This window comes from Schistocerca gregaria, chromosome 2, assembly GCF_023897955.1.
Source record: "Schistocerca gregaria isolate iqSchGreg1 chromosome 2, iqSchGreg1.2, whole genome shotgun sequence".
NCBI lineage: Eukaryota > Metazoa > Arthropoda > Insecta > Orthoptera > Acrididae > Schistocerca > Schistocerca gregaria.
This window is the reverse complement of record NC_064921.1, coordinates 268,264,641-268,336,729: the sequence shown is the minus strand read 5'-3', so window position 1 is coordinate 268,336,729 and position 72,089 is coordinate 268,264,641. Positions and strand designations below refer to the sequence as shown.

The window sequence follows — 72,089 nt, the reverse complement described above, 5'->3', positions numbered from 1 at the left end:
AGAAGGTCGTAATATGTAAAAGATTCTTCCCAGACCATCGCACAGTAATTCCAAACTCATCAGGATCCACTGCAAGTACTATGACAGTTATACGGCAGGTGAGAAAATTTGGATTTCGTGGTCGAGCGGTTGCTCATAAGCCACATATCACGCCGGTAAATGCCAGACGACGCCTGGCTTGGCGCAAGGAGCGTAAACATTGGACGATTGAACAGCGGAAAAACGTTGCGTGGAGTGACGAATCGCATTAGACAATGTGGCGATCCTATGGCTGGGTGTGGGTATAGCGAATGCTCGGTGAACGTCACCTGCCAGTGTGTGTAGTGCCAACAGTAAAATTCGGTGGCAGTGGTGTTATGGTGTCGTCGTTTTTTACTTGGAGGGGGCTTGTACCCCTGTTGATTTGCACGGAACTATCACAGCACAGGCCTACATTGATGTTTTAAGCACCTTCTTGCTTCCCACCGTTGAAGAGCAATCCGGGAATGGCGATTGCATCTTTCAACACAATCGAGCACCTGCTCATAAGGCACGGCCTGTGGCGGAGTGGTTACACGACAATAACATCGCTGTAATGGACTCGCCTTCGCAGAGTCCTGACCTGAATCCTATAGAACACCTTTGGGATGTTTTGAAACTCCGACTTCGTACCAGGCCTCACCGGCCGACATCAATACCTCTCCTCAGTGCAGCACTCCGTGAAAAATAGGCTGCCATTCCCCAAGAAACCTTCGAGCACCTGGGGCTGCGAGAGTGGATACTGTCATCAAAGCTACGGGTGGACCAACACCATATTGAATTCCAACATTACCGATGGAGGGCGCGACGAACTTGTAAGTCATTTTCAGCCAGGTATCCGGATTCTTTTGAGCACATAGTGTATGTCGGAAATCTTTCGTTTTCTTCACTTGGTACTCCATATTGTAGTGTCCACAGCTCCATTCACTACTTCAAAATGACAAAATGATAACATGTAAACTCAGGTAGCAATTGCCGGAAGCAAAGAAACGCATCAACTTCTAAGATGTTCCTCCAAAGTGTGCCCAAATTAGCCATATTACTGGATCACAACAATATATTCGTTGTTCTGAAAGAGATAATCTCCTCAATCCCTGAAAACGTAGTTGCTTGGTTTATTCATGTTCGTCTGCACTTTACTGTCTGTGTCAGACAACGTCATCAAGAGCAAATACAGAAACGATGTCTTTCACAGTGTTCCTGTCTGCATTCCACGCATACCTGCAAGACACTGATCATCTTGAGCCTGTCGCGGTGGCCGAGCAGTTCTAGGCGCTACAGCCTGGAACCGCGCGACCGCTACGGTCGTAGGTTCTAATCCTGCCACGGGCATGGATGTGTGTGATATCTTTAGGTTATTTAGGTTTAAGTAGTTCTAAGTTCTAGGGGGCTGATGACCTCAGAAGTGAACTCCCATAGTGCCTCAACCTGATTTATTGACCAAAGCATTCATCGCAGTAATTCCTTCCGTCCTGTTTCTACACTGAATAATTTTTATCACTATTCTGAATGGTTTGATGCCACATGAAACGATTTCCTCTCCCGCGCCAAGCTGTCTTCTTGATTATCTATTCGACATATTTCACTCTGTGCTTCACCTTTCAATGTTAACCTCCACGGCATCCACTAGAAGCTTGGAAGCTATTCTTAGCACCAAAATCTTTCTTTTAGTACTTTTCCTTATTGATTCTGCAGAGAATCACGTCATTTCCTGTGTAATCAGTCATCTCAAAGGCATAGATTCTTTTCTGGCTTCCCTACAGCCTATGATTAACTTCCACAGAATGCTATGCTCCGGACGTAATAGATTCTCAGAAATTTCTTCCTCAAATTTTGCCCATGTTTGATGCTATTAGCTTCTTTAGGCGAAGAACCACCTCTTTGCCTGCACTAGTCTACTTCTTACGCCGCCCTTTCGTCTTCCTTCATAGATAAACGCTATGCTTCCAAGGTAGCAGATTTCTTCATTTCGTTTACTACGTGGCCCCCAATTTCGATGCTACGTTTATCGCTAATCTCATTTCTGCTTCTCCCCGTTAGGTTCGTCTTTCTTCTGTTTACTCTCAGTCAAAAATCTGTGATCAATAGACTGTTCATTCCATTCAACAGATGGTGTAATTCTTCATCAATCTCACTAAGGATTGTAAAGCAATCAGCGAACCTTACCACTGATGTGCTTTCATCATGAATTTTAACTCAATTTCTGAATTATTATTTTATTCATTGTTTTCAATTGTTAGTAACTTGTATGCATGAACTGTCAAGTTGATAGAAAAACATTTCTTGCCTTTATTTACTGTTGATGTCTACCGGATTATATGGAAGATATTTTTCCTAAGGTATTCCGATGGCATGTTATGGTACCTGCTGCCTTATTCGATTGAAAATCTTCCGAAGCCCTACGAAACATTGACTCCAATGCTGGATACTTTTTGTCTTCTGTAGAAGTAAATGTCGTGTGGCTAGGGCCTTCCGTCGGGTAGACCGTTCACCGGGTGCAAGTCTTTCGATCTGACGCCACTTCGGCGACTTTCGCGTCGATGGGGATGAAATGATGATGATTATGACAACACAACACCCAGTCCCTGAGCGGAGAAAATCTCCGACCCAGCCGTGAATCGAACCCGGGCTCTTAGGATTGACATTATGTCCGGGGGCGGACTTCGTATTCCATGGCGTCAGCAGACAGTTACTACCGCTTGCAGAGGCTCTAAATGTACTCTGCTCATCTGTCTGTTCTGCCCTCTACGTTTAGCAGTGGGATTCCTTATGAATTCCTTATCTATTTCTATATCTACATCTAAAGACTGCAAAACGCTGTGAAAGGCACTTCCCAATGTGTTTCGGGACACATTGATCAGTGTACATTGTTCAACATGGGGTTTCACAGTAGAAGACGCCTACGTATTCCCATGTTGACACAAAGAGGTCGTCAGCTATATTTGCACTGTGCATGGGCCTATACATATTGGACAATGGATCAACAGAAATGTATGTCCTGGTAGGAAGAATCATGTTTCCTTTAAGTCAACTGTCGTGATCGTATACGTCATCATTCAGGCGAACGGCAGGGCCAATGACGTGTACGTGCCCTTCAACGAACCAGTGACGTCACACTGGTGGTGTATACCACACTTCGCGAACGCTGTCTCCAAGCAGGGCCACGGGAAATCAATATTTAACTCAAAAGATACGCAGAAATAGTCTTAATTTTGTTGTGTGCTATGGAGAACCTGCATGCATTTAAACGCGCATTCAAAAATTATTAAACTCGTCTGAAACAGTTTCATACACCCTGCTGGAGACTGTTGCTGTCAACATAAGACCTGAGGGGTCACGCGCTGTGACATACGCGCCACGGCCTGTTTTTTCTCGTGGGCCTCGGGCGAAGGGTCGTTCGGTCGAAACATGCACCGGACACAGGCCGGTGTGGCAGTGTTATGATATGGAGGACATTCACCTGAGCTTCCTTGGGGTCACAGATAGTTATGAAGGCACCTTGACAATTGGGGACTATGTGAACATTATTGCGGACGATGTGCTTCCGTTCAAGCATGATGTCTTCCCCGTCGGTGATGGCATCTTCCAACAGTATAATTAATTGCCTGTATTACAAGGCCATAATCGTGCTACAGTATTTTTAAGAGGACCACAGTGATAATTTCGGCATCAAATTCGCCTGCTCTGTACTCGATGAATCTCATATGGGTCGGTATCAGGCGCAGCTCTACATCTGAAAACACTGACCTATGATTCAATGGATCTGCGTGACCTGTGGTCAGAACTATGGTGTCACATTCCTCAGAAAATCTACCAGTGACTTTTCGAATCCTTGCCACGTAGACTCGCTGCTGTATTGCGTCCAAGGCGGACTTACACGGTATTAAGCAGACGGTCATAATATCAGTGTATATTTCCGTATTCCTACATTTGTAAGTAGGCTGTTTAGGTTTTCTTATTGGTAACGCCACGTAGCGTTCCGTATGAAAATCACTGGCTGTGCTGTGTGCAGTCAGTGGCTGGTTGGCATTGTTGTAATACTCGCCATTGTAGTGTTGGGCAGCTGGACGTTAACAAAAAATGGTTCAAATGGCTCTGAGCACTATGCGACTTAACATCTGTGGTCACCAGTCGCCTAGAACTTAGAACTAATTAAATCTAACTAACCTAAGGACATCACACACATCCATGCCCGAGGCAGGATTCGAACCTGCGACTGTAGCAGTCGCGCGGTTCCGGACTGAGCGGGACGTTAACAGCGCGTAGCGTTGCGCAGCTGGAGGTGAGCCGCCAGCAGTAGTGGATGTGGGGAGAGAGATGGCGGAGTTTTGAAATTTGTAAGAATGAATGTTATGAACTGCTATATATATTATGACTATTAAGGTAAATACATTGTTAAGGAGCTTGTTCGCAGGAGAGCTTCTGTAAAGTTTGGAAGGTAGGAGACGGATACTGGCAGAAGTAAAGCTGTGAGTACCGGGCGTGAGTCGTGCTTCGGTAGCTCACAGTCTGCCTTCGGCGGTGCTACGGCACGGACGTCTGTTTACGTCCCTGCCGGAGAGGTTCGCTCTCGCGCAGTTGTTTACCTCTTCGGCGTACTCGCGCGTTTAGACGACTCGATATAGAATGGCACATGCATACCGAAAGTCGACTCTCAAGATTAGTTTTTCGAATGAGTGTGAGACCGAAAGCCTACGAAATAAAAAGGTTCCTACGAGACGAAGTTAAACTTGACTACAACGAACTTATCGGAATCCACCTCTCCATAGTAAGCAGTGTCGTTTACGTCAAGCTGGTTAACGATGCAGTATGTGACAGAATCATCAGACATACTAAACATGGACTCAAATTTCGTCACTCTGATGGACATGTTGGAGAAGTAACTATTGATCATGCAGCACTGGGCTTACGAAACATACGCATTTTCGAACTTCCCTTCGAGGTTCCGTCTGACTTGGTCGTTGACGCCTTACGCCCATATGGAAGAGTGCTTAGCCACGTCGAGGAAAAATGGTCCAACTTCACGACTTACCCCGTTCTCAATGGGGTGCGTCAAATCAGAATAGAACTGACACAACATGTACCCTCGTACTTGTTCATCGGCGGATGCAGAGCTATAGTCATCTACGATGGACAACCCAAAACACGCTCAGGCTGCGGGAAAGAGGGCCACGTGCGTTCCGAATGTAAGCAGCGGAGGATAGTGCAAGTTCCAAATGGCGAACCCGTACCTACGTCCACGTTGACGCCGACTGCAGCAGAGACCGCCTCCAGTGACGAAACGACGCACACTTCTGCCGCTTCGGCGCCGACGACGCCCTTAACCGAGCGGAAAGGATCGGTAGGAGATATGGAAATTGATCCTGCGGTTGTGCCGACAGCTGCTTTCGTCCCTGAGCACCGGGAGTCACTTCCGCACTCGGATACGGAGGCGCACACGCGCAAACAACGGTCGCCGAAGCGCCACAAGAAACGACGGCTAGCGCCGTCGGATACCTGCTTACTGCAGTCCACGTCAGACGAACTTGGGTGTAACATCGATACAGTGCATCCGGATGCGCAACGGGAGGTTCTACCCCCCACACAGCAGTACGACGCGAATCACGCTAGACAAGGGTTGAATACAGACACACCGGACGGAAAGCCGAATGAAGGAGTCCCTCCACCCACCGCAGCAACGCCACCGCCTTCGGTAAGCCCGGCCGGAGAGACGCGACGGGAGCTGGACCTCCAGCACACGAACTGTGCCGACGAATCCGATACTGACCCACACACCGACGACGCACCCGCAATGGCGAGTGCTGCGTCCACCGGATGTTAACCGCGCAGAAGATGCAGACTGACGCACAGACAGCAGGTCACCGGGCAGCAGCACACAAATTAACATAAGCGTTCATGTGCGCTTTACGCATTGAGGAACAGCGGCAGGCATATCGAACAGCCTCTATTAATATTAATACGATCAGAGCGCCTGTAAAATTGCATTTATTACGAGACATGTAGCATGCGTCAGACGTCGACATCGTTCTGCTGCAGGAAGTATGTGTTGAGAGCTTCCCCGACCTCTATGAGTACGATACGTACATTACACCTACTACCGACGGCGGCAGCGGAACAGCGATACTTCTACGTAGCGGCATAGTAGCCGAGGACGTGGTGTACCTGCCGTCAGCGCGAGGACTGGCGCTCACAGTGCTGGGAGTACGGGTCATTAACATTTACGCACCGTCGGGGTCCGACAGACGGCGCGACCGATCCCGATTTTACGCAGAGGAGATTGCAACACTATTCTTAGGTCGGTATGAACATGTCTTATTTGGAGGCGACTTCAACTGCGTGCTCGCACCAAAAGATCAACACCCACGTTACACTTCATGCCCGGAGCTGCGACAACTCATACAGGACATGAATCTCATTGATACATGGGAGAAGATACATGGCGACAGACGTGGCTACACCTACGTCACGAGTCACTCTGCAAGTCGTCTCGATCGCATTTACGTAACACGTCGTCTCGAACCTGCGATCCTCGATGCGGAATTGTGGCCTGTCGCCTTTTCAGATCACATAGCATATATTTGCACGGTCTCCCTGAGTTGTCAACAAGGGTGGAGGAGTCGCAGTGTTTGGAAACTGAATACAGCACACCTCAGGGAACCTGAGTGCAGACGCATAGTCGAAGACGCTTGGCACGTGTGTAAACGACGCCTCCCGACATATCCGACGACGTTGCAGTGGTGGCTGGAATGCGTTAAGCCTGCATTGCGCCGAGCGTTAATTGCATACGGAAGAGAGCAGATGATGTGGAGGCGACACACGACGGAATTTTATTTCACGATGCTCCGCGAACTTTCTGTACAAGCACCTTCACAGGAGCGTCGAGCCGGTATAAAACGAGCACAGGCCCAAATAATTTCCATAACACGCCGCCGTCTGGAGGGAGTCGCAGTCCGTGTAAGGGCCTTTGAACGAGTCCGTGGAGGATTACCGTCGATGTATCACGTGATCAGAGAAAAACAACGTAGCCGCAGAACCTTAATACAGACGGTCGTACTGCCAGATGGTCGCCGCACGACAACGCAAAAAGATATTGCCAACGCTTTCGTGGAACACTACGGTCATCTCTATGAAGAAGCGGAACACGATCAGCCAGCCTTTCATGAGGTCCGACGAACGCTCTCCGCGTGTCTCGACGAGTCGGCCAACCTGGAGTTAACAGGTGAAATCACAGTTGACGACGTAATGGAAGCGATTGATAAGAGAGCGTCGCACAAATCGTCGGGACCCGACGGGTTTCCGTTAGAGTTCTATCGTACATTTAAAGATCTCATGATTCCATGATGGACTGCCATGTACTGCGAATTGATGTCTCCCAACGTGCCTCTTCCACCCGCCTTCGTGGAAGGAATGATCATCCCCATCCACAAACCATCTGGCGACACAGGGATACAGGCCTACCGGCCACCGACCCTTCTTAATTGCGACTACAAGATCTACGCCAGGATACTTGCAGCACGCTTTAAACGCGTAATACGCCAAGTGATTTCACTAGACCAAACCCAGCTAGGAGGAGACAGCAATATACAAACGGCACTCAGTGACTACCGTGATGTTATCGCACTGGCATCAACATGTCGTCTCCGGGGTGTATTGGTATCGATAGACTTCGATCGCGCATTTGACAGGCTGAGTCATGCTTATCTCACGGACGTGATGACAAAAATGAAGTTTCCGGAAAGTTTTGTCACCGTCGTTATGAGACTACTCCACTGAGCCGCATCCAAAGTGCTCATCAATGGACGTTTGGTGGGGCCCATCACCATCTCACGATCGGTCAGACAAGGGTGCCCGCTGTCAACGATATTGTATGCCATCGCTGTCGAGCCGCTGCTCTGCAGGCTCCGGAATCGACTCCAAGGAATGACGATAAGGCACAACAAGTTTATATGCCGAACATACGCAGATGACCTAGTGTTTTAGCACGGTCAGGCGACGAGGCAAGAGCGGCCTTGCATTGGATTAATTTGTATTTATGGCTACGGGAAGTCGTCTGAACATGGCAAAGTCGGGAGCGATGAACATCGGGAGAGGACTTCCGACAGGAAGTGTAGCACCATTACAGCCGATCAACAAGATGAAATGCCTAGGAATTATCTTCACTACAGACGTTCGACGCACGGCGGCACTGAGTTACAGACATCTTCTGCAAACAATTCGTGCGAGTGTCCGAAGTCACAGGTTAAGGGCACTGGATATGATCAACGGGTCACCTTTGCCAACACTTATCTAGCCTCTCGCATCCCCCACCTGGCACAAGTTCTTCTTATGCCGGTGGTGCTGGCCCGCCGAATCCTGGAAGCACTAGGATATTTTGTGAACACAGGTCTGCTTTTTAAGGCAGGATACGAAACCCTCACCCTTCCTCGTAGTCGTGGAGGTCTTGGACTAGTCCACGTACGCGACCGAGCAGTGGCTATTTATGTAACCACAATGATAAAGATGTGGACACGACACCAGACAAGTCTGACGGGCACCTTGATAGACGAACTCGCTCCACCTTCTCGTTCGGCTCCGGTAGCGGTGGCTCACATCTCAGCATCGCTTGCCCATATGCGAACCTTTTTTGTGGAACACAGTTAAGTACATATGGAACTACCGACTACCAGGACGGCAACGGCACGTGATATATATCACATCTTGACTCGACGACTGCCGAATAATGCCGTAGAGCGCCGCCAACCAACATTTACGTGGTCAGTGGTATGGCGTACAGTGCACCATCCACACCTTGATACGGGAACGCGCGCACTGTGGTATCAGGTGGTAAATGGGAAATACGTTACTCGTTCCAGGTTGCATACAATTCATATGGCGGACGAGCCACTGTGTCCGCAGTGCAATGTTATAGACACAGAGAAGCATCGCCTGATATGCGGTCCTTCGGCGGACGTATGGTGTTTGGTCAAAAAAATGATCGCCCTCCTCCTTCGGGTGGGGCCGCAAACAGTAGAACCACGCACATTACTTCTCCCAGATAGGACATATTATCCCCGAGCAAAGACAAAGGCAGTGACTTGGATTCGAGGTTTGACTGTGCGTTATCTTTTCCGAGACGGCAGTAAGAATGTGCTTGACTTCTGGGCCTTATTACAGCAACATCACTCACAGCTTATGAGACATCCTAGATATCGAACATATTACGCAAATTTTTTAGGGAGTGCCTTGCTTGATCCCCCACCCAGCTGGGGTGTCCCGAGTAGGAGAATGTAATTATTGTCTATAAGTAGCAGAACAAGAAAGGACCAGGACAATGGAGAGGATCCACAAACACACGTGAAGACGTACCTGACACCAACGCGAGGTATAACGGGATTAGTGAGGTACGCGCCTGAAAGAGGAACGTAGACCGTTGTTGTTTTGTCCTGACAGAAGCAGGATTTTTTTTGTCACTCTTAGGTAAAAAAAATGAAAAGTCCACTTATTTACGTTTCCCAGAAAAATTTTATTTTATAAAGTCATCGTCTTAAATATTAAAAAAATGCTAGAAGCAGTTTATGTTTGTTATTGTTACACCATTCCGCAAAAAAAACCTACATCTGAAAAAAGGCGTTAAAAATAAAAAATAAAAAAGTGGTCAGCGTGACAGACTGTCAATCCTAAGGGCCCGGGTTCGATTCCCGGCCGGGTCGGAGATTAAAAAAAAATGGTAGAGCACTCGCCCGCGAAAGGCAAAGATCCCGAGTTCGAGTCTCGGTCGGGCACAAAGTTTTAATCTGCCAGGAAGTTTCATATCAGCGCACACTCCGCTGCAGAGTGAAAATCTCATTCTAAATACATTGTTTGTTCTCTATTAAAATCTTTCATTTGCTAACAATCCCTATCAGTAGTTAGTGCCTTCCGTGGTTTGAATCTTTTATTTAGCTGGCAGTAGTGGCGCTCGCTGTATTGCGGTAGTTCGAGTAACCAAGATTTTTGTGAGGTAAGCGATTTGTGAAACGTATAGGTAAATGTTAGTCAGGGCCATTTTTTGTAGGGGTTTCTGAAAGTCAGATTGCGTTGCGCTAAAAAAAAAAAAAAATATTGTGTGTCAGTTTAAGCACAGTCATGTTTAATTTTTCTAAGGGGACGTTTCACATTTTCTTGGAAACTGCCATATATTTCCTTCTTTCAACGATCAGTCGAAATATTCGTCTCTTACACAAGACTTCTTCACAGTTACCTTCCTTATATCTATGTTTATCTGTCCAATTTCCCTGGTTGCCCATTCTTCAACTGAATTGTCCACTGCGGTATGCATTACGTCAAGAACTAGACCATAACTACTTAATTGGTTGTTCAATCTATATCTGCTTTTGCGGACGTTTTTCAATCTTATATTTAATTGCATTGTCTTATCCAACTGATATATGGGTTTGGGATTTTCTCTGCCCAGGGACTGGGTGTTTGTGTTGTCGTCATCATTCCATCATCATTCGTGAAAGTGGCTACATTGGACTGTGTACAGACTGGGAATTTGTACGGACGCTGATGACCCCACGGTTGAGCGCCACACAAACCAAAAATTCAACTGATATCTTCTCGTGTCTCCTGACCTGTTCGCAAATCTTTCTTTAGAGATTTTTTAACAGTATAGGACTTAACTTCTGAGGTCATCAGTCCCTTAGAACTTAGAATTACTTTAACCTAACTAACCTAAGGATATCACACACATCAATTCCAAAGGCAGGATTCGAACCTGCGACCATAGCGGTCACGCGGTTCCAGACTGTAGTGCGTAGAACCGCTCGGCCTCTCGACCGGCAGAAAATGAGTGGTTAATAACGGTTGATCACATGTATGATGTGCAGAAATGACTTGGATACGTATAACTGCGGCGTTTGGTTTCAGTCACGTGTTTTTCACGCTTTTTTTCACTTCATCAAACCACCTTTTTCAGTCGTACGTGGCTTGGACGCAAATATGGAAACACGTCGCCGTGTCTAATACTGTGTAGGAAAACCGTTAGTTAAAGACAGCTTCCAGTCTCTTGCAATGGATATACTCATTATGGTTTCCAAAGGATTCTTATACCACTTTTCCTGCAAAATAGTGGCAAGTTCAGATAAAGATAATGCAGGTGAAAAACGATCACGCACCGTTCTCTCCAAAGTAGATCGCAAAGACTCCGTAACATAGAGGTCTGTTGGCTGTGGCGACCAGAGAAGACTTGACAATCCATCCTCGTACTCACAGACCAGTCGTGGACGATGTGAGGTGTGTGAACAAAGACCCCAGAGTCTTAGAACACAGCTTCGCCTTTGGGAAAAAAACACTGTGCCATGGGATTGACCTGATCAGACAAAATGGTCACATAATCCTTGGCAGTAACCCGACCTTGTAGACTAACAATGCGGCCCATGGAATACCACGAATGGCTGCCCCAACCATCACTAAACCTCCGCCAAGTTTCGCTCTGGGGACGTAAACTCGGCCATAAATTGGAAGCATCTGAAACAAAACTTATCCGACGAAATGACAGTTTCCGTTAACCATAGGCCATGTTTTATGGCTTCGACTCCACCTCATTCGGTTATGGGCATTTGCATCACTGATAGTGGTTTTTGAGCTCTAACACGCCCTGCCGTTCCCTGCTTCTAGAGCTCTGTTCATGATATTTCGGTGCTGACAGGCTTCGTGAGTGTGACATTCATTTGCGCAGTGACTTTTTCAGCTATCGTCCGCTTATTTTTCGTGCAGTCCTTATCAATGAGCGCCCTTCACTGTCACTCAGCACGCTTTCGATACGATATTCTGATTACAATACAAAGGCACTGCGGCGGCTACAGCCATTATGAAATACGTTAAATGTAGTCGCACTTGCGAATAAGGACAACCATCAGCTGTAGAATGGAATGACGACAATGAAGATTTGTTCTGGAGCGGGACTCGAACGCGGATTTCCTGTTTATAGCGAGCAGTTACCTTATCATTTGGCTCCCCTTGCATGACATGCGGTCAGACCCAAAATTGCATATAAGGAACTTTGCATCGTAATCAGAATAACACAGGCACTGCAATATCATATTTATCTGCCAATACAGGGCAAGCGACTTTCAAGTACGTCTGACCTGTACGGGAATATACATAATGGATGGTTGACGACATGTGGAAGTTTGGTTCTTGCCGTGAGTCGTGCACGGCTGGCCAAATGGTACGCCGGCACCGTAGCTCAGTGTGTTCGGTCAGTGGGCTGCGTGCTCTCTGTAATAATAAAAAAAAGTAAAAAAAACCCTCTGTCAAGGCATCAGTGATCAACTTGAACGGATGTCTTGTGACGTCCACCCAGACCAAACGCAACGAACTATATCGAAGAAAATGAAAAAAAGGTCCGGATTCGAGTCCCGGTCCAGCACAAATTTTCATTGTCGTCACTCCATTCTACAGCTGACGGCTATCCTTATTCACAATTGCAAATAAATTTAATATACAATACACTATCGTCCGCATTGTGACGTAGTGCTTTCCCTGTAGGTGGCGTAAATCTTCGGTATGGTGTCTTTTGAAATACGGAACACTTTTACTATCTTGTTATGGAAAGTACACACCAACCGAGCGCCAAGAATTTGCCAACGTTCGGATTCATTTATCTCTGGCCCAGTGCTCTCGCAACAACATAGAATACTGTTCTACTCATAACTAATACCTCCAACTACGGAAAACATTGCACATATGTCAGTCATGGTCAAATACAACAGTGCTACCTGCAGACATGTCTAGTGTATGCATTTATGTCCAAACATGCATTTCTCTCTCCGTTTCCATGTTTTTTCCCAAGCCCCTGTAGTTCATCTGCTACTTGGAGAGAGACGAAAATGAGAATACAGATTGGGCAAATGTATTTTTTTTTGTTTTTTTATTTTTTTACTTTTTCTGGTCCCCATACACTCGTTTTGAAGTGTATGTATGCACCTAGGATTGCCATTCATTTTTGCCTGTTTTGACATGCATGTCGTTCGTATTAGGTGGTATTTTCTTGGCTCTCTTGTTGTCAACTAAATCCAATTGAGCGACGAAAAAATTTTGGGTGTCAAAAAGGATGTGAAGAAAATGTGAGAGTACAAAATTTAAAAAATGGTTGCCTAGAGATGTAGTAGTAGTAGTAGTAGTAGTAGTAGCAGCAGCAGCAGTAGTTTTATTCATCCGGAGATGACTTTATAAGGATACTGGAACAACAAAAATAAGGTAATCATTTATACAGGCATTTAAGGGTCTAATTTGATTAGTACGAGACAGACAGTCGGCCGTCACCTTACAGTGGGGACCATCTAGGGATTTGCCTGAAATAACGTGGGTCAACGGAAAACCTATATCAGAAAAGCTAGATGAAGATTGGACTGTCCTCAGTTTCGAATACAAAGCCAGTCTGTTTAAAACGGCGCTAATTCATTCGATTAATTCCTAGAGTACGCTACTACTTTGCAAAGAAGTTATTTAATTCCGTAAAAGGCTAATTCTACATTGTCCATTCATTTTGCAGTTTCGGAAGTAATTTTTTTTCTAGAGAAGAAAAGAAGAAAGGAAAAATCATAGAGAAAATAATAATGAGTTATATGGAATGAACATTGGCGGCCGAAGACTTCCGGTATAACAAGTCATCCTCATTCTGCCAACGGTTCTGCCAAAAGGTGGCAGAGGAGCGGACAGAGGTTGAGGGCACTCTCATGTCCTGGGGCGTGGAATGTCAGAAGCTAGAATGTAGTAGTGAAACTAGTAATTCTGAAAAGGGCAATGCAAAAAGGATTCCTGGTCATATGAGTATAGGGTAATATCAACAGCAGCAGAAATTGGTGTAACGGGAGTAGGATTCGTTATGGACAGGAAGGTAGGGCAGAGTGTATGTTACTGTGAACAGTTTAGTGATAGGGTCATTCTTAGCAGAATCGATTGCAAATCGATACCGAAAACGATAATTCAGGTGTACACGTCGACGTCGCAAGCTGAAGATGGAGAGCTAGAGAAAGTATATGAGGATACTGAAAGGGTAATACAATGTGCAAAGAGAGACGAAAATCTGATACGACATGCGGGACTGGAAAGAAGTTGAAGGGGAAGGGGTAGAAGTAAAAGTTACAGGAGAATATGGATTTGGGACAAGGAATGAGAGAGGAGAAATACTCATTGAGTTCTGTAATAAATTTCCGCTAGTAATGCTCTGTTCAAGAAACACAAGAGGAGGAGGTATGCTTGAAAAATGCCGGGTGATATGGGAAGATTTCAGTTATGTTACATCATTGTCAGACAAAGATTCCGAAATCAGATTCTATGTTGGGTTGGGATGTTTTGGGGAAGGAGACCAGACAGCTAGGTCATTGGTCTCATCGGATTAGGCAAGGACGGGGAAGGAAGTCGGCCGTGCCCATTGAAAGGAACCATCCCGGCATTTGCCTGGAGCGATTTAGGGAAGTCACGGAAAACCTAAATCAGGATGGCCGGACGCGGGATTGAACCGTTGTCCCCCCGAATGCGATCAGATTCTATATTGTCAGGTGTATACAGGAGCAGATATAGACTCAGATCACAATGTAGTTGTGATGACGAGTAGGCTGAAGTTTGAGATTAGTCAGGAAGAATCAATACGCAAAGAAGTGGGATACACAAGTAATAAGGAATGACGAGATAGTTTGAAGTTCTCTAAGGCTGCAGATACAGCAATAAAGAATAGTTCCGTAGATAGCAGTGTTGATGAGGAATGAACAGCTCAGAAAAGGGCAACCACAGAAGTTGGACAGAAAAACATAAGTTACAAAGTAGGTAACCGTAAAGAATCCAAGGATAACAGAAGAAATACTTCAGCTGATCGATGAAAGAAGGAAGTACAAAAGTGTTCAGGAAAATTCAGGACTACAGACATACAAGTCGCTGAGGAGTTGCAGGGAAGCTAAGACCAAATGGCTGCATGAGAAATGTGAAGAAATAGAAAAATAAATGATAGTCGGAAGGACTGACTCAGCATATAGCAAATTCAAAACAGCTTTCGGTGAAATTAAAATCAGGGGTGGTAACGGTAGAGTGTAACAGAAATTCCACTGTTAAATGCAGATGAGAGAGGGGGTAGGTGGAAAGAGTGCATTGAAAGCCTCTATGGGTGGGTGGGAGGGGGGGGGGAAGAGTTGTCTGATGCGATAGAAGAAGAAAACACGAGTCGAATTAGAACAGATAACGGATTAGAACCAGAATTTAAAAGAGCTTTGGAAGACTTAAGCTCAAGAAAGCGGAAGGGATAGATAACATTCCATCAGAATTTCTAAAATCATTGGGGGAAGTGGCAATAAAAAGACTTTCACTATGGTGTGTAGAACGTATGACTCTGCGACATACCATCTGACTTTCGGAAAAGCATCATCCACACAATTCCGAAGACTGTAAGAGCTCTCAAGCGCGGGTATTATCACACAATCAGGTAACAGCCCAGGCAGCTACATTCAGCTTCAGGAGTGGAATTAAAATTCAAGGTGAAAGGGTATCACTGAGATGTTCGCTGATGACATTGCTGTCAGTGAAAGTGAAGAAGAATTACATAATCTGCCGAATGGAATGAATAGTCTAATGAGCACAGAACATGGATTGAAAGTAAATCTAAAAGAGACTAACGTAATGAGATATAGCGGGAATGAGAACAGCGAGAAACTTAACTTTAGGATTTGTGGTCACGAAGTATATGAAGTTAAGGAATTCTCCTACATAGACAGTAAAATAATCAATGACGAATGGAGCAAGGAGGACATCAGCAGAAGACTAGCACTGGCAAAAATGGTAATGCTGGCCAAGAAGTCTATTAACATCAACAATAGGCCTTAATTTGGGAAAGAAATTTCTGAGAATATACCTTTGGAGCACAGCATTGTGTGGTAGTGAAACATGGACTCTGGGAAAACCAGAGCAGGACAGAATCGAAGCATCTGAGATGTGGTGCTACAGACGAATGTTGAAAATTAGGTGGACTGATAAGGTAAGGAATGCGGAGATGTTGAGCAGAATCGGAGAGGAAAGGAATATTTGAAAAACACTGTCAAGTAGGAGGAACAAAATGATAGGACATCTGTTGAAACATCAGGAAATGTAGAATCTAGCACTTCGTTCTTGATCTTATACATATTGTTTATAACCCATCTTTCTCTGTAGCTTACACCAATTTTTCTGAAAATTTCGAACATCTTGCACCATTTTACACTGTCGAACGCTATTCTAGATCAACAAATCCTATGAAAATGTCCTGATGCTTCTTAACTCTTGCTTCCATTATCAAGTGCAGCGGTGAGAACTGCCTTTAACGTTCCGAAAGCCAAACTATCCGTCATGTAACACATACTCAATTTCCTTTTTCACTGTTCTTTAAATTGTTGTTGTCACCAACTTGGATGCATTACCTGTTAAGCTTGCACTTTTTCTGTCCGTGGTGTTTTAGGAATTACCTACATGATAGGTCTCGTGCCTCATTGATTCTACACAACAACTTGATTTGGTTGTCACTTCCCCCAATGACTTCAGAAATTCTGAAGGAGTTTTATGTATCCCTCTTGCCTTATTTGTTTGCAAATCTTCCAGTGCCCGTGGTTTCTTCGTTGTTCCTTCTTTGCACCCATGTTTATTTGTGTAACATGAGTGGTTATCTATTCTAAAGATATCCGTTCCTCTTCAGCTGAACTCCCTGCTGTGATATTACTACCACAGAGTTCACAGCCTTAGAGAAATTCAAACACATATCATCGCCGTCAGTACTTCAGTATTCGACTTCGTTCCACATGATGTAACCGAGCTGTAATCTTCCCGCACCCCTGGGTGTCCTTCAAGTATATGTTCTCCTCCCGTGATTTTTTAACTGCAGAGCTCAGTTGGTTGTTCTCTTCTCTCAATCCTACTACCAAGCCCATATCCATCAGTAAATATTTCTTCAGTTCCCTTCAGTGACTAGTGTGTGGCAATCTCCAATGATTACTAGTTTTCACCGCCATTTATATACGGAATTAGCAATCAGTAGCCTCCTATACTGTGTCAGTACCTTTATTTTCTGCTTGCGACGTCACAATGTAAAACTCAGCTACTGTTGTTGGAGGTTTGCTGTTGATTCTGACGAGAACAAACCCATCACCGAACAGTTCACAGTAATTCACTTTCTGCCATACCTCCCTCTTCATAACTGATGCTACTCCAATTATTCCACTTCCTGCTGCTGTTGATATCATTCTATATTCATCTGAACGAAAATCTTTATCTTCCTTCCATTTCACTACACTGACCCATTACATTAAGTTTTGCATTTCCTTTCCAGATTTTATAGTTTCCCTACTGCTTTCAAACTTCCGACGTTCCACTCTCCGAGTCGTAGAATATTACAATTTCTTCTGTTATTCAGTCTTTTTTTCGTGATTTACTCCCTCTTGGTCCCCCTCCCCCCCCCCCCCCCCCCCCCCCTCCCAGAAACACGAATAGGGGAGAAAATCCGAATCTTTTGCCAGAGGAGAGACCATGATGACACTTTTACAGTTAAAGGCCTCTTCTCCTGTGGATACACATTATGCATCTTTAATGACGTGGGTTCCATTGCCTTCTGAATCACTCTGGAGTTGATCATTGCTGTTTTCTTCCACAACGCGGGTGATCGGTTACCACTTCTGATGAGTTTTTGTTCAAAATTTAAGCTGCAGCTGATCTCAGAACCCAGCATGATTTGTTTACTAGTCAAAGACGCCAGTTCTTCTTCTTCTTCTTCTTCTTTGTTTAACTTTCTTCGCGTTTGAAACAGAAAAAAGGGGAAAGTCATAACTGCTGGATTACGATATTCATTCTGGTCGACTGCAGACCCTCAGCTCTCCAAGAGCGTCGTTGGTCCTCGTCAGATTCTAACATATACTCCTCATGATAACAGTGTTCAGCCAACCATAGTTCCAGGACCTCAATGACCAAATATGAATGTAACTAACGCCTGAAGTGACGCAAATATTCTTGAAAACTGATGCATTTTAGTACAAATAATTTTGTCGGTTTGTGACAGTTTCATCGCTATCCATATAGCATTTCACAATGGCGTAAGTCTATAGTTCATTAGCCAACGTAGAGTGACATACCGTAAATCTAAGCGTAGACTTCCTCGGCCATTGTCACAGTCAATAAAATTTTTCTGCGTTTGTGACCGCATTGTCAATAAGTAAAACTACCGACGTTTTGGTCACTGTTGTTTACTAAACAAAAACACCCTGAAGAAGGTCACTTGTTTACTAAACAAAAACACCCTGAACAAGGTCACTTGCAACAGTGACCGAAACGTCGCTAGTTTTACATATTAACAATGCGGTCACAAACGCAGAAAAGTTTTATTGACTGAAATCGTAATTCGTTCGAGAAGGGTGTTTTCCAGAGTTCGGTGTACGAAAGAAATTCTTGATCGCCTCTCCGCACGGTATAATACAAGACGTCTTTTTCTTTCAGTAAATTCGGAGAATTTGCGAAGAAGCACGCAGGCTCTGAAACTCAAATTTCTAGGTTCCGTTTACTACTTACTCATACCTAAAACAACGCATTTCTCTCGAGCTATCTTAGCAACGAAACTTTTCTCTCCTTCGGCCCATAATGAGCGTCTGTTTAACTGATACTCGATAACTTGCTCAGTTAATTCAGTCCGGAACCAAGTTACTCGTCCAGTAGGAAAATTCAAGGTTCCGAAGCAACAAATTATTGACGCTGATCGTTATATGAACAACATGAATTACAAATTTCTTTTCTTTTGTTCTTACGTTTATCTTTAGCCTTTTGCTACTTAATTGGAAATCCAAAATCCTATCAGTAGAACATGAAATATTACAATTGGTCTCTCTCGTAAATTACAGAAATTTTAAGGAAATGCATGTTTTTAGTTGCATTTATAATTTCAGAATGAATCTTTCACTCTGCATGGGATTGTATGCTCTTCTGAAATGTCTTAGCGGCTTAAAACCGTATACCAGAATGAAATCCGAACTCGGATACTTATTTTTCGTAGACAATGCTCTTACCATCTAAGCTAGCCAGGTACGACTCAGGACCCGACCTCAAAGATTCTATCCTACCACTGCCACTATCATTTTTCCCAACTTGACAGAACATCTCCTACACACTTCACTGAACGGGCACTCCTCAAACGAAAGGATATTTCAAAGAAACGGCTTAGCCACTGTGTAAATGCTGTTCCCAGAAGTAAATGCTCAACATGTAGACTGCAGTGGAGTACGCGCTGTTTTGAAACTTCCTGACAGATTGTAACAGTTTGCCCGGAACCTTACATTCGTGATATGCTAGTTTGTTTCCGGCACATTTATTGCAGATGGACATCCATTTAACTTCCAATAATGTTAGACACTTGCCATTTGTTTTGTCTGAGTCATCACTCGCAAGTCTATGCGATACTCTGGGTCATTCCGTGGACCAGATCCGGTCGATCTGTCGACACCTACTGTAGTATAAAGCAAATAAAATTATAGACTAACTGAAATGAAAAAGGAAGCGATTCGAGAAAGTACAAAAAAGCAGCCTGCAAAGTTGCAACAGTAAGAAGCAATTGTGATATTTACCAACGTCTCCAAAGCAGTAAACCAAAACACGAACGTTTTTACCGTAATCGTTGTGAGGGTAAGGTGAAGGGTTCTGACTGTATCAGAGATGTCAACGATTCTATTCACATTTTTATATGCAATAAAAAAAGAAAGGAAGGAAGATTGGTGTTCACCATCCCCTCGACAACAAGCTCGCATTAAGGGAAGATGGGGAAAAACATCAGCCGTGACTTTCAAATGAACCAGCCCGGAATTTGTTCCAAGCGATTTACGAAATCACGGAAAACTTAAAGCTAGATGGTCGGACGGGATTTAGCCCATCGTCCTCCCGAATGTGAGTCCAATGTGCTAACCGCTGCACCGTCTCGGTCAAGTTAAGCAATAAGGTAAGTCCTGTGGGTAAGGTGGGATGCCATTCCGTCGTGTCGCTGTGATCTTGTGTGCTAAGACTGGTTTGATACACCTCTCCAAGTTCGCATGGCCTGTGCAAGCCTTTCCATCTCTACATAACTACTGCAATTTACTTCCGTAAGAACTTGCTTACTGCAACCAAGACTTGGTCTCCCTCCATAACCAATTTTTACTCTCCACGCTTCCCTCCATCAGCAAATTAACTATTCCTTAATGGCTCGTAATGTGTCTTATGAACTTCTAGTGTTCCCATTACGATTCAGCACCTCCTCATTAGTTACGCGATCTAATCTTTAGCGTTCCTGTATAGCGCCAGATTCTAAAAACTTTTATTCTCTTTTTCTTTGAACTGCTTATCGCCCATCATTCACTAACCTCCGATGGTACACTCTAAACAAGTATCTTCAGAAAAGTCTTCCTAACACTTAAATTTATTGTAATATATTCCTCTTTCTCAGAAATTCTTCTCTTGCTATTGGCAGTTTGCATTTTATAACCCCTTTACTTTGGCCTTAGTCAATTATTTTGTCGCCCTGATACACAAAACAACAAAAGTTCTCCTCACACCTTTATTTCGAAATTAATGACGCAGAAAACGAATATTGGTTCTGAGGCATCGGTATATATTTATTTACAAAGTGTCCAGGTACAGAATTTAAAAAATCATATGTTTAAGGTCAAAATCGTTTGTTTCCCAGGGGGAATTTTTCACAGCGCTGCTGAGCAACATCAGTATATGGTGGAATGTGCATTTTCTCGAATGCAGGCTTGTATCCACCGTGACATACCAGTGAGGTCATCTAGACAGCCTTGGTCCAAAGTATCCCACACTTCGATGGCGGTTCTGTGTAAGTCGCGCAGGCTACGCAAAGTCCGAAAACAGCTCGTATCAGTCGTTTCCACATATATTCCATTGGATTTATATCCCTCGAACTGGCAAGCCACTCCATTCCGTGATCCTAGTATGTTCAAGGAACGTGAGAACACGAGTTATCCTCATTCAGTATGAAATAGTCACCAAAATATTGGTGATATGGTCCCGCTGCTTATAGTACAATCTCGTCCCTGAATCGTAGAGCAGTGTGATTCCCTCACAACCACGAGAGGTGTACGATGGTCCCCATGTACTGTCACTCTTCTGTTCCCCTGTTTGCGCTTTGCGTTCAACTGAAATACTGCAGTTCATTCCAACTATTCGTAAATAGCGCTCTTGGTAACTGTTGTGTGCCCGTATGTTTACAAACAACGTCAGGAGTTACCTTCCGGTCGGCACAGAAACAATCACAACAGAAACTCACCCGCACGACATACGGAAGTTATGCAACACTTTTGTTGATCCGTGCAGCAAAACTCATCTACTAATTTTAGCATCTGATTTCCTAATCTAATTCCCTCAGCGTCACTTGACTTCGTGCTAAGTTCCTATGGGACCAAACTGCTGAGGTCATCAGCCCTTAGGCTTACAAACTACTGAATCTAACTTATGCTAAGGACAACACACACACCCATGCCCGAGAGAGGACTCGAACCTCTGACAGCGGGAGCCGTGCGAACCGTGGCAAGGCGCTTGAAACCGCGCGGCCATTGCTCGAGCTGTTTCAACTACATTCCATTACTCTTGTTGTATTTTTGCTTTTAAAGACATTATCCATTTCGTTCAACTGAGCTTCCAGGACGGAGAGAGGTGGCACAATGGTTAGCGAACTAGACTTATATTCAGAAGCCCAGTGGTTCACATTCCCGTCCGGTATATTCAGGTTTTCCGTGGTGTTCCTAAGAAAAACAGGAGAATTACCCCTCTGCAAAGAAGCAGCCGATTTCGCTCCCATCCTTCCCATTCTGAATTGGTGATCTTCTTAATGGCCTAGCCGGCGACGGACATTAATCCCTCGCCTTCCTTCCTTTCCCTTGTGAACGTTCCAAGCTCTTCTCCGCCTCTAACTTAATTACAATGTCAGTTTAGCGTGTTCTTGTAAAACATTTACTGTTCATTCCCTGTTGTTGTTGTTGTTGTGGTCTTCAGTCCTGAGACTGGTTTGATGCAGCTCTCCATGCTACTCTATCCTGTGCAAGCTTCTTCATCTCCCAGTACCTACTGCAACCTACATCCTTCTGAATCTGCTTAGTGTACTCATCTCTCGGTCTCCCTCTATGATTTTTACCCTCCACACTGCCCTCCAATGCTAAATTTGTGATCCCTTGATGCCTCAAAACATGTCCTACCAACCGATCCCTTCTTCTAGTCAAGTTGTGCCACAAACTTCTCTTCTCCCCAATCCTATTCAATACCTCCTCATTAGTTACGTGATCTATCCACCTTATCTTCAGTATTCTTCTGTAGCACCACATTTCGAAAGCTTCTATTCTCTTCTTGTCCAAACTAGTTATCGTCCATGTTTCACTTCCATACATGGCTACACTCCAAACAAATATTTTCAGAAATGACTTCCTGACACTTAAATCTATATTCGATGTTAACAAATTTCTCTTCTTCAGAAACGCTTTCCTTGCCATTGCCAATCTACATTTTATATCCTCTCTACTTCGACCATCATCAGTTATTTTACTTCCTAGATAGCAAAACTCCTTTACTACTTTAAGTGTCACATTTCCTAATCTAATTCCCTCAGCATAACCCGATTTAACTGGACTACATTCCATTATCCTCGTTTTGCTTTTGTTGATGTTCATCTTATATCCTCCTTTCAAGACACTGTCCATTCCGTTCAACTGCTCTTCCAAGTCCTTTGCCGTCTCTGACAGAATTACAATGTCATCGGCGAACCTCAAAGTTTTTACTTCTTCTCCATGAATTTTAATCCCTCCTCCAAATTTTTCTTTTGTTTCCTTTACTGCTTGCTCAATATACAGATCGAATAACATCGGGGAGAGGCTACAACCCTGCCTCACTCCTTTCCCAACCACTGCTTCCCTTTCATGCCCCTCGACTCTTATGACTGCCATCTGGTTTCTGTACAAATTGTAAATAGCCTTTCGCTCCCTGTATTTTACCCCTGCCACCTTTAGAATTTGAAAAAGAGTATTCCAGTCAACATTGTCAAAAGCTTTCTCTAAGTCTACAAATGCTAGAAACCTAGGTTTGCCTTTTCTTAATCTAGCTTCTAAGATAACTCGTAAGGTCAGTATTGCCTCACGTGTTCCAACATTTCGACGGAATCCAAACTGATCCTCCCCGAGGTCTGCATCTACCAGTTTTTCCATTCGTCTGTAAAGAATTCGCGTTAGTATTTTGCAGCTGTGACTTATTAAACTGATAGTTCGGTAATTTTCACATCTGTCAGCACCTGCTTTCTTTGGGATTGGAATTATTATATTCTTCTTGAAGTCTGAGGGTATTTCGCCTGTCTCATACATCTTGCTCACCAGCTGGTAGAGTTTTGTCAGGACTGGCTCTCCCAAGGCCGTCAGTAGTTCTAATGGAATGTTGTCTACTCCGGGGGCCTTGTTTCGACTCAGGTCTTTCAGTGCTCTGTCAAACTCTTCACGCAGTATCGTATCTCCCATTTCGTCTTCATCTACATCCTCTTCCATTTCCATAATATTGTCCTCAAGTACATCGCCCTTGTATAGACCCTCTATATACTCCTTCCACCTTTCTGCTTTCCCTTCTTTGGTTAGAACTGGGTTTCCATCTGAGCTCTTAATATTCATACAAGTGGTCCCCTTTTCTCCAAAGGTCTCTTTAATTTTCCTGTAGGCAGTATCTATCTTACCCCTAGTGAGATAAGCCTCTACATCCTTACATTTGTCCTCTAGCCATCCCTGTTTAGTCATTTTGCACTTCCTGTCGATCACATTTTTGAGACGTTTGTATTCCTTTTTGCCTGCTTCATTTACTGCATTTTTATATTTTCTCCTTTCATCAATTAAATTCAATATTTCTTCTGTTACCCAAGGATTTCTAGCAGCCCTCGTCTTTGTACCTACTTTATCCTCTGCTGCCTTCACTACTTCATCCCTCAGAGCTACCCATTCTCCTTCTACTGTATTTCTTTCCCCTATTCCTGTCAATTGTTCCCTTACGCTCTCCCTGAAACTCTGTACAACCTCTGGTTCTTTCAGTTTATCCAGGTCCCATCTCCTTAATTTCCCACATTTTTGCATTTTCTTCAGCTTTAATCTACAGGTCATAACCAATAGATTGTGGTCAGAGTCCACATCTGCCCCTGGAAATGTCTTACAACTTAAAACCTGGTTCCTAAATCTCTGTCTTACCATTATATGATCTATCTGATACCTTTTAGTATCTCCAGGGTTCTTCCACGTATACAACCTTCTTTCATGATTCTTAAACCAAGTGTTAGCTATGACCAAGTTGTGCTCTGTACAAAATTCTACTAGGCGGCTTCCTCTTTCATTTCTTAGCCCCAATCCATATTCACCTACTATGTTTCCTTCTCTCCCTTTTCCTACACTCGAATTCCAGTCACCCATTACTATTAAATTTTCGTCTCCCTTCACTATCTGAATAATTTCTTTTATTTCATCGTACATTTCTTCAATTTCTTCATCATCTGCAGAGCTAGTTGGCATATAAACTTGTACTACTGTAGTAGGTGTGGGCTTCGTATCTATCTTGGCCACAATAATGCGTTCACTATGCTGTTTGTAGTAGCTTACCCGCATTCCTATTTTCCTATTCATTATTAAACCTACTCCTGCATTACCCCTATTTGATTTTGTGTTTATAACCCTGTAATCACCTGACCAGAAGTCTTGTTCCTCCTGCCACCGAACTTCACTAATTCCCACTATATCTAACTTTAACTTATCCATTTCCCTTTTTAAATTTTCTAACCTACCTGCCCGATTAAGGGATCTGACATTCCACGCTCCGATCCGTAGAACGCCTGTTTTCTTTCTCCTGATAACGACATCCTCCTGAGTAGTCCCCGCCCGGAGATCCGAATGGGGGACTATTTTACCTCCGGAATATTTTACCCAAGAGGATGCCATCATCATTTAATCATACAGTAAAGCTGCATGTCCTCGGGAAAAATTACGGCTGTAGTTTCCCCTTGCTTTCAGCCGTTCGCAGTACCAGCACAGCAACGCCGTTTTGGTTAATGTTGCAACGCCAGATCAGTCAATCATCCAGACTGTTGCCCCTGCAACTACTGAAAAGGCTGCTGCCCCTCTTCAGGAACCACATGTTTGTCTGGCCTCTCAACAGATACCTCTCCGTTGTGGTTGCACCTACGGTACGGCCATCTGTATCGCTGAGGCACGCAAGCCTCCCCACCAACGGCAAGGTCCATGGTTCATGGGATTCTACATTTAATCAGAGAACTTTCGCCGTCCAAAAAGCTTTAACGTTCTCATTTCAGTCTTATAGATACTCCCGCAGTCACCGTCTGCTTTCGCCATCTCCACTTCGTAAGACGATGAAGCCATTGCACTTCCAGTTTGTGTTACTGATGTTGCTAGCGCCCGGCTCCTTGAGAATGCAGCAACGTTCACGCTCATCAGTGTATCATAGCACACTCCTACTGTTTCGTCCCTGTTGAAATCTCTTAGTGACACACTTGTGGTTGCGTATCGAGTTAGGTGATATAGTATATGTCAAAGTAGTGGACCCATTTTCGGACGGATTGAAATTCACACCCCCGTCCGACCGTTTGATTCAGGTTTTCTGTTAATTCCCAAAAGCGATTATGGTTTCATTTGAAAAGGGTACGACCACTTTCCTTAACACCGCATTCGCAATCCAAACTTTTGCTTCGTCTTTAATGACCCTGTCGTCGACGAAATGCGAAACTCTAATCTTTTTAGTTACGAAACATCAGCAGTCAGAATGTCTCTTGTCCTGCGTGTCAACGTTTCCTTCAACTCTACGACAGGTGAGTATTGATCTAATACCGCGTTACTCTCGCGCCAAATTCCCTGTATCTAAAAATTCACAGATAACTGAGTTGAAGTAGAACCAAATGATAGTGAGTAACAGCGAAGTATACAAAACTACAAGTTACCTATACAAAAATAAAAGGCATTGTTGATAGTGGTTTTCTGTATATTGATGATGTATCAACTGTGAAACTATATCTTGTAGACGACAGCACGTCGGCTGTTGTGCTTGTGCTGTTGTGGAATGAAAGGAAAGGAAAGAGCACCTGATATGACTTTGAAGACAAATAATTTTTTTATTATTCGCCTAGTTTCGAGACGCGTTTCCTCCTCAAACGTTACGCAGTACTTTCAAATTCGCCCACTGACGCAAAACGATGTAACACCACCTGTGTTATCGGTTCAGGTTTCCGCTTTAAGAAGACCGATTGGCTTCGTTCCAGTATTCACTCGATTAGATGAAGCAGAGAGCACACTCAGACAATCCTGCAGTGTCCATTCTACGCTGTGAGAATCCTTGCGTTCGGCAGACGGCCGTGTACTCTCTTCGTTCGCGGCCTTCACTCGGGCGCATTGGCTCTTCCGCTAGCAACGGGATGTGACATCACAACATCCTCTTAAAGAAGCGCAGATTGCTGCGGCTGTGTTGTATCCGGATTCTCTACTTCACTGGTGGGTCTTTAAGCGCTACTTGGAACGGCATTTACTGACGGTTACTGTCACATGGCAGCCGCAAACTAAACTTATGTCATTCCTTACCTCTCACCAGCACAAACAAAAACTAATTCATTCGTGCAAGGAGTTGTGAACTAGCGATACCTCGTTTCATGTCTTTCTTTAACTTCTGTAGAGCTTTAAATATCAAACTATAAGAATTACTTGATCCATACCAGAAATAATACTTTGCATTCACAATTTTTACTATCCATATATGTTTTGACAATTCTTTTTCATATAACATTCACCTTGACAAAGATATTTGTAATTACTGTTCAAATATAAAGCCTATTTACATACTATTCCATTCAAAGCTGAAGTATATAATTGATATTACGCTGTATTTATCTTTCTCTTAGCCGGACATTTTGAAATGAGTTTGAAATCAGAGATTTTGACTCAAATCGGCTTCCTAATAGAGTGGAGAGAGAAGATGCCTACCTACAAAAATTAAGAACATAAATATCGCTTTACTAAACACAGGGTGCAGCATTGTTCATAGTACGATGTTAGAAACACACCATCAGGCAGTAACTGTAATTTATTTATTACCTCTTATGTCACTTAATAGTTAAAGGTATGCCATTTACTAATGTGTAAGTCATTGTCCATTTCGTGTATTGCTTTTTGAATATGACTCGTGTCCCATGATGCCCCTCTGCACAACACATTCATCTAGGCGGCGTTGGAAGCCTTCCATAAGTCGGCGTAACGTATTCCCTGGGACATGGCGGACGGCAGTTCTCGTGTCACAGTGTGGTGTGGAGTTGCTTTCTTTGGGATTATTGGCCCTTACTTCTTTGAGGATATCAGCGGTGTAGTTGTAACTGTCACCAGTGAACGCTACCTAAAGATGCTGCAAGCATTCATTCTTCCCAAATTAGGTATGGCCGACGTGTATGTGGAACAATTATGATTTCAACAAGACGGAGCGACCTCGCATACACTCAGAATTTGCATGGATTTCTTGCGACAGACATTTCCCGGTAGAGTAATTTCCCGTTTTGGTGACATTTCCTGGCCGCCTCGCTCACCTGACCTATCGTGTGCAGACTTTTTCCTTTGAGGCTGCCTGAAGCAAGAAGTGTTCCGAACACGTTGTGCCACCATTCCTGAGTTGAAGGATCGCATCAGAACTGCTGTGGGCAATGTCCCAGGGAATACGTTACACCGAGTTATGGAAGGCTTCCAACGCCGACTAGATGAATGTGTTGTGCAGAGGGGCATCATGTGACAGGAGTCATATTCAAAACGTAATCCACGAAATGGACGATGACTTACACATTAGTAAATGGCATACCTTTAACTATTAATTGACATGAGAGGTAATAAGTAAATTACAGTTACTGGCTGATGGTGTGTTTCTAATGTCCTACTATGAACGCTGCCGCACCCTGTAGAATGTTTTTAGGTCGAAGCCAGGGAAGGAAATTTGGTTCAAAGTGTGATAGGACAAAGGAATTTGAGGAGAGGAAATTTTGAGAACAATGCGTGTGTAGTCTATAGATGACCTGGGCTCTGGGTTTTATGGTGATGTTTTGGGATTCTTGGATGAGGTTTGCAAGGACATGAGTTGGTCTGTGCTTTCGGACTTCAAGTGACATGCCTTACTTTGTACACGGTTAGTCTGCGATGAAGCTAGTGTGATGGAGCCTGCCGATGGTCAAGTTGATGAGAAGAAAAAGTGTGGAATAGTGGCTGGTGCTGCTGGTCCTGATGTTAGGTCTCCGTGGTCTTGATGGCAGTTGTGTGATGTAAGATGGTGGTGTAGTGGCTGAAAAACTAAAAACTGGCACAGTTATTGGTTGCGGGTTGGGAGGAGGGAGGGAGGTAGGGGAAACCCAAGTGGTGGACAAAGCTGAGCAGGTCAGTTTGGCATTAATAATTTTTTTCATTTTTGGCGTTTTGTTCCCGTGTCATTCCGAAGAGTCAATGCTTCAATACATGTCGACACACGTGATGAAACACACATTTTGCGATAAGTCTGTTTTTAAAAAAATGTACCATTAAGTTACAGCAGGTGATCTTACAACTGTCTTCTTGTTGAAGACTAAGGCTTCTCGCTGGTAAATTTGTGCACACTTCATTTATTTACCTATTTGTTTAACCTGATATGATGAGGACCATCAGGCCTTCACTCATATCAGATCAAGGTTTCACACATACGCTATCTATTTCATCATAGTTACGTAAGAAATAACAGTTTTAATATGACAACTTGTAATAAAACGATTTTAGTGTCTGAGTAAATTATACTGGCTATGAACTAATAAAGTTAATAATGCCGGTACTTTTACTACTGCAACTGTGATAGTAATAGTGATAGTAGTAGTAGTAATGACAATAATTTTGATATAAATAACAATAGTGATATTGCCAGATATAAAAAAAATAGGTGTACAAAATAGACGTTTTCTGCTATAGCATCGGCTAAGAGTAATGGGAGACGAGGAAGACCAGGTTGGAAAGGGAGGTGTACAAGGCTAAAGGCTGTGTACAGGGATAATGCTAATCCTCATTCTTGCTGTAGCAGATATATCATTACCTGTCTTCTGAAGCTGCAAACGTTATTCGGTCCTCTAATATAATGAGAAAGGTTCTTGCAGAGTCGGGTTCCTGCTACTGGGAAGGACTTCGAGAAGGTGGCTGAACGATGGAGTGGGACAAAAAGGTTTTTCCTCTGACGAGAACGGGTGTTTCTGCTGTGTTGTTCTGACAAGAGCATTAAGGCCGGAGAGAGATTTGGCGGACTGTGTTCATTGGTAAGACAGTAGAGATGACAGAGGGTATGGAAATCTCTGCACTTGTCAGGATAGCCGTGCAAATGATGGTGAAATACAACCAAAGAGTCGAAGAACACGGATATAGCAAACAGGTGCATTCATAATCAGTTCCAGCCACCGCGAGCTTTCCTTAGAAAGTCTTTGCAAGACAACATCGCTGTTATCAACAATTGAAAGTATGAGGCGCTTTCAATAAGTAATGCAACACTTTTTTTGTAAGCGGGTTGGTTTTACTCACGATTCCAATACATCGTATTATTCCCCACTCTTTTGGCTACCAACTCCTATTTTTCAAGCACACTGGACTCTAATTCGGGAGGTCGACGGTTCAATCCCATGTCCGGCCATCCTGATTTAGATTTTCCGTGATTTCCCTAAATCGCTTCAGGCAAATGCTGGGATGGTTCCTCCGAAAGGGCACGGCCGACTTCCTTTCCTAATCCAATGAGACCGATGACCTCGCTTTCTAGTCTCCTCTCCCAAAACAACTCAACCTATTTTTCAAAATAATTTCTGCTCGATGAGGAGGCCTTACGCCACCTTACTGGGAAGGCCTGTATGTACGAATGATATCGCTCTGCTAGCTGACATCGGAGCCAATGTCTTGCTGCATCAATAACCTACCCATCACCCAAATTCTGCCTCCCGCTCAGTCGTAGGTTCGAATCCTGCCTCAGGCATGGATGTGTGTGATGTCCTTAGGTTAGTTAGATTTAAGTAGTTCTGAGTTCTAGGGGACTGATGACTTCAGATGTTAAGTCCCATAGTGCTCAGACCCATTTGAACCATTTTGCACTGCCTCCCGCGGAGCGCATCTATCATTGTGTCAAACAGATGGAAATCGAAGGTGCGAGATCCGGGCGGTATGGTGGATGGGGAAGAACGGTCTAATGAAGTTTTGTGAGCTCCGCTCGGGTGGGCATATTTGTGTGAGACCTTGCGTTGTCATGGAGAAGACGTTCGTTTGCATGTCTATGGCGACGAACACGCTGAAGTCGTTTCTTCTAGCGCGATACATTTCAGAGTTCATCGTTGCACCAGTAAGGCGGACATCAAACAGAATGAGCCCTTCACAGTTTCAGAAGACCGTTGCTATGACTTTACCGACTGAGTGTGCGGCTCTGAACTTTTCCTTCGGAGGAGAGGTAGTGTGACGCCACTCCATGGACTGACGTTGCGTTTCCGGTTCGACGTCATGAACTGATATTTCATGGCCTGTGACAATATGCGACAGAAAATGATCACGATCAGCTTCGTAACGCGCAAGCAATCCCGCACTGATGGTTGGTCGTTGCTCTCTATAGTCTTCCGTTAGGCGGTAGGGAACTTGGCGGGCACGCATCTTTGAGTACGCCAACTGGTGGACGAGTCCGTCGGCATTACCAACAGAGACGTCCAGTTGCATAGCGACATGTCTGGTTGTGATCCGTAGATCACCTCGAATGAGAGTGTTTGCACCTTCCAACACTGCAGGAGTCGTAGCTGTGTGCGGCCAGCCGGCACGCGAGAGATCGGACAGGTTTGTGCGACCTTGCTGCGATGATGGCAGACGCCTCGCTCAACGAGTCACCGTGGTTTTGTATGTGCCAGGTCTCCGTAGATAGTCAGCAAGCGCTAATAAATATCTGGGATGCTCTGGTTTCGCGCCAAAAGAAACAGAATGGCCGCGCTCTGCTTTGAACGCGCTTGTAGTACAGACGCCATTTCGAAAGGTACATAATGGGCCACCACCTATCGCAACTTCGTGAAAGTGTAGGGGCTGAGGCGGGAATATTCCACGATGTCCCAAAAGAAACTCCGTATTCTTCCACCCAAACTGGCCGAGAAAAAAATGTGTGCAGCATCACTTCTTGAACGTCCCTCGTATAAATGTGGTTACAAGTTTCTTTTTCAGGTCAAGAAGGAAGAGATTTTTATATTTTTGTAGGACATGGAGAGATACTGATGCCTTCTTGCACACTGCAGTTACGTGCTCAGTTCAATTTACATTTTCATCTATTTTTGCCCCTACACTTTGATGTTTGTCCGTCTTAGGTTTGAATTCTCGTATTTCGAGCCAATAAACCTAGAATGACCAACCAGTACTGCTTGGGTTTTGGTTGGGTTGACGTATAACCCTATACCGTGTGCCCATTTTGATAGTCTACACTGGTCGATACTGATATTCCTGATAGCTATCTTCAACTTTATTGGTTTTACATTTGGATACACCTGGAGGTCATCAGTGTACGTGTGGCATTTGCAGTGGGACAGAACTCATGACACATCATTTACATACAATTAAAAAAGTGTAGGACCTAACACTGAATCTGGGGAGACTCCTGATACTGCCTGCCTCCATTGTGACTTTGTTGTGCCAGACATGACGCATTGCTGTTTAGTCATGTTCAAAGTATTATGTAAACTGAGTGGCAAAAGTGACAGGAAGGGTTGGCCCATTTGAATGTGTGCCACATATGATGTTCGAATGTTGTGGCTAGATGCGACTCATGGTGATATGTGGGGACAATAGCAGCACGTCGCGAGTTGGGTTACTTTGAACGTGATATGAAAATCGCTGTTGGACACATCGTATTTTTTTTTTTTTTTATTTACATGTCAAGTCTCGTAGGACCAAATTGAGGAGCAAATCTCCAGGGTCATGGGACGTGTCAGTAAATGAAATTACAACATAAAAGTAATAACAGATAGAAATAAACTGTTTATGGACCCGAAAAAAGTCAAGCCATAAGTTTAAGCAAACGAAATCGGCAATACAACAAGAATCATGTTAATTTTTCAAGGTCATAGGACATCAGAGAACAGTGAGGATCCGATTTCCGAGTACTATAATGTCTACCATGGATCTTCACTATCGGAGAAACAATGTTTGTACATAAGTAAACAGCTGCGAGGATAGCCACAAGCGTTTAAGGAATAGGTGTCACGTCGCTTCCGCAGAGCTATGAAGAGCCAACTGATGGACTACTCTCATTCGAATCGCAACCGATTTGAAAATAGGGCGTCATGAATCCATGTCTGGAAGGGTAAATGCACTGAATAGGCTCAGCAGCTGACGATCAATGTCGCATCCAGTGCTTTCTCATGGCAGTTGGCCTTTGTGACGTATAATTGACCTTACCAACTATTCGTTAATCTTCAACTCGCTCCATCAGCCGCAGCCTCTGGTGTCCCTCTTCCTGCACAACTTTGTTAGTTTTCTGAATGATTTCGTCACTCCTACAGTCACATGTTAACTAGGATCGAGCTTAAGAATACAATTTTTGTCATTCGAACACTTTTACATTAACATTGTATTATCACCAAACGCTTCAGAAACCTATTTTTTTGCTGGATATGTGTTTTAAATGTAATTTGAGGATGCATTTAAAATTGTGTGCCTCTCGACTATTGGGTTCGCCATGGTTTCGGCGTGACTGCTCAAGATTAGCTTGCGCAAAAACTGTATAGCACCTGAACTTAAACGGAGATGCAAGATAAATGCATGATGCTGTCATCAAGGTAAGCTGTAATCCAGTACCAAAAACCCCCCACACGTTTCAAGCCCAGATGGCGTGCAGTTTCGGTATCTAACTGCCATACCTATACATCAACTGAAGGTGATACACTGGTTCCCGTCAGATCACCAAAGGTAGGCACCATTGGGAATAGCCAGTACTGGGTGGTCGTCCAGGTAGTCCATGCTCTGTTGACTGCTTTTCCTTTGCCTTTAAGGCAGAGGAGATAGGAAGGGTGATGCCTAAAGCACAAGATCACCAGTCTGTGTGGCAATGTCGTGGATTAAATTCCAAACCTCTCCGCAGTGTTTCATAGAGTAAGGGAATGAGACACTATTGATGGTGATCTGTCCGTCGGCTGGTGACTTTAAGCTCAGTGGCCTCCTTGGTATTCTTTGAGAGGAGCAGGCTATGTGCCTGCACTGGGTTTCATTCACTGCCTTCTATCCCCATCTGTAACACGATCATGACACGCACATATCCATTACAATCACCTACACATAACAGATACATTTACGTACACAGCTCTCATACTTCGCGGAAGAATGGTGCCTGCGGGCTCGAAGGATAGGGAAAGCCTTCCCAATTAGTCGATGCTCCTGTCCTTCTGGGTCTCGCAGCCATTCATGCCATATGACTTTACTTGTAAGTGAAGTAGCGGAAATAGACAAAGTTTCATGCCCAAGCACAATTTCTGCACCTAAGTCGTTATCGTAAATCATTCATGGGATGTCGAGAAACCGATTTACATTACAAAATACCACATAAACCTTCTAGGACTTCAATTAAAAATTTCTTAGAGTAAAGCTCATGCATTGACAACTAGCGACAGATACAATTACACCATTTTTGAAAGCCATTGCTGTATCTGGAATATTTTGAATTCAACTGTCAGTACGAAGGAAGCAAGGAAGGTTAAGGTTCAACGTCTCGCCTAGGAAGATGTCACTATAATCAGAGCATTGATTCATTTGGATAAAGATGTAGCAGCAATCTGTTCAAATGAACCATCCCTAAGTTGGACTGAAATGATTTAGGGAAACCATAGAGAACATAAACCTGACTTATGAGTGCAGATATGAGTTAGAGAGATTATTAGTGTCTGACATCCTGTTAATGGCGAGGGCAGTCGATAATTGTACGAGCTCGGATTAATGAAAGATGGCAATGGAAACTTGCCATGTCCTCATCTGTTGAATCATCCCAGAGTTAGATCTTGATCCGTTTAAGGAAGTTGTAGAAGTTAAATTTGGGAGGTCAGATGGCGATTTGAACTGTCATTTTCATAAATGTCAGTCCAGTGTCTTATGATTTTGTCACATCTCTATATAAGAGTCCCCATGATGAGTTTCAAAACTTTTTCCTTGGCCACATCTTTTCTGTGAATGATATCACTATCTTATGGTGAGCAGTCATTGTCATTTAAAGATCTCAGAAATGGATACTAACAGCTGCCTTATCACAGATGAAGAAGATACATTCGCAGTAATAAGGAAGAGATGAAGTAATGGAGATACTGTGTGCAGTTACATACACGAACATCAGAGAAATCTCGAATTTGAAATAGATATCTTAAGAAAAAAACTGAAAAACTTTCCAGTCAATATTGTGTTAAGAAAATACCAGACACATTTAATTAAAAATAAAATTATGCAATATAGTATCGATATTTTGTTGGTACATTAGCTGATTACTGTTTCCTCAGATATTAACGATTCTGGGGCAGTGCATATAAAAAGTTACAAATGTGCATGACTTTATTCGCAAACATAAAAAATGCAGAAATTAATGAAAAATGTATAGTGATACACTTATATGTAGCATCAGAACCTATTAAATAAGGACTGAATAAATAAATAATCTCAGGTTGATGTTAAAGATTTAAAGATGTAACATTTGCATAAAATACAGTTACAATTCATTAAAGTTGTAGAGGAATTTCAGGATTCAGTGATTAAGCCTTGGCGTATGTTCCATTCGATAATAAATAGAACAGTCCAAGCTCCTGTTACAGTTGGAAAACCATAACTAATAAAACTATTGTGCAATCAAGACTATCACCTTGTTCAAAGATCCTGTCAACTGTGACAGAGCCAAAATGTCCTGACAAAGATTTGTTGTTCCTGAATGTCAATGAAGTTATATGACTTTAGTACTTTATTTAGATTAAATCAGTTTTTTGCAAAATATGCAATAACATAATTAGTGTTTTTACATTAAGAATAGACTGATAGTTTGCACCTGAAAACTTCTACATTGAACATCACAATATATATGCAGTAATGGTGCCTGTTTCCATCAATGCAATATGTATAATATGCTATTTTGATTGGATTTCTCTTAATGATTTGCACAAAAGGTATTCCTCATCAGAAGTGTGGCCTGCTACATATGATCATAACTGCTAATAAGGTTTAGTCTTATATTCAGACAAAAAAATTTTAATTCAAGAAGTAGTGCATCTTCTTGATTTTATATGTTTATGCTATATACAACAGACTGAACTTTTGATTTGTAATTCTCTGTACTTGAATGGAATGATGCAGTTAACATTTCAATTAAACTGAGAATGCAGCGACTGTGGAACTGGAAACAACATACAGTACATATAAATAATAGCATTTCTCATCACTTAGATTTTTTGTGCTCAGGCAAAAATCATATCTATCTCTGTTTGTGCTGATGAAATGATTATATTGCCAAAACAGGTCACTTAATGGGTCCCATCCATGAGCGACTGATCATAGCAATCCATTGCTATATCATGTGATCAGTCTGGAGATTGCAATTGTGTAGGCAAATTGCAGAGACATTTGTTGATTGCATCGATTTCTCATGCAGTCTGATGAATCACATCCTATGTGTGCCAACATGGCTGCCTGCTCTCAACTTGTCTGCCTCTTTGTTAACCAATGTAGTGTAGTTATGTTTTGTTTCATTTTCTCCATGTTGAGTAAGAACTTTGCTTTAGAATGTAGAGTTATTCTGTGATCACGAACCACTCTGAGTATTGATGCTGAGGCTAGAGTTACTATTGATATTAAGAAGTCACGCAAATGTATGAATAATGACACTGTATTAGCTACTGTAATATTAAGTGGCTATTTTAGCTTAAATGTTTAAAACAAATTCATTATACAGCTAAACCAAGTACCCTGTCATTTCATGTAATTTAACTCTCCCTCATACACTTTATAACAAGACTTATGGCAATCAGCAGGGGGGCTACTGACAACGTTTTGTAGACATGTCGAGACTGCAGAGCAAATTACATAAATGCTTGCAGCTAAACTACAAGATTAATGAATGGGAGAGGAACTGTGGACTAATAAATGAAAAATGAATTGTATTGGCAGACTGAAATTATGTACACATCACAAATGGAATAAGTGAAAAATGTAATATATTTTATAAAATAACCTGCAGTTACCATGAAATGAGTTTCAAAATAAGTATAATAAACTATACTTGCCAGTTTTTTAAATTTATATTTCTGCAAACATTCGTGGAGATACAGAGATAAAGTGCCACTGCTGCTTAACGTAGCAGTTCATAATAGGATGTCTCAACACAGTAGTGTTTGTAATTCTGCTTCAAATGACTAGGCAAATCACTCCTGTGTGGTGAGGGCAAGGTCCATGAATGATTGCAGTGATATCAATCGTGATGCATAGGTGAATTCCAACACTCATGTGCATGATCCTCAAAAGTACTACATTACTAATTGTGCCACCATAAGCTGTTTGTCATTGGTTGGTTTGTTTTGGAGAGGGGACCAAACAGCGAGGTTATTCAGTCCCATTGGGTTAGGGGAGGATGGGGAAGGAAGTCGGTCGTGCCCTTTCAAAGGAACCATCCAGGTATTTGCCTGAAGTGGTTTACGGAAATCACAGTGAACTTAAATCAGGATGGCTGGACGTGGGTTTGAACTGTCATCCTCTCAAATGCTAGTCCAGTGCGCTAACCACTACAACACCTAGCTCAGTGCCTGCCATTCTTGACAGAAAATGTTACGCACTTAGGCTGATTGATAATTTGGTGGAGTTCAAAACTGAATTAAAGAAAATCCTATTGGACAACTCATTCTGCACCACTGAAGAAAATTTGTTCAAAAACTCTGAAATGTAATGTTTTATGTTATTTTATAATTATAATTAGCACTGTAATACTATAATTTTTTAGTATTTAGTTATTTCATTGTCTTGCACTTAAATTAATGTACTACTTTGATCTATTCCCATATCACAGAGACCACTATCCATAGATGTGTAGAATATAATTAATTTACTATTGTACTAAAAATACTGCTACTATACTGCATTTGAAATGTAAAACCAGTTGCACCGAGAGTTGATGGAATTATCTCAAACTTGGCAGCTGAACTACATTTTCAAAAACATTGCAGTGATTAGACAGATATGACAAAATCGTGTGATTGGCTGTGTCTCATGGTACACTGCTACTTCCCTTTGCTTATCGCTCCACTATCCGCCTTCTTATGTACACATCACTATAACGGAATTACAAGGAAGCTTACGATCTGCAGTATTACCCTAAAACCTAATGTGGTCCATTCGGACTGAGACAAGTGAAACGACTGAACCAGAGGCTTTAAAGCTAGGCCAGGCCTTATGTCATAGATTTCATAGATTTGAAAACTGTGTCGCCGCTTGTCGCCGCTCCCCCCATCCCCCCCCCCCCCCCCCCCAAGTGGCTCAGCGAAGCCCTACACATCAGAGGCTGCTACCTAGACAGAACACTATGTGTGGAGTGTAGACAAGGTTTTTTTTAGATTATGCGACTATCCATCCACTCCAGATAATGATAGCTGTATGAGACCTGAAAGCATTAGTGTGAGACCCAAGGAAGTAACCCTCACTGATGAGACTTAAAATCCCAGTTACCAAGTGCTGAATCATTCACAACAAAGTATCCGAGTTCGAAGCACTGCTGAAAAGTTATGTAGAAGCTCTTGTAATGTTTCAGACAGACAGGCAGCATTGGGATTTTTTGGAGGAAATTTAAGCATATGTCCAAGATTAGGATGGTGGGAAATGGAGGCAGTGTATCTGACAATAAACTTAAAGAAGAGTTGAAGCTGCATGTGACCATGAGACAGTCGCATCAAAAACTCTTACTAAAGTTCGAAAGACAATTAAAACAAGTAGAAATATTTACATGTTAAATAAGTTACGTGAGAGACTGCTGTGCTACATCCCAAAGAGGAACTACAAAATTAAGTACTGGGCAGGATCCTGTAGAGAAAGTATGGCTTACATTTAAAGGAACAATTGATCAAGCACTGGACAGATACAGTATCTAGTATTCAGAACACTTCATGATGCGAGTGTCCCTCTACAGTATACAGTAACTGCAAAGAAACTTCTAAAGAAACAGAAACTAACTGCTCTACATGTGCAAAACAAAGCATAGGTCTATTGTCAGAGAGACACTTTTTGATTCCGAAGGGGCAGTTAATTAGTGATCCCATAATGACTGTCGTAGTAGGCTCTCATCGAAACTCTCTCAGTCAAATCAGAAACATTGTGGTTAAATTCAAACGCTGTCAATAGCTCCAAATTTAGTCTCCAAACGCAGTTGAGATAACCACCCTCGTCACCTTAATAACTGCATGACTGCAAGAATATACTCATCTTTTTTACAAGAATGTTAGCAGAAGTGATCCACAAAACTACCTTTCAATACAATTAACACATTAACATCCATTTGTTGTAGAATCTTAAAATATTTTCTGAAGTCAAATGTTATCACAGTTACGCCAACCTCGATGGGTTCTGAAAACTCAACTCGTGTTTCACACATGACGTCCTGTGGAAATCCATATTATATTTTAAGCTGATCCAAGAAGTGAAAATTCGTCAACTTCATAAAATATACACATTCAAGCCACAGATGATTCGATTAAATCATACAAATACCGTGGTATAACAATTTGTGGGGATATCATACTGAATGATCACACTGACTCAATCTTAGGGAAAGCAGGTGGCAGATTTTCACTCATTGGGAGCACAGGCACAAGGAAAATGCCGTTAGCCTTAAAAGGAGATTGCTGCAGTCAGGCGACTAGCACGAGTTTTGGTGTTCTCGTAAATATAAGTAATTTTAGATTATAATAACATTTCGTTTAGAACTGATTACGTGGTAACTTGGTGTATTAGAGCGCTTTTAGGCGTAGCATTAAAGATTTCACTTTTCTTTGCGTAATATAGCAGAAAACGCGAAAAGATCGTACAGTCGGGTTACAGTCGTATTTTCTGTTTACGTTTCGCAGCAGCAAATTTATAGAATTTCGTTTAATTGTTATTTGCTCTCTCCAGTAATTTAACTGCAGCGTACCTCTTCATTATTTAACTCACATTTCCGGAAAGTAGCGTAAAGTTTAAGCTGTTGTTTCAGAAACTTTGCACTGTTGTTTTTGTTTATGTACAGTTGCGTATAGGCCAAATTTGTGGAATCATATTTTCGCGTTTATCTGTAATTTAAGTGACTTATTCTTAATAAACTCTTACGTTTATCATGAGTGAAAAGTGCTTGACCTGCTGTAGAATGGTTAGGTCGGGGCTTTGGTGTGCCAGGTGCTGTAGTTTTTGTAGGATATGTAGTAAAGATAGGAAGATACTAGAACAGGAGGGGAAAACTGCCGCCATTCAGGCTGAGTTAGACAAGACCAGGGGAGATCTTGAGAGGTTAAGGAGGGAGAAGGGTAATGAGAGGTGGGAAGTGGCAACAGGCAATAGGAGGAACAGGCCTAGCACTTTGTCTGACAGCTTCGTGGTGAATGTGGAAAATAGATTTGACCTGTTGCTTCAGTTAGAAGCTGGCGAGCCTCCAGCAGTTGCAGGTGTAGACAGGGCAAAAAAAATTTCAGCAGCAAATTGAAAAGTAAGAAAGCAGGGAAATCAGTGAAGAGAAAGAAAGTGTTGTTGTTAAGTAGTTCCCATAGAAGAGGTGTTGGCCAACTTTTGCAGGATGAGCTAGGATCAGAATAGCAGGTCACGAATTATTTTAAACCTAGTGTTGGTCTGGAAAAGCTGACAGACGATTTAGGATCACTTTGCAAAGATTTCACTAAAGAAGACACCACGGTTATAGTGGGCAGACCAGGTAATAGTATTGGCAGAGATCGTGGGTACAGTGTAGAGTATGACCTGGCAAAGATTGCACCAGCATTGAAACACACTAGTGTTGAGTTTGTTCTTGGGCGCCATGACCGACCTCATTTGAACTCTTCTGTCAAGAGAGTTAATTTTGAGTTGGAATGACTGCTTATGTCAGGTGCAGGGTGACACATCGGTGTGGTTCCTGTTGATTCTCTCAATATGTGGGATTATACAAGCATGGCCTTCACCTCAACAGTAAAGGGAAGGGTAAACCGCCTAAGAAAATAGCAGGAAAGTTAAAGGGGGAGGCACTGTTTCAAGTGATAAAATACCGGTGGTTGTAGGGTTCAGAAAAGAACCATTTTTAGGGTAGGGATGACAGAAAGAAACCAAGTTTTAAGAAAGGTTATTACATTAGCATAAACAGTTGTTGGTTAAGAACTTTCAACAATCAGCAGAAATTTCAACTCTACTCAATTTTAACTCAGCCAATGCGAAATGTCAGCTAGCTTTATTGCATCAAAATATTCGAAGATTGAGAAATAAAATTAATGACTTAATTATCTGCATAGCTGACATAGTCTGCCTCTCTGAACGTCATGTGATCACTAATATAGAACTCTTAAGTGGTACAGGATTTAGGTAGAGATTTGTAGAGCAGAAATGGAGAAAGGAGGAGCTGCCACATTCATCAGGAACTGTTACAAATTTGGGAACATAGGCATTCATAAATTTTGCCTAGAACAGCATATGGAAGCATGTGAAACAGAAGTAGAATTTCAGAAAAAGTCCTTCATAAAATTAAGTGTATATCAACCACCTACAGGTAACTTTAATCTGTTCATAAACCACTTTGAAGCTGTACTGGCCCAATTAACAACCAAAAACAAAGAAATAGTAGTTGCTGTTGATTTCAATGTAGATTTCCTTAAAGACTTTAACAATAAGAACTTATTTGAGTTAGTAAAGCTATCATTCAACTTAATTCCCACTGTAAAGTTCCCCACTAGGATAGCCAATTGCTCACAAACAGCCATTGATAATATCTTTATAGAGTAGTCCAACAAACAAAATTATATTACAAAACCAATTGTCGATGGCCTCTCAGACCATGACATGCAGCTCCTTCTGTTTAATGTTAATACTGAATAGGGTATAAAATCTGTTAAATCTGAACTCAAGAGGGTAATCAATAAGCCAAAAATTGATTATTTTATAACACTCCTTAGATACATTCACTGAACGGATGTTTACAGGGCTCATGGCATGAAAGAAAAACATAACACTTTTGCTAATAAAGGAAACAGAGGTATCTTGAAAAACAAAAGAAAACTGTATCTGTCAATCTGAAACAGTTCTGATGTTGATGCTATACCACATTACAAGAAATACTCCAAAATATTAAATACTCTAAATGGACATCAAAGCAAGTATAGTACAAGGAAAAGATAGCTATATCAGATAACAAAATAAAGACAATATGGGATATAGGGAAGTAGGAGGCCCGTAGAACCAGACATGAAGAGGGACAAAAAGCGTTAAGAGTAAATGATAAATTGGTGAAAAATGTGTAGTGTTGCTGTTACTGAAAAGATGGTCTTGTTGGGTTATGTAGATGCTGCTATGGAATACCTCAGACAGACATTTCAAGTAACTTCCATAATATGAATTTAACCCTCACTACCACAGTAGAAGTAATGTACATCATAAAATCTTTAAAATCAAAAACATCTAGTGGGTATGATGAAATATCAACAAAGTTAATGAAAGAATATGATTCTGAGTTAAGTAATATATTAAGCTATCTGTGTAACCAATCGTTTACCAGTTGAATATTTCCTGAGTGGTTGAAGTATGCTAAAGTTATGCCACTGTTTAAGAAGGGACATAAAGAAATAGCATCAAATTTCCATCCAATTTCACTGTTGCCAGCATTCTCAAAAATTTTAGAAGAGGTAATGTACAATCAGGTATATAACCATCTTATCACAAATAACATACTGTCAAAGTCACAGTTCGGATTTCTAAAGGATTCTGGTATTGGGAATGGTATCTACATTTACAGTGACATTGTACTTAATTCATTAGGCAAAAATTTGCAGGCAACTGGTATATTTTGTGATTTGTCAAAGGCATTTGACTGTGTAAATCACAATATCCTTTTAAGTAAATTAGAATATTATTGTAAGAGTAAATACTGCAAAATGGCTCAAATCTTATATCTCTGGCCGGAAACAAAGGTTGTTATTAGAAAAGAGACATGTATTAAGCTATCAGGCATCATCCATCTGGGAACTAATTACATGTGGGGTCCCACAAGGTTCCATCTTAGGGTCCTTACTTTTTCTTATGCATGTCAATGACCTTTTACCAGTAACATTACCAAAGGCCAAGTTTTTTGTTTGCAGATGATACAAACATTGCAATAAATAGCAAATCAAGTGTAGTCTTAGAAAGATCGGCTAATAAAATATTTGTGGACATTAATCACTGGTTCCTAGCCAATTCTTTCTCACTAAACTTCGAAAAAACACACAAATCTCTATTTGCAATGCGAATGAAAAAGCTGGCATACTATGCTTACTTACATTCCATGATGTCATATGGGATTATTTTTTGGGGTAATTTATCAAGCCAAGCTAAAATATTCTAGGCACAAAAACGTGCAATAAGAGTTATATGTGGTGTGAACTCAAGAACATCCTGCTGAAGCCTGTTTAGGAAACTAGGGATACTAACTACTGCTTCCCAATATATTTATTCCTCAGTGAAATTTGTCATCAAAAATATATCACTTTTTCAAACCAACAGCTAAAATCACGGAACCAACGCTAGAAATAAGAATAAATCACAAGGATTTAAAGTCACATACTATTGCACAAAAAGGTGTACATTATTCAGGAACATACATTTTCAATAACTTGCCAGTAGCCATAAAAAGCTTAACAACCAATGAAATTCAGTTTAAGGGAATCCAAAAGGATTTGTTGGTGGCCAACACCTTCTACTCCAGCTGATGAATTTCTCAGTAGAACCAACTGATTTGTGTGTATATATACCTACAATCTAACTTCTGCACCACTTCAGTGCAGTAATATGTTCATTGTAAATAAGTTTCGTAGTAGTTCTGTTATATGTTTATTGCCTTATAAATAAATAAAAACTTTTTTTTTAAATTTTACATTCAGTGTATTAATGCAATCTTATAAAATGAGTATTTGTAAAATGATTCTTTCATATAGTGTTCATTTTTAAAAAAATGACGATCATTCCACTTGGGACCTGTGGATGGTACATCAGATTATTTGTTTCAGTTGTAAATATTTGTCAAATATTATTGTTTTTCTGACATATTCCACATCCTCGAGGACCTCCTTACTACGGATGAATTTGAATGAAAGTAAATCTAATCTAATCTAAGCACACACACACGAACCATCCTGGAGTAGTGCTTAAGTGTGTGCGAGACATGCTAAATAAGAGTAACCTAGGAAATTGAACATATACAAAAAACGGCATCAAGAATGATCATATATATGTATGATTTACAGGAGGCTGTCATGGAAATGCTGAATAATCTGTACTGACAGTCTCTTGAAGAGAGATGCCAGCTCTCCCGGAAAGACTACTTAAAAAGTTTCAAGAACCAATAATAAGTGAAGAATTTTGCAATACACTTTAACCATCTACAATTGCTCCCGAAGGGACCGTGAACACAAGATTAGACGAATTACAGTGCCATACACACAGCGGATTTTAAGTAGCCGTTCTGCCCTTGCTCCATAGCGAATGGAACGAGACAGATTCCTAATACTTGGTATGATAAACTACCCCCTGCCATGCACTTCACTGCGGTTTGCAGATAAGCATGTAGATGTAGATTGTAATATATCAGCACACTCTAAACAGCCTGCCAAACTGTGTTTTGCCTAAGATCGTACATGTATGATCTTTGGCTGAAGAGCAGTATGTCTTTGGAGTTACATGTGCGATTAAAGTAATTGTGTAAGCAATTGTGGTGCGGTGTAGGAAGATATTTGTTTTGATAAGATACAGGTGACAGATGGATTTGTCAGTGTTATGTGTTCAAGCAGTGACTGTGTAATGAAGTAAGAGAGACTGCCTGCAAATGACATGCTTTCAAATAAGAGTTTCCTATGGATGTTGAAAAGCCGTACAAGGAGGGATTTTTGTTGTTCCCTCCTCAAGGAGTCTTGGGACAGCTCAAGGTAACAGAAATGTTGACGTAATTTGAATGGCATATTTACGTTAGTTATGACTATTTATTTGTCAGTCTTCCGTACTGGGAGGTTACGCTTCGTATGTAAATAATGTGACTGAACATCATCCTTTGTTTGCATCCAGTGTGTCACACTCGCCTAGAATTTAGATGAGATATTGAGGAAGATATTTAATTTGAATGACAGTCCCTAGTTATTGATGACTTACTGCAACAGAATTACTGATATTTTGTCGTGGAGATAGATCTGAAAATACTGGCGTTACTACAAATAATTATACGAAAAGTTTACGATAGTAGAACAAAAATACGAAGTTAGGTTGGAAATTTGAGAGAGACCTTTCAGGTTCTGCTGCGGAATTTAGTACAACGTCGCATGAAAGTTCATACTTCTTGTTGAGAGAGTAGTGCCGCATGTAAACTATTAAATATTCGGCACCAACATTTACTTTCTATTCATGTTTCCTAATTGTATTAGGTGTTCTGCATGTAACTAGCAGTTTCTTTCAATCATCATAGATACTACGAACATTTTACACCACTGTTCATTAAATGTGGGTGTTTTGTAACAATTATTGACATACCATACACTATACATATGAGATTTTTGTGTAGGACCACATAGGTAAATTTGGAGACCTTGTATATTATACTAGTTTGTTCTGCATTAAACGTTATTGTAACTATTATCACAAATATATTATTAAAGAGACTATTTTTGCCCTCAAACATTACCAGTTTTCCAGTTTGATAGCCATTGTTTTATGTCACATTGAGCCCATTAGAGACAGAATATTAGCAGAGCTGCTGATGCTTTTTTAAAATGAAGATGTGAGTGATGTGTAGTTCTTCTGACAATATCCGAATGAAAACTGAATTGATTGTACACCAAATGTGAATGAATGTACATTTTTAAACTGGTTTATTATTTTCAAAAACTTTTTTTTCATTTGTTTCTTTGTATGACAGTAGTATGAATATTGTTCATAAAACTGTGCAAAGTAATTGGGTCTACCTGAGGTGGATTAATGCCTGCTATCTTTGGACACCTGCACTGAGATGAGCGGATACCTAAAAACCTGTGAAGTGAAATGTAAGGATAACATTAAAATGGAGAAATGCTGTGCATTAATCATTGCACTGGAGGTGTCAGTTGTTTTTCTGTCGTTTGTATCTTCCCACACAGATTTTACTGATTGATATTCTAGGTGAAGAGGAGTAGGACGAACTTGTCATAGAGATAAATTACAGTTTACTCCCAGTGCCTACATCTCGATATGACATTATGTTGTTTCCCAAGGTCAGTCTGATAAAATTAAAAGTTGAGTAAATTAGAAGGAGCACTGACATTTTGTGATAATGCTAGAAAGTGTAATTCCTAAATGTTGAGTTTGACTTTTTAGTGCTCTTTGCTTGTGTAAGTTGTCCCTCATCTGAGGAAATAGGTAAGTGTGGACAAATAGCAAATTATGATGACTCTAAAAACTAATTAATTACTGATAATAGCATACTTATTTATGTTGACTGTATTGCAAGAGTTGGATGTCAGATATCATTGAGCCTTGTGTTTTATATTAAGTATATATCATATTGCTCCCACTCTGAAGAAAGCAATTTTATTTGTCATCATTTGTGCTGCCTGCTTCTCAAGTTCACTGATTATTTACTCTAACAGAACTTCATTTGATGTTTGCACCAATGCTAATTTAAATTGTGCATTTTACAGAATGAAGAAGAAAATAGTATCTTGATTTGTAAACTTGTGTGTAAGATTGACTCTGATTCTGCAACTAGATTTGTTGTTAGTTGAATATTTCAGTGGCATAAAATTAAAAGACCCATACAACCAGAGCCAGGTTATGTTCAAAAACTCTGCAAAATGTGATTGAATTACATTCAAAATTTGCTGACATCATTAACATAAGAAGTCATTTTAGAAAGTGAATGTAATATGTCAAAGGAGAATCATTGTTGTCAAAGCTATGAAATTCCTTGCTGTTGAGTGAGGGGGGAGAATAATTTATTGACAGGCATGAATAATTTTCAGATTTACAGTTTGCAGTTCTTTGAATGAAACTGTTCATGAAACATAGATTTGAAGAACTGGGTCCAAGCACGTATAGGCTCACAGAGCTATAACAGTGCTTCCAAGAATTACTTTGCACTGGTCATTAAATGATGTGCAGAAAGAGTTTCATGGATCACCATTTCAGTCATGGTTTATTTGTGTCAAATAGTAAAACATGTGTATGAGTTGTTACCATGTAACTAAATGCACACAAAATAATACTATGCCAATAGGTGGCTTGTTGAATTTTCAACTTCTGTTGAACATTACTTTGGGAGATTCAGATCTTAAAATCACCGTCCTGGAGATCACAGTCAACCGATTTTATAAGCCCTCATTCCGTCAGATGTTCCAGTAAGATTTAACTTAATATGATATCCCTCAATGTGACTCTAGGAATTTCTTTCAGCAGTAGGACTCAGATAGGGTACTTCCATGTCGAGCATTACTACTCTTCTATTTGTCAGATACTTCGAAAATGAAGCCCAGAAACATTGTGTTCCATTATTATGAGTAATCTGCTATGGAAAATACTGGTAAACAAGACTGCAGCTGAACTCATTGGTACATCATCACGTTTGTTGGCTTTGCCATTTCACAACAGAATTGTTACCTTGAAACCTAACTTAAACCTTGGGTTTCATCACAGTGTGCGTTAAAAGCTAAATAAAAATGTATTGCAGTTTAGGGCAACTTTTCATGAACTGGCACAACCATGAATATTTTGCAAAAATTGTTAAATGGTTCATTTTTGCTACTCACCATATTTCTTGCATTTACCCAGCGAGGTGGTGTAGACGCTAGCGCACTGGACCCGCATTCAGTAGGACAACAGTTCAAACCTGCATCTGGTCATCCACAATTAGTTTTTGTGTGATTTCTCTAAATCACGTAAGGCAAATTCTGGGATGGTTCCTGTGAAAGGGCATGGCAGATTTCCTTATCTATCCTTCCCCAATTCGAGCTTGTGCACAGTCTGTAATGACATTGTTGGTGATGGGACATTAAACACTAATCCCCCCCACCTCCACCTCCCACCCACCTCTCACCTCTTGCTTTTCCTCACTTTCATTGGTTACCTCAAACTATCTTTCCATTGACTACACAGAACAGCTGTGTTGCCAACTGTACACGAAAAGTTCTGTGATTGTCAGAGCTTCTGTTGTAGACTTTAGCCATTTACCCCTATTTAACACAAAAAACATTGTGGCTGTAGTGTTAATAGGTGATGTGTGAAATGTAACATATGATTGATGTACCGTATGTAGTATAGGAATTCAGTACTTCACTCTGTAATCAGGTCAGTACTTTACTCTGTTGTCAGGTCAGTCTTCAGCTTATCTTGTAAGCTATGTAGAGTCTCTCTAAGTGTTTGTCGTGAAGTTCTCAAAGATAGATTAGTTAAAAAAGAAAAGGCTGTTGTCTGCTGTTACGCAGTTTTCCTGTTTCAGTGACTGAAAAGACCTCCCCTGCCCCACGTAGTGTTAATTACTGTGACTGTTAACAGCCTTCGGTGACTAGATGTAGTGAAGCAAGGCGACTAGAAATCTATCTATGATTTGCTGTCATAAGAGCAATTTATTTCTATTGTCTTGCTTTATTTGTTGGTTTTAATGTCTTTACAGTGATTGCGTATCATGCATTGTAACAACACATTTTATCTTTTCAGAAAACTTGGCACAAGAAGTATTGCCAGCTATTCAGGGCTAGCAAACATGGGATAGAAAGACTTGAAGTATTTGACAGTGAGGAAGACGTTACGAAGAACTTGTCTGATAGAATTATTACTCTGGAAAATTGTGTGAAAATTACACAAGATGTACAGAAGCACCACCCCAATAGTTTCATTGTAAGTATAAATTGTAAGTCCACATTTTATATTAACTGATGAGTTCACAAATTCTTCCTTCAAAACAATGTTTATTTACAGGTTGTTACGAAGACTGTTACATACCATTTTGCAGCTGTCAATGAAAGTGAAATGATGCTGTGGTTATCTGCATTCCAGTCGGTTGCATTCAAGGATGATTGCTCGAAACAAACAATTGAAGAACATAATGATCTTTATGATTCATCTGGAGAAGGTACATAACAGACTTTAAAAATATACTCAAAATTTGATCACCTAGTATAGGTATTTCTGAGGAACACCCAAAGTGGGGCTTTGTAGTCCTCTTAATGTGTGGCTGCTTGCTAATTCCGTATCTGATGAAATGGTCCATCCTGCACTCTCATAGAGATCACTATCATTTGTTGTTACCAGGTGGTTGCACATGCACACATGTACTGTTTTTTGACGATAGGATTAAGCAAGGTGGGGCAGTGGTTAGCACAGTAGACTCAAATTTGGGAGGGTGACAGATCAAATACATCCATTCTCATGTAGGTTTACTGCTGTTTCACGTAATCGCTCCAGGAAAATGCTGGTCAGGGCCCAGGTGATTTCCTTCTTCAAACTTGAAACCATCTGAGCTTGTTGTTGATGGGATGTGAAACCCTAATCGTTCTTCCTTTTGATGCAGGGAAGTGTGCAGTGCTGTTAAGTGCTCCCACAAATAAAATGAATAAGGATCTTCCTCAAGGCTCTGTCTTAGCCCCTATTCTCTTCAGCTTCTATATTGTTGATATGCCTGCAACGTCTCTAAAATTCAGATGTTCTGATGATTGAATAATAGCTTAACAACATAAGAAAATTTTTAAAAAAGTAGTTTTAATAAATGGTTTTGTTACAGCTCGTAACAATTTCCATAAACGAAGGTCTCAGCCCAGCTCACCAAAGACAGGAGTTTCATGATGTCACTTGAACAGTAAACTTGTAAACATTTACGATGACACCTACATAACCGCTCCGCAAGCATCCATGCTGTGCATGGTGGAAGGTATTTTGTACCATTACTAGTCACTTCCTTTCCCGTTCCCTTCACAAATAGAGCAAGGGAGAAATGACGTCTCTATTCCTCCAGATGCGCCCTAATTTCTCTTGTCTTATCTTCTTGATCCATACATGAAATGCATGTTGGTGGCAGTAGAATCGTTCTGCAGTCAGCTTCAGTGCTGGTTCTATAAGTTTTCTCAACATTGTTCCTCAAAAAGAATGTTGCCTACCCACTGAACATAGCTTCCTAACTCATCTTTGCAAAACATGCACAGTAATGACACGCCCAAAAAACCTTTTGACTGGGTTACAATTATTTTCATGTGCAGGTGTACTTGCACAATAAAATTTTCAACGAATATCACATTCTCTCTCAGTATACATTAGCTATTAATGTTGCAATTGAAAAAAAAACACCATTCTGAAACTAAGGTTTCCTTAGTCTCTTGAGATTTCTTCAGTATGCACCAAGTAGCACGTGTGAGGAAAAAATTATCAAAATATTGAGAAATCCACTATCATTACACACTTCTCTTTAGTTTGATAATAGCAAAGATCATAATGTTCATTCTCTTCCAAGCTTCTGCTTCATTCCTTCCTGTTTGAGGGTGCTATGTGATTATATTGTATCTCAACTGTTTTGAGCTTACGAATATAACAGCTGAAGGTAATATGGTATGGCAATACTTTGCAGCTTATGGAACTTTAGATCCTCATTCATGGTTGTCGGGTTCTGAAAATTTTGGAAAAAATTTAAATTTTATATAGGTGGTATGGCAGCTGCATTTATTAGTGATGAAGAGCTGTGTATTTATCTGCTGCATTGTGGAGTCCATTTTGTTTGGCACATACAGAAGGGTTCCGAAGATAATAGAGTGGACATTGGAGATTTTATCCTGGCCTTAGACGGCAACATTTTGCTTAAGAAGGTTAAGGTCATGGTTTCTAGGTGTGATATCAGAGCATATTTTCCTTGTCCGATGAGATTTTGTAGGTCCTAGAGGTTTGGGCACGTCCTCCTGCTGTTCCAGTGAGGTATGTGGAGGGGCATCCCATGATCTTTTGCCCAACCCCCTCAATGTGTTGACTGTCTCGAACCACACCATCCTCATTCATCGCAGTGCTCAGTGTTTAAGAGGGAGAAGAAAATTCAAGAAAATAAAACACTTGATTGCCTGTCTTATCAAGATGCTAAGAAAAAGTTGAAAGACTTTATCTGACTGGTATGGTCTGAAACTTTGTGACTGTTGTTACCAGTCTGTACCTCGTATGTTGATGAAGTCTCGCACACCCCTCCTGGTCATGGTATTCCAGGGCCTACCCCACAGCTGGGGGAAGGAATGTCAGCTCCCATGCCCCCCTATCCCTATAGCACTGGTGGTTCACACACCATCAGTGCAACTGGAGATGCCTAGTCGTCCTCTGACGTCATCACCTGTCAAGATGCCCCTCTCCTCAAGATTATGCATGAGCTGTTGACTGTGTTTCACTTTTTATCCACCAAAACAATATGGCGAAGGCCATTTAACTTTGTTTCCTCTTCCATTTCTGTATGGTGTCTTTTTTAGCCCTTTTCCATGTGCCGTTTTTCAACTGTCTTCTATTATGTCAATTGGGACTGACGTATAGTAATTTTTTAACTGCTCTCTGTCTTTGTGTTTTGTAGTTTTGACTTGGGTGCGTATGACCCGAGCAGTTCTTGTTTCCTAAAGTATAACAAAATCAAACCTCCCCTCAAGACAAGAACCAGAAGCCACAGGCTGCAGGTTGAAGAAAAGTATGGTCCTCTTCAATTCTAGATGATGAAATGGGAAATTTTCACAGAAATTGGAGTTTCTCAAGGATAAGAAGGATAAACAGAAAGATAAATTATTTTCTGAGGCTTCGGATGTTCAGCTCCCCACCCCTGCAAAGGTTGAGTATATGCACCTTGATGATGTATCACACAATCTGGTGGACTGTGTCCTGGTAGTGAAGTAACCATACACATCTTCGCCGTTCACCACATTCTCAGACCTGACGCCAATGCTTCTTCAGTGGAACTGTAATGGCTACTATCACCATCTGACCGAACTCCATTTTTACTTGCTTCTTATTATGTAATTGGCATAGCACTTCAGAAAACACAGCTTATGGCAACACATCTCCCTGCTCTGGATAACTACAAACCTTTCTATACCAATCATGTTAATTTCAAAAGTGTGTCCATTGGGGGTTTGTACCCTCATACAGTCTGATATTTTCAGTGCGCATGTGCCCCTAATCACTGAAATGGAGGCCAGGGCCATTAGTGTCTACAAGTTTGGATGACAATATGTAATGTTTATCTACCTTCAGACAGACCTTTCCATTACCATGAGCTGTGTGGAACGGCTTCCTCCCTCCTCCCCGCCCCCCTTCTTCTTCTTCGTACTAGGAGGACTTAAATGCCCATAATCCCCTGTGGTGTAGTGACGATACGTTTCATAAAGGCTGGGTGCTAGATACCTCCTTTCAGAATTGGACGTCTGCCTACTCAACACCGGGATTTACAACACATTTCAGTCTGGCACACGTAACATACTCAACTATTGATCCCACAGTTTCCGAACAGACTGTACTGCCCCTGATTCAATGATGAACCCATGGCAATCTTTGTGACAGCGACCATTTTCCTATCAGTCTCTCCCATTGCATGCACAGACATTTGGTACATGCTCCACGTTGGTTGCTTCAGAAAGCTGACTGGCAGGCTTTCTCCTCTGCAGCTGCTTTTACAGCCAGTCATGCGATGGAAATCGATAAAGTAGTACAGGATACTATGGACATTATTATTCGTGGTGCTGCAGCAACGATACACTGCTCCTCCAGCTCATTCTGACAATCACCAGTGCCATAGTGGTCAGAAGATACAATCAGAGCTATCAGGGAACAGCACAGGGCACTTCCATGACACAAGTGCCACCCCTCTATCGATAATTTAATAGCATTCAAGAGACTCTGGGCGAAAGCACAGTGTTTATTAAAGCAAAGGAAGCAGGAGTGTTGGAAGCAATATGTATCATCTATTGTGATCCCACACCTCATCGTCCGAGGTATGAACTAAACTCCATCGTATTTGCAGCCAACCATCGCCTACAGCCCTTTCTGGTATCATTGTCATTGGTAACATCTGCACCACTTTTGTGGTACTCGCTGAATGTTTTAAGACACACTTCACTAAAGTGTCTCCTTGTTAATTACCATCCTCATTACCTGATTTGAGCCTGCCTTCGTGTATCGGTGTGTGTGTGTGTGTGTGTGTGTGTGTGTGTGTGTGTGTGTGTGTGTGTGTGTGTGTGTGTGTGTTTAGCATAAGTTACTTTAAGTTAGATAAAGTAGTGTGTAAGCCTAGGGACCAATGACCTCAGCAGTTTGGTCCCATAGGTACTTACCACAAATTTTCCATTTCTAGGCCCAGAAATATCACACCGTGCACCACCCACTATCCTTCTATCCAGATGGTTCTCTGCCATAGAATGTCCGTTTTGGTGAATGGGAGTATCACGGTGCTTTGGTAGTGTGTCAGGGTATGGTGCTTGGGTCTAATAAAATCCACAACCAAATGCTGAAACATCTTTGTGATGACAGCATGAAACATACCCTCGGGCTTTTTAATGGTATTTGGCAGGAAGGAGAATTTCCATCTCAATGGTGGGAAACTGTCCTGAAACTAGGAAAGGACCCACATATTTTAACTATCGATCAATCTCTCTGATAAATGGGCCATGTAAGCTATTGGAACGTATAGCCAACCACTATCTGTGTAGATACCTTGAAGCCAGGGGGCATATATCACGATTCCAGAGTGACTTTCGGCCTTTCCAGTCCACCACATGTCATCTGGTTCATCTGGAATCTACAGTGTGCAATGGTTTCGTGGATCACCAAAATCTGATTGCTGTGTTCTTTGAGCTGTAAAAGGAATATGATACCACCTGACGACATAACATACTACCTACACTGCATGAGTGGGGTTTCCAGGGCAGTTTACCCATTTTTATCCAGAATTTCCTATCTCTCAGACCTTTTCTGGTCCAGACAAGTTCGACTCTTAGCATTCAATATGTACAGGATACTGGAGTCCCTCAGGGAGCAGTTCTGAGTGTAATGCTGTTCACTATTGCCATCAGTGGTATTGTAAATGCAGGGGCCCCACAGTCTGTGTTGCTGTATGTGGATGATCTTTGCCTGTACTGTACCTCTTCATCACTGCGAAAACGTCAGGGGCCTGCCTGGAGAGTACATGGATGAGCTCTGAATCACAGCTATCAATTTTCTCCTGCAAAGTCCTGAGTTGTGCCGATTCTGGATTGTGCACCTGCGCCCAGAAATTTACTTTGGTAACCATGTACTTGAAGTAATTGAAACTTTTCAATTCTTAGGTATTTTATTTGACATCAAGATAACTTAGCTGCCACATGTCCTCTGGCTCGAGGCAACTTGTACGAAACAGCTAAATGCTCACCTTTTTTGTAGTAACTCCTCACAGGGCACAGACTGCATAGTTTTTCTAAGATTTTACAAAGCACTGATGTTATTCCACTTTTGACTGTGGATGTGTTGCTTATGGGTTGGCAGCACTGTCCGTATTGAGCTTGCTGGACCTTGTTAACCACATTGGTGTGTGGTTCGCAACTGGGGCATTGCGGAAGCTGATGTCCAAGAGCTGTGGGTTAGACGACAGTAGCTTCTGGGTAATTACGTAGTCACAGTTTGTCAGATACCTCACCCATGTCACTCAACTCCATAATCAAAAGTTCAGATTGTTTGCACATTGCCCAAAAGTGGTAGATCAGCTGGAGTCTGACTTGGTACTCTACTGAAGGACCTCCAACAGTCTGTGTTCCGAGGTCTCCCTCTCAGCACCTCCTATGGCCTGTACCTGGTCCTGTGATATGGATGGACCTCTTTTGTGGCCCCAAGAATGACACTGGTCCTGCCCTTCTCTTCCTCCTTTTCGTTCGATCCTCAGTATGCATCTACACAGATGGATCAAAAGTCAGTGATAGGATTGGTTACGCTTTTGCACATGCAAGGGAACATGAGAAGCACCCGCTGCCGAGTGCCTGCATTGTAGACAATGCAGAGTCAGTTGCCATATCTCTGACTTTGCAATACGTCAAATCCCAGGCCATGACAAACTTCCTGATCTGCAGCGGTTCCATAAGTTGCTTAAACGGCATAACCTTAGAGTAACTTTCATCTGGACACAGAGCTACATAGGCATCTCAGGAAATGAACTTGCCGACCATCCAGCCAAAACCGAAACTACAGGACATCATTTCTACGTCGGAATACTGGGCACAGACTTAAGATTGCAACTTTGATGCAATATTGTGAGGCTCAGGGAATTTGAATGGCAGGCTACAACAACCCAAAACAAGTTAAGAATGATTAAGGGGTCCACTGTGCTGTGGCATACATCGTTCCTGGCACCTCAGAGAGATGCTATTGTGTTTTGTCGACTATTTGTTGCCCACACGAGATTCGCCCCTAGTTCCTTCTGCATCAGGATGATCCTCCTCACTGCACCTTAGGTAGTCTGCTGACGATTGTGCATGTTCTTGTTGTATGTGCCCTGCTGGCCAAGCTGCTGCAGCACGCTCTCAGCTTACCTATTTCACTACCTCAGATGCTTGCAGATGATGAGACAACCACTACCAGTGTGTCACATTTCCCGAGAGAGATAGAGAGAGAGAGAGAGGGGGGGGGGGGGGATTTTCAACTTCTTTTGCCTTTGTAGAACCTCTTGTGCATGATGCTGCCTGGGTTACCTTAATTCTCTTTTAACTTTCGTGTTACAACTAACATAATGCCTTTTGACTTGCTTATATAGTTGGAGCAGCTAAGTCCCCACTTTTTCGCTTTTTACTTTTTCATGTGTTTCTCTCGTGGAATGGAGGGACTGATGACATAGTAGTTTTGTCCCTTTAAACATATAATAATAATAATCGTTGTCATCTAAAGGTTCCACTTATAATGAAAGTATAAACTTGAACATTCTAATCTACTGTGTGCATGGGAGTCCTTTTTAAAAAGAGAAGAAAAAAAACACAAGGAAATAAATCCCAACTGGGACTAAAATCATGTCCACTTTTTTTGTTGTTGTTTTGAATCCAAAGAAGGGTATGATACAGCTCGTCACATTACTCTATCCTGTGCAAGCCTCTTCGTCTTGGAACAACTACTGCCACTTACATCCTTCTGAGTGTGTTCCCTTGATGTCTCAGATTGTGTCCTATCAACCAATCCCATCTTCTAGTGAGGTTGTGCCTCGAATTTCATTTCTCCTCAGTTCTGTTTAAGTGCCTCTTCAGTAGTTATGTGACATCTAATCTTCAGCAATCTTCTGTGGCACCACATTTCAAAGGCTTCTATTCTCTTTTTGCCTAAATTGTTTATCGTCCATGTTAGGGCTACACTCCATACAAGTAAAAGGTCTTTTCGGAAAAATAATTTTTATTCTAATGATAGAAAACTGAAACATGCACTATTTCTGTATATAACCCCCCTGCGTTTCAACACACTTTGTGCAACATTTCACATGTTTGTTGATTCTGTCTGAAACATATTTTTTGGTTGTACATGTAGCCAATTTTGCACCACATCCATGACTTCTGATTCTGCTGAAAATCATCTTCCCCTGAGCACTTCCTTCAGTGGTCCAAATGTATGGAAATCAGTTGGAGGCAAGTTTGGACTGTCTGACAGGTGTTCCAGCAATTTGAATCCCAACTTCTTTATTGTTTTGGCCATCCCTTTGCTGGCTGAACTTTATCTAGCTGTAGGATGACACCTTTTCACAGTTTTCCATGACATTTTTTACAGTTTTGCCTCTTGGGGTGAAATGAACGGCTACCACAATTTCCATGTCTCAGAATAGTGTTAGCATAATCCTACCAGCTGATGGTTGGCGTTTAAATTTCTTAACTTGTGGTGGTGGTGGATTTTTCCAAACCAAGCTCGCAGCCTTACCTTCCAGTTTGTGATGGTGCACCAAGTTACAGCTACAGTAACAATTTTCTATAAAAATACATCTCCCTTGCAATGATAACGGGTCAAATGTTTATGAGAGATGTCCATCCTTTGTGCCTTAAGTTGCACTGACAATTCATTTGGTACCCACCTCGCACAAACTTTCAGAAAATGTAGCCTGTCATGTAAGATGGAATATGCCGAACCATGACTGATTTGTAAAATATAGTCAATTTCATCCACTGTTATTCATCTATTTTACATCACCATACCCTCAGTGTTTCCAAATTGTCTCCAGTTGTTGATGTCGATGGCCTGCCCACTCTTCCTTCGTCACACAGAGAAGTTCTTCCCTGTTTGAAGCATTCTATCCATTTGTAGATCTTGCTTAGAGACAAACAGCTGTCTTCTATAGCTCTTGCATTCAACGAACAATTTCTGCAGGTTTAACACCTTCTGTAAATAAAAGGCTAATCACTGCCCTCATTTCCTCCTTTGTGCAGATTGACAATGGAGCTGTCATGTTTCACAGTCTGCTACAATATGACTACTAACGCTGGAATAAGAGTGACACATTACATAGAATTGTTGTGGATGACAATTCTTCAGCCCTGTATACTGGCAGTGTTGCCAAGGCCACAGTGAGAAATTGCAAAAGTTTCTTTACTTTTTGACTTCCCCTTGTACTTTCAGAAAAGACTTTGTGATACTTAAATCTACATTTCATTTTAACAAACTTCTGTTTTTCAGAAACAGTATTTTATATCCTCTCCATGTTAGCCACCATCAGTTATTTTGCTGCCCAAATAGCAAAACTTGTCTACTACTTTAAGTTTCTCATTTCCTAATCTAATTATCTCAGCATTGACTAATTTAATTCAACTACATTCCATTATCCTTGTTTTGCTTTTGTTGATGTTCATTTATATCTTCCTTTCATCAGGGACAAGGAGTGTCCCAGGGAAGTGTGATAGGATTGCTGTTATTTTCTGTATACATAAATGATTTTATGAATAGGGTAAGAGAGCAGTCTGTGGCTCTCTGCTGATGATGCTGTGGTGTATGGGAAGGTGTCATCATTGAGTGACTATAGGAGGATATAACATGATGTAGACAAAATTTGTAGTTGGCAAGATGGATGGCTACTTGTTTTAGATGTAGAGAAATGTGAGTTAATGCACCTGAGTATGAAAAACAAATGTGTAATGTTGGAGTACAGCATTTAGTAGTGTGGTGCTTGACACAGTCATATCAATTAAATATTTAGGCATAACATTGCAAAGGAATTTCAAGTGGAACGAGTACATAAGGGTCGTAGCAAGGAAGGCAAATGATGGACATCATTTGATTGGGAGAACTTTAGGGAACTGTGGTTCATCTGGAAAGGAGACTGTATAATATACTGGCACAACCCATTCTTGAATACCGTTCAAATGTTTGGGATCTTCAGCAGGTCAGATTAAAGGAAGACTTCGAAGTAATCCAGAGGCGGACTGCTAGATTTGTTGTTGGTAGGTTCAAACAACATGCAGATGTTACGGAGATGCTTTGGAAACTTAAATTGTTGTCAATGGAGGGAAGGCAGTGTTCTTTACGAGGAGCACTATTGAGAAAATGTAGAGAACTAGCATTTGAGTCTGACTGCAGGAAGATTCTACTGCCGCCAAAGTACATTCAGATAAGGAGGATTAGGTTCTATATGGAGGCATCTAGGCAGTCGTTTTTCCCATGCTCTACTTGCGAGTGGAAGAGGGAAGGAAATAACTAGTAGTGGTACAAGGTACCCTCAGCCACGCACCATACTGTGGCTTGCGAAGTGTGTGTGGTGTACATAGATGTGCTGTCCATTCTGTTTAATTGCTCATGCAAGTCCTTTGCTGTCTGATAGAATTACAGTGTACTCATCAAACCTCCAAATTTTTATTTCTTTTTCCTGGAATGTAATTTGTACTCCAATTTTTCTTTTGTTTCCTTTACTGCTTGCTCAGTGTACAGATTGAATAACATTGGGGATAGGTGGCAGCTTTCCATCACTCCCTTCTCAGCCACCACTTCCATTTCATGCTCCTACCTTGTGTGTTGTTTCTGTACAAGTTGTAAGTAGCTTCTCACTCCCTGTATTTTATACCTGCTGGCTTCAGAATTTCAAAGAGTGTGCTCCAATCAATATTGGCAAAACCTTTGTCTAAGCCTACAAATGTTTCCTTAATATATCTTCTGAGATAGGTCGTAGGGTCAGTACTGCCTCGCGTGTTCCTGCATTTGTCCAGAATCCAAACAGATTGTCAGAGATGTCAGCTTCCACCCGTTTTTCCATTCTTTTAAAGAATTTCTTTTAGTATTTTGCAACATTGACGTGTTAAACCGATAGTTTGGTAATATTCATGCCTGTCTGTACCTGCTTTCTTTGGAAATGGAATTATTACATTCTGCTTGAATTCTGGGGAATTTTTGTGCATCTCGTATATATTTTGTGCACCAGATGGAATAGTTTTGCCATGGCTGGCTCTCCCAAAGCTATCAGTATTTTTGACAGAACGTTGTCTACTTCAGGGACCTTGTTTCGACTTCGGTTCTTTCAGTGATCTGTCAAATTCTTCTCTCAGTACCATATCTCCCTTCTCATCTTCATCTACACCTACAACCTCTTCCCTTTCTATAATATTGCCTTCAAGTTCATTTCCCTTGTATAGCCCCTCTATATACTCCTTCGATCTTCACCAAGCAAGGTGGTGCAGACGTTAGCACACTGGACTCGCATTTGGGAGGACGCCGGTTCAATCTCGTGTCCAGCTGTCCTGCTTTAGGTTCTCTGTGATTTCCCCAAATCACTTCAGACAAATTCCAAGATGATTCCTTTGAAGAGGCACGGCCGATTTCCTTCCCCACCCTTCCCTAATCCGTGCTTGTACTCAGTCTCTAATGACTTCATTGTCGACGGGACGTTAAACACTAATCTCCTTCTCTTCCTTCCATCTTTGAGCTTCCCCTTCTTTGCTTTGGACTGGTTTTCAATCTGAGTTCTTGATAGTCCTACGGCTGCTTGTTTTTTCTCCAAAAGCCTGTTTAATTTTCCTGTAAGTGGTATCTTTCACCTAATGACATATGCTATCCTTAATTTTGTTCTCTAGACATTCCTGTTCAGCCATTTTGCACTTCCTATCAGTCTCATTATTTGGACTTTTGTATTCTCTTTCGCCTTTGTAGTTTGCTGAATTTTTATGTTTTCTCCTTTCCTCCACTTAAATTTAATGTATCTTTTGTTATCCAAGGATTTCTTCTAAGCCTTGTCTTTTTACCTACTTGATCCTGTGCTGCCTTCATTATGTCATTCCTCAGAGTTACCTGCTGATCTTCTCCTGTTTTCCACTGTTTTTGTCAGCCATTACCCAATGCTTCCCCTGAAACTCAAAAATGTCTGTTTCTTTCAGCTTATCCAGATTCCATCTTCTTAACTTACTACCTTTTTACAATTTCTTCAGTTTTAATCTACAGTTCAAAGCTAATACATATGTGGTCAGAGTCCATGTCTGGCTGTGGAAGTGTTGTACAATTTAAAATCTGGTTATGATATATATGTTTTACCATCATATAATCAACCTGAAACCTTCCAGGTATCTTCTGTATATACAGCCTTCTTCCATGATTCTTAAAGGAAGTGTTAGTAATGATTAAATTATGACCCGTGCAAAACTCTACAATGTAGCTTCGTATGCAAAGTTTTTGTTAATCGTGCCTTTTGCGTTCTTATGGTGTTGTTTACTAGGAACTTCCATCCTCTAACACACATTTCTTTAGGTCTAACCAAGAAGTGAAATGCCAATTTTCATAGATCTAACTTTATTTATTTATTTATTTTTAATATAACAAAATATATTCCAGAAACTTTTTACTCCATATATCTTTCCCTAAGGGATTGAATTTCCAAAAATTGTGAAACATGTATTTTTGAATGTGTAACAAACAAGCCAAACACAAATTTTCATAGATTTAGCTGTGAAAATGTTTTCATAATGAAATGATTTCATAAAACTTTTCGTTCTCTATTTCACTCTCTTAGGGGACTGAATTGCCAAAAACCACTGAAAACACGTATTTTTCTCCATTTCTAAGTGAGAAGTCAAATACTAGTTTTCATAGATGTAGCTTTAAAAATTCTTAGCAGTTCTTTAATGATGAGTTATTTCCAAAAAATCTTTCACCCACTGTGTTACTCCCTCAGTGGTTGACTTTCCAAAAATGCTGAAACATGTATTTTTTTGTTCCTAGCTGAGAAACCAAGTACCAATTTTTCATAATTCTGTCTTCAAAATTTCCTTTACAGCAACATATTTTCAAAAAAGCATATCACCTCTATTTCACCCCCTTTAGGAGTGGAATTTTGGACAGTCCCTCCTTAAACTGTATCTACAGTAATAAGATCCTCATCCTTTCCAAATTTCAAGTGTGTATTCTTGGTGATTTGGGTTGGGCTATGATGAAATGGTGAGTCAGTCAGGACATTGTCTTTTAGATGTAGAGGTCAGCTTCGCGTATGTTGAAGATATTGTCGAAGTATATGATATAAAAGAAATTATTCAGTTTGTTAAGGAAATGAAAATTTAATTTTGATGGGGGACTGTAATTCTGTACTAAGCAAAGAAAGAGAAGAAAAATATTAGAACATAAAAAAAGATGGGGGGGGGGGGGGGGTGAAAGCTGCCTGGTAGAATTTTTCACAGAGAATAGTTTTAGTGTTGCTGACACTGAGTTTGAGTGTTACTTTTCAAGCTGCACTATATGTTTCTATTAGTGGGTAGTCCGTGTTTTACTGAAGTCAAGGAACCCGCCTCATTACACGTTTGTTACAAGGGTGTTCATGTTGATATTTGATAAACTCTTGCAGATATGGAGTGTGGCAATAAAACTGAAGGAGGGAAACAATCTGTTGTTCACTCCTTAAGTTTACCAATCAGTCTAATTCAAAATTAAAGAATCAGAATTTATTGGAGATGCTGAGTTGCAGATAGGCACATCAAAAAGACTGTCACAGATATAGCTTTCGGCCAGTAAGACCTTCATCAAAAATGGACGACAGGCACACTTACATACTCACGCAGATGCAACTCACACACACGACTGCAGTCTGATGCAACTGAGGCCGCACTCCTTTCATAATGTGTTACATTCCATCCTGGATTTTCCATTGTTTGTAAGTTTCAGAATTGTTAGTTCATCTGCTTTTTTATGTGTGGGGGAGGGGGCAGATACTCAAGATGTGTGGGAAGAATCAATATTGACAGAGTTACAGGATCACTTGGGGACTGGCATTGGTAACAGCTCATGTGATGAATGATGGGAATGGAATATGGGAGATTTGTCTCTTATTGGTAGTGAGTCATAATGTTCGTTGATAATTTTGTATGGTTTATAACTAAAGTTAGCTGGTATTTTTTTCTTTTGGGTTAGAATTTAACCACATCATCAAAATCTTTAGGAAAATCAGCAACAAGAATACAAGTAGATTATTGCAGTGATGAAAGTATATCATGAGCTCTGCTACACATGAATCTATTACAGTAGTTGTAATTTCTTGTTGGGATCTATTTTCTTTGCCAGCTTGCAGGCTAATTACCACATTCCACTCTAATGTATACTTATGCTACAGGTCAGTCTGTCAGCACATCTTTTTCCTTTCATATTGAAAGCAAATGTAATCATTTTGTATATTCTGTTGCAAGAAGTCATTAGATTCAGTGGTTTTCATTGCCTACCATATAATGTTACCCAGTTGGCTACTAGCATCATCATCAAGTTCTCAAAATCAGCACATTATCGAAGAGCTGCAGACTCTATAAATGCACTTTATCTACAAAAATTATCTATTTTGGAATGGTTCACTAATGAACTGTTATAATGGTTTGATGTATCCGACTTGATGAAGACTGTACTAAAATAATTTTTCATTCAAAGATTTAAAAGCATTCATGTGTTCTGATAACTGTTCCAAAAAGATTGTTTATTCTCATAATTCATTATGTTTCTTATGCATTGTTATATTTGTCTGTTTATCTACTTGCACCTTGCTTTCTGATTCTCATTTTTTTTAATGGTAAAATTCTTATCTCAGGTAAACAGAAATTCAAGGAAATGTTTGCCCTTTGTTTATCTAATTTTAATCTTTTTTTGTTGTAGGGGTTTTTACTGTGTGGTTAGTTCCATCTGAAGCCAGTGAAAGGTGTGGTTTGGAACCAGGTGTATATACACTTGTAGTTGCCTCTGCTGTGATTCAGCTTCGGAGTAGCACAGACAACAGTATTCTCTTCACGTGGCCCTACCGTTACATTAGGCGGTATGGCTATCGTGAAGGGAAGTTCATATTTGAGGCTGGCAGAAAATGTGATTCTGGAGAAGGCACATTCACATTGCAGCATTCTAATCAGCAAGAGATATTTCGTTGCCTTTCCTCCAAAATGAAAAGTATGCGGAAATTGCTATCTGGTGAAACACCTGTAAGCCCTGTGATAATGTGTGGCGACAATCAGTTCCAAGCAGCCCTGAGTATGGAGGCACGTTCTCGTAGCCCCCTTCCCCCTTCTCCAACAAGTGCGACTCTTTTTGATACAGATTTTAGCACAATTTCACAGCCTTCCAGCAAATTTCTTGGTACTGTTGTTGCAGAAAATGAACATTTTGTTGTAAATAGTTTTTCACATACCAGCAGACCAAAGCCAAAGCCTGTAAAACCTCCCCGCAAACAAATTCAATCTGTAGAAAATGTTTCAACAGAAAATGAATCCATCTCTACTGAATCTTTAAGCTCTGGTCGTTTCAAAGCTTCTAAAGGAAGCAGCCTGTCACCAACAACCCCAGTGCTTGTGACTCCTACAGATAGTGCACAAGATTATGATGATGTGGAGGTTCGAAAAGATGCTTGGAGGACCCTAGGTGTTGATGACGTACGACATACAGAAAACCAGTGCAGTGATGAAGAAGACAGGCCTGCTCAGTTTTCCACTGCTTCAACTGTTCAGGTTGCTGAACAAAGTCCAATGCCACAGTGTTCAAAAATTCTAGCTACACAGATTTCCATGAAGTCTGACAGCAGTGAAGACTATGATAAATTGCAGCACTTCCGCCCACCACCTAAGCCAACTGCTGGAGGCTACAGCCATGTGCCTGTGCCTTCTGTTACTTCTCAAATACAACTTCCTCCTGCTCCAGAGGAATCTCCAACCAGCTTTAATGACTATGAATTATGTGAAAAAATACAAGCTTGTAGGTTAGCAGATGATTCTCATTATGGCTATGGTATGATCCGTAAAAAATCAGTACCAACTGATAACTCTTTATCTGGACCTGAACATCAATTTTACAACGACCAGGAATATGCTGTTGTGCAAAAACCAAAAAAAGTCTAGTCCCTTTTGCATGTGATATTAATTATAAACATTGAATTGTGATCATTTCATCTCCATAGATAGCAATCTATCTCCCAAACTAAACATAAAATCTTTTTACTCATTTATAGTATTCATTAAATTTATTAATTTTTAGATAAACTTTGTAAAATGAAAGTTGTTCACTGATTACCAGGTGATTCATCATATTTACATGTTTTAGAGGAACTTTTGTAAATGTGATGCATACTGATGGACAAGTAATTGTTGCTGATTTAAGGGTGTTAGCCTTTCATGTTTAACCCTCAATCGTAGCAAATTAGAGAATTTTTAAGCATCTTTTAAGAAAGTGGACTATTCTAAATACAGATGTTCTACTCCTTGAGTGACATGCCATGTTTGAAATGCAAATCTTGTTGTCCAATCTTAGAGAAATAGGTTGATTTTGCACAACAGTTGATTTTAACATTCCCATTTTCTGTAAGAAATAACACAAAGACTTGTAAGCTACTTGTTGAAGATTTTATTTACATGTCAAGTTCAGTATATTGAGTCTGCTCATAACAATATCACTTTTAAAAGTAATGACCATTATGGTCTACCATTACATAACTGAATTTTGTATCTGGTAGGCTTTTGATATTAATATTGATTGTAATAAAAATGTTGAATATATTTTAAGAGGATATTTATTCAACTGCCGTTTACTGGGTACCATTTGCCCATATGAATAGACTGCAAATTTGACTCATGAGCTATGTTTACCTATAAGTAATTATAAGCATTTATGGGCATACTAAAAAGCTGTTGCAACTTTATTTTTTTCTAAATTTTATATATGTTCAATGGATTTTACCTGCAGATCCATAAGTAATATGTTTATGTTGTAACTGAAAGTGTTGTCAGTAGGTTTATTTTATGTCCTTTGTTAAATTGAAATATGTGTGATACATTAAATAATATTATTTGTTGAAAATTGTAATTTATGGATGGATTGATGCAAGAGAGTAATTTGTTCTAGTTAAATATGTAGTGTTAGTATTTTGTGGAATACATGGCCAGTTTCCAAAATTACTAAAAGCTATTTATATGGAAAACAGAGTGAGATACTCACACTGGACCAGCACTTCTTAATTTAGTTCTTGAGTACCATTTCACAAATCTCTCTTCTTAGCCATGCATTGTGTTTTAAAATGACTTTTATATATTGAGTGACATTGTCTTGGTGACCAAATTGGCAGACTCTTTTCATTTGTGTAGTGACTTCAGTGCTCACTGGGTTAGCATTACTTTTATGGAGAGTCACACAAATGATTAGCAGGAGGTAACTGGAATACTTAATGTAGAGTACCTACTCAGTAGAGCATTGTACAATATTTTGACAACAAATTTTCCTTATCTGGCTCCATTGGAATATTGTTTGTGAAGTAATCCAAGTCAGATTTTCTCAAGATTTGTATAAAGCACTTGTTACAGTTAGGAAATTTCCATTCATTACAGTGTCAGCTGATGTAGTCAAGACAATGTGTGGATGAATTTGAGGAATGTTTGCTGATGAAGGTTTAGTAATTTCTGCCTCTTTTTTGTGTCAGGAAGCTTGAAGTGGCTACTTATCATCCCATTGATTATGTACCACCAGTTTATATACTGCTTCTTCTTCATATCCTTTGATGGCTGTTTGTAATCACTTTTTACCTAGCTTTCAGCTTGAGAATGCTATTATGGTATTGTAGTGATAGCCATCACTTAACACGTTATAACTTCTGCTTTGTCTCATCTCATATGAGAATGGATTTTCCTGGGCATTCTAAATAGACAACTTTCAATCATCTTAGCAGTTAACTTCAAGAAGAGAAAACACACTAATTTGTACTTTGACCAGTTATTTTATTTTATGTGTATACAAGTTGTACTGATAGAAACAAATTAGAGTTTAATTACCCACTCACTGTATTATCATTTCCTGGTTCGAAGTGCTCACATGTTTCATAAAATGCTTTTGAAAGTATATTATGTGAGAGTTGGTTTCCAAAAATAATTTCAGATTAATAGATCAACAAAAATAATCAATTTTTGAAAATATAATGTAATTGTGTAGATAAAAAATCTGCTCAAGTGGCAGCATGAGACCACACATATAAAGATACTTAAATTCCCTAGCTGTAGGAGGCAGTGGGGCCTCCTCCTAGTAGAAGGGGTGAAGCAAAAGGACTGGTGAGGCTTAGCAAATTGAGGCAGTTCAGAAAAGTCACCCAGAAGCCCTAGTCGGGGAGACATGCAGGATGGGACGAGAAGGAAAGATAGATTGTCTGTTCTTCTCATCCCATCCTGGGGTTGTAGGTAATGTTTCAGAACGTCACCAGTCCTTCAGTTTCACCTCTCTTCCTTCTCCTTCAGGCTTCTGCCAGGAGGAGGAGTTACTGATTCCAAAAGCTAGCTGATTTAGAAACCTTTATATGCATATTCTTTTGCTGCCGCTTCTTAAAATTTTTTTCCACCCAGTTAGATCAAATCAACTGTAACATCAATTTCTCATGATAATGACTGGAATTGCAATAGAGCGAATTAATAACTTTTAATGTTGAAGGTAGTGTGGCTTGGAAAATAATAGTAAGAGGATTCATCCAGTAGGGCTATTACTGGTTCCTGGCTCTATTATAGTGAAATTAAGATAGTGTTTCTTCTCTTGTGATCTTGACCAGTGATGACGCACTTGAGACTGTGTGGGGGTTATATTCTACTGCTTATTTGCAGATCAGTAGAATGGTTAAACATTTTGCATCTTGTAAATACATTGCATTACCTTTTTCAACAGCACTCTATGTATTATGGTCTTCAATTAACTTAATAACATAAATGGTGATAGATCACACCTGTTACGCCATGTACTGTGATAAGTTTTCTGCAGCTGTAATCCAATATAAACACACATAACTGGGAAATGAACACGGCTGTATCTTTTCACATGATCAAGGACAGTTTGTGCAGGATATAGGTCTACATTTTACTTTGTCAATCATTTTTATTTTGAAATCATAAAAACTGCTGCAGGATCTTAATTTAAGGTGGCCTTACGAACTCAATTTTTTTTAAACAGAGTCATCTTAATATGTTTTGTAATGACCTTACTAAACTGCATGAACTTTCTCATCTGTGTGTACATGTGGAGTTAATGACCCCTAAACCATCATGCAATAATTTTACAAATTATAATTAACTGTTTTGATTTAATAGTCAACTGTCATCAATAAAATTGTTGTTAGGTAATGAAAAATAAGTATAAATTAATATTACTTCAGAAACCACACAGCTACTGAACAAAGTGACTCATAGTAAACTGTTTGCTTCTCTTAAGTACACATTTTTTTTGTAGTGCTATTGTGCTATTGGTAAAATGGTAATACGTAAGGCACTTAGGGCATATTACTGGCAGATTATTCTCTCACTCGATTAGTATTCTGAATAATTTGTATTTTAACAAAATTTTAATTGATCGGCACTATGTTCCTGTAGGATGTCAGTTGTTAATGATGCAGTAGCATTTTTCATATCTGACTGCACTTCCTTTTATATTGTTTGTTCTGGAATGTTGCATACTAAGTATGCAAGGTACCTGTAGTGAACACTTATTTTGGTAGAGTGTACTGGGCTGCAGGCCTTAATTGTTGACTGACACACACCCTAAACTCTTAAGGCTTTAGTAAAGTTAATAGTTACCAGAAGTATTTATGTAGATATACTGACTAGTGGGTCTTTTCAAATTATTCCCAACTGTTGTGCTTAACTGTGGCTGATAATTTTTTTAAACAGTCAGCTAAATAAGTTTAAAAACTGCAGTTCGGAATTATTGTGGATATCTAGAATATGTTGGCTTCTTTTGATTACGTTTCCACTGAGAAATACTAAGAACTGTGGTTTTATTTCTTAATCATAAGTTTGCATAGTGCCTTGGTTGTGTGACACGTACTTACCACCATGAGCAACGTATTCTTGTTGTCTGCCTGTAATGGTATTACCTTTGATGCAGCCATTTCACTAAACTAAGATGGTCACATTGTGATTATATAACGAAGAGTTTCTTTACATACAGGCAGATGTACTCTGATACTGTAGACAGGTTGATTGTTAATTGCAGTACTGTGATGTGATGTAATCTAGTATGAATTGTGTTGTCTTGTTGGTTATAACAACATTGTTCAGTTTGATGTGATTGATTGCTGTCCCCACCATTTATCTGCAGATAAGTGGTCGTCTTTTTTTTTCTGTGTACTTCTATCTCAGAATTTACATTGTTGCAACAATACTCTTTTATTGTATTGTACAATCTTATCACCCCTTTCTGGCATAATTTGCATCACTTATCCAAATACTTTAATTTTTATGTGTGGTCATTAAGGCTTTTTCACATATATGAGGATTGAAGTGAGTAGATGCCGCAAATCATTTTCCTGTCTGTATGCTTATTCCTCAGAAGATAATGGAAGGAGTAAGCGTAGACTCACTCTGTAGTAGATGTGTTGAACAGTTGACAGATGTATGAGCAAGATGGATTTTATTTTGTTTGTGTGCTTATTGACCACTCAGTGCTTCAGCTATATTATCCACCATTACATCTGATCTTCCAGGACTTTTCAGTATGGCATTCTCCAGAATTGTCTTCTTTCATATGCAGTTTCACTTTTTGTATTCACTTTCATCTCCCGATTGTTTGCAATTTGAGTTCTTTTGTTCCATATAATTTTGACATTCTGCTTACTTACAGTGTTCTAATGAACAAAGTTGATTAAATACTAATTGAAGTCACCAGAGCCTATTGGTATTTTATTATTTGTATGAATCACATTTTTGTGATGCTATGCACTTATTTTGCTAACTAGCATTCTCATTAAAGAACTAACATAGCTCTGTGTTATTAAACAGTTTTGTTTTATTCCACTTTTCCAGATTTTGAAAAAGGATATACTCTAGTGTAATATCAGAATAATGAGCCATGTCAAGTTAATGTAACTGCACTTGTAGTGTCTCTTTGACATTATATCCTGTTATTTGCTGTGTGTGCAAAACTTTGTTAATTTTAGACTCTGAAGCTCTTCGTTTGGCAATAGTGTGGACAGTACATGATGAAGAATGTTGGGGAATGACAAAGATTTGTGTACTAGATATTATTGAGAATGTATGCAGTTGTCAGTTTGTTGAGAACGAAAATAACTGCACAAGATAAGAGATTTTATGTGTGAGCTTCATGCAACACATGACTATTGATTTATGAGCAAGACTATAACTAGCATGTAACCGAAATGTGACTTTTTTGTGGAAAAGTCTGTAATGTTTTTGACATAATTTGGTGCTATCTTACAAAAAGTTTCAGTAGTGTGGTAATCTTGAGCATCCTAGTGCTTTATCTTATTACATACATTTATTGTCTGGTTACTAGTTGCCTGATAGATTATTCATTTAGAGTTCTTACTTTCTTTGTTGAACAAAATATTAGAGTATCTGAACTGCACAGTCTTTACTTTTTGTCCTGTGCAAAAAAATAATCATTTTCATTCAGCTCAGTATTTAGTTATGATTTTTGACATTCTGCAAAAAATTTTACTGTCCACAGTTATCTTAAAACTATAGCAGAATAAGAATATTCATTGATATCTCTGATTGTTATGTACCAGTTCTTAAGTGCTTCAGACTTAATGATGTCTGCAGTAGAAAGGAAACATACTTTTTTTTCCAAATGAAGTGGTTAAGGGAATTTCCACCATACTACACAACTGAATGTAACCCACATAATACAACTACTAAGCACTCTTATTTTATTAATCCAGTTACATTGTCATTTCAACGAGACTTTTTTTTGCATAATTTATCTGGTTATGTTATACCACATGAGGAGGAGGTGAACCTCCAAAGAAATTACTGTTTGTGTAGAATATATTAAAAACAAGAAATATGTTCCTGTTATGAAATTTTGATAAACAGTTTTAAGTCCTAGTCGCTCTCATCTTTCCTCTTGCTGTCATTTGCAGTATGAATATAACTTTGTTGAGTCTTTTAGTGCTTGTTTTTAATGCCGAACAGACTTAAAAACTGTGAAACATTATATAAATTTAAAACTTCTGTTTTTAAAGATGGATAGATAAAACTAGAATATGCTTGAAAGAAAAGTGTGATAAAATAGTACTTTGAAATGACTATTCAGATTGTAATGCAGGTCCCGATGATTATCATTTTCTTGCAGTTACACTGTGAATAAAATATTATTATTTTTATACTGATACTGTGCTCATAAATTAACATTTTTTATGTGAAATAAATAGTTACCACTATGTTTTTAAAAATCCTGGAAGACTTTTCACAGATTCTAGCAATGTGAGCTGTGTTTCTTGCACACAAAAGTATAGACGCATAGAAACTCTCGCTCCTTTTCATATAACGTCTACAAAAATGTGTTCTTTCAAACAATTTGAAGAAACTTACTCATTAAACATTACTTTATTCGGAAAAAATACAGATGTTAGTTCACATCATCTTGAAAACTTAGGTATGTAATCATAAACATGCGTCCAAATTTTAAAATAAACTATAGTATTCTTACACAGATTGAAACCTTATTCAGTACTGTGATGAGTGCATCTAAACACTGAACTTGAGAGATTACATTTTTAGTTTTAAAAACTACAAATTTTTATCTGATGTTTGTCATATGTCCTGAGAACTGTATTAAGCTTCACGATTCTGTGCCCACTGCCTGCATACCCGCCTTAGTCCCCAGCCCTTTTTTGTTTACTTTACATAATTGTCTAATTTTGCTGGTCATCTGTGGATTGTGTATTCCTTTAAGCAACTTAAAATTTCAAAATCTTTTTGCCAAATTTAAGAATACTTTATCATACTTGTAAAGACACAAACACCATTTAAAAAAGTTCACCCTTAGTCACAGTTTCATTTTTATTTTTTTATTGTATGTATGGAGTATTGTCAGTTGGCATTTCCTTGTGATTGCTTGTGTGAAAGATGACAGGCCTTTAACCTTTATACAAATGCTCCCAAAAAAATTTACTGTTTTGCCTACTCTTAGGTTTTTACAGGTAATGAAATCAAATATTGACTGACTGATAAACTGACTGATAATTATTGCTGAGAATTAACGTAAGAAGTTTATAAAATATACAAATTATATGAAACAGCAATTAAAATACAGATATAATCAAAAATTTATTATGTCATTAGTAAGTTTTTAGTACCGACTGAAGCATATTCATAATGGTGTCACAAGTTTTGTGCTGCATTTATAATAGGAATAGTGTGTCTATCTTCAGAGTTGAGAGTTATCAGTTTAATACCTTTGTTGCCCCTCCATTTGGTACTTCTGTTTGATATTTTATTTAATTTTGCAATAACATATATATTTCAAAGCCCTCTATTACATATTAGCAAGCTTCCTCATTCAGTTCTCTCTTGGTACCTTCTCCCATTGTTCCTCCATTTTGTGTTCACTGTCTATGGGTAATATAACTTTTGGCTCTTCTTTGTGTCCTTGCCTCTATTGTGGCTAAATTGCAGGTATGAGACTTTCACATTAATCTTACTTTTGAAGATTTGATTTTCTGTCTTCTGTGCTCCCTTTCCCATGAGGTGGCTTTTGCAGTATTATTATCCTGCCTTCATTTTGTTTGTTTTATGAATATCATTCTGAGGAACCTTTCTGTACTGCAAGTGATAAGTTTTTTTTTCCATAGTTCTCATTGGAGCATTGTTATTAGTGTTTTTATAATTTCAGTATTGAGCGTCTTTTATTATAATATGTCTGTATGTGTGGGGAGGGGGGGGGGGGTGTTAGATATAAAAAGCTTTTTTTTCCTAAATGTGACTGACCCCCAATGCTGTTTCAAGATTTTAGATTTAAAACTGTGCCTTTTAGTATGCTTTCTAACCACAAATGTGTTTTCATCTTTCCACAAAAATCTGCTTTGGGAGACAGTACTTTCTTTAATAATTGTCGTAAAGCCCATGTCAGCTCTTTAGCTACTATTATCAGAATTGTTGCAAACAAGTAAAAAGAGATCTAATTTGAGACTGGAAATTGGTGAACACATCTGCCTGGCTATCCATCTGTGTGTATGTAATATAACTAGAATGTGGTTGTTACTTAATAAATTTCTTACTGTTATTGAACATAATTATTTTTATAAGCTGATATTTTTGAGATGTGATGTATAGTCTATTACCCATGAATCATAAATAAAACAAATATTTAAATTATGGAATTGTTGTGTGAAGTTTTTTGTTCCTCGTGTGCACATATTCGTGAGAAATATATATCAGTCAATTTTATATATTGCACTTCGGTAAGAACAGTGGCACAACTTGAAAATGCAATACGTGAGAAAAATCAGTGTAAAGAATTCTATGAAACTTACACAGACATTGTACAAACACTAACACTGCAATAATGAGTGATATTAAAAATTACATTCAACTTACCTTATGCAAGGAAAGTGTCACAACTCAGAATGTACTGTTCTACTTGAATGGCTATGGGCACCTGCCAGTA

The 72,089-nt window shown here is 40.4% G+C and overlaps 1 protein-coding gene across 1 annotated transcript; it reads left to right on the top strand.

Moving 5' to 3' along the window:
* Positions 1-43,945: 43,945 nt before the first annotated feature.
* Positions 43,946-71,797, top strand: LOC126336856 (uncharacterized). Its single transcript, XM_050000952.1, has 4 exons — positions 43,946-44,209; positions 47,958-48,137; positions 48,219-48,372; positions 62,334-71,797. The coding sequence occupies exons 1-4, from the start codon at positions 44,138-44,140 to the stop codon at positions 63,557-63,559; spliced, it is 1,632 nt and encodes a 543-aa protein (XP_049856909.1). The 5' UTR covers positions 43,946-44,137; the 3' UTR covers positions 63,560-71,797.
* Positions 71,798-72,089: the final 292 nt, after the last annotated feature.

Bases quoted from the DNA above. Each gene is read 5' to 3' on its own strand.
- LOC126336856 (XM_050000952.1), top strand. From the start codon at position 44,138: ATGGATGTTGAAAAGCCGTACAAGGAGGGATTTTTGTTGTTCCCTCCT. The intron at 44,210-47,957 runs GTAACAGAAATG...TTATCTTTTCAG, and splicing joins GAGTCTTGGGACAGCTCAAG to AAAACTTGGCACAAGAAGTA. The intron at 48,373-62,333 runs GTACATAACAGA...TTTTTGTTGTAG, and splicing joins TTATGATTCATCTGGAGAAG to GGGTTTTTACTGTGTGGTTA.